Source organism: Syzygium oleosum, unplaced genomic scaffold (assembly GCF_021117445.2).
Source record: "Syzygium oleosum isolate NSW1041296 unplaced genomic scaffold, Sole_v2.1 Sole_v2.29, whole genome shotgun sequence".
Taxonomy (NCBI): domain Eukaryota; kingdom Viridiplantae; phylum Streptophyta; class Magnoliopsida; order Myrtales; family Myrtaceae; genus Syzygium; species Syzygium oleosum.
In genome coordinates, this window is record NW_026607513.1 from 2857967 (window position 1) to 2927399 (window position 69433).

The 69433-nt window shown below is 38.9% G+C and overlaps 8 protein-coding genes, 1 non-coding gene and 1 pseudogene across 17 annotated transcripts; 6 read left to right on the forward strand and 4 right to left on the reverse strand.

Moving 5' to 3' along the window:
- Positions 1–995: 995 nt before the first annotated feature.
- LOC115677842 (trihelix transcription factor GTL1) lies at positions 996–3665 on the forward strand. The gene is made up of 2 exons (XM_056303757.1): positions 996–1489; positions 2574–3665. The coding sequence occupies exons 1-2, from the start codon at positions 1113–1115 to the stop codon at positions 3358–3360; spliced, it is 1164 nt and encodes a 387-aa protein (XP_056159732.1). The 5' UTR covers positions 996–1112; the 3' UTR covers positions 3361–3665.
- Positions 3666–4264: 599 nt separating this feature from the next.
- Positions 4265–4666, reverse strand: LOC115677846 (uncharacterized). The gene has a single exon (XM_030601070.2). The coding sequence runs from the start codon at positions 4632–4634 to the stop codon at positions 4458–4460; it is 177 nt and encodes a 58-aa protein (XP_030456930.2). The 5' UTR covers positions 4635–4666; the 3' UTR covers positions 4265–4457.
- A 2977-nt stretch (positions 4667–7643) lies between these two features.
- Positions 7644–10367, forward strand: LOC115677845 (protein C2-DOMAIN ABA-RELATED 11-like). Of its 5 annotated transcripts, XM_056303778.1 has the most exons (5): positions 7644–7862; positions 8486–8511; positions 8639–8772; positions 9090–9188; positions 9820–10367. In XM_056303778.1, exons 3-5 carry the CDS (start codon positions 8662–8664, stop codon positions 10114–10116), a joined length of 507 nt encoding a protein of 168 aa, XP_056159753.1. In that variant the 5' UTR covers positions 7644–7862; positions 8486–8511; positions 8639–8661; the 3' UTR covers positions 10117–10367. The 5 variants fall into 5 exon arrangements, with proteins under 5 accessions (XP_056159753.1, XP_056159754.1, XP_056159751.1 ...); XM_056303779.1 differs by lacking the exon at positions 8486–8511 and having other exon boundaries at positions 8625–8772; XM_056303776.1 differs by lacking the exon at positions 8486–8511 and having other exon boundaries at positions 7646–7862.
- Positions 10368–12006: 1639 nt separating this feature from the next.
- On the forward strand, positions 12007–14321 carry LOC115677843 (DNA oxidative demethylase ALKBH2-like). Its single transcript, XM_030601064.2, has 4 exons — positions 12007–12331; positions 13318–13434; positions 13535–13724; positions 13895–14321. The coding sequence occupies exons 1-4, from the start codon at positions 12065–12067 to the stop codon at positions 14092–14094; spliced, it is 774 nt and encodes a 257-aa protein (XP_030456924.1). The 5' UTR covers positions 12007–12064; the 3' UTR covers positions 14095–14321.
- Positions 14322–14665: 344 nt separating this feature from the next.
- Positions 14666–19942, forward strand: LOC115677859 (acetyl-CoA acetyltransferase 2-like). 2 transcript variants are annotated; one of them, XM_030601093.2, is made up of 15 exons: positions 14666–14917; positions 15009–15075; positions 16010–16108; positions 16201–16374; positions 16475–16580; positions 16930–17068; positions 17528–17605; positions 17681–17746; positions 17997–18082; positions 18187–18286; positions 18375–18485; positions 18573–18614; positions 18794–18880; positions 19029–19114; positions 19733–19942. In XM_030601093.2, the coding sequence occupies exons 2-15, from the start codon at positions 15042–15044 to the stop codon at positions 19764–19766; spliced, it is 1242 nt and encodes a 413-aa protein (XP_030456953.2). In that variant the 5' UTR covers positions 14666–14917; positions 15009–15041; the 3' UTR covers positions 19767–19942. The 2 variants fall into 2 exon arrangements, with proteins under 2 accessions (XP_030456953.2, XP_056159781.1); XM_056303806.1 differs by lacking the exon at positions 16010–16108 and having other exon boundaries at positions 14667–14917.
- A 277-nt stretch (positions 19943–20219) lies between these two features.
- On the reverse strand, positions 20220–25429 carry LOC115677860 (SEC14 cytosolic factor-like). 2 transcript variants are annotated; one of them, XM_056303807.1, is made up of 12 exons: positions 25186–25429; positions 24990–25018; positions 24349–24439; positions 23439–23522; positions 23286–23339; positions 22674–22751; positions 22466–22519; positions 22308–22367; positions 22139–22234; positions 21226–21327; positions 21053–21133; positions 20220–20836 (listed from the first exon to the last, which is right to left on the reverse strand). In XM_056303807.1, exons 3-12 carry the CDS (start codon positions 24382–24384, stop codon positions 20519–20521), a joined length of 963 nt encoding a protein of 320 aa, XP_056159782.1. In that variant the 5' UTR covers positions 24385–24439; positions 24990–25018; positions 25186–25429; the 3' UTR covers positions 20220–20518. The 2 variants fall into 2 exon arrangements, with proteins under 2 accessions (XP_056159782.1, XP_030456954.2); XM_030601094.2 differs by lacking the exon at positions 24349–24439.
- Positions 25430–27707: 2278 nt separating this feature from the next.
- On the reverse strand, positions 27708–28221 carry LOC115677822 (protein DOWN-REGULATED IN DIF1 11-like). Its single transcript, XM_030601033.2, has one exon. It carries the CDS (start codon positions 28189–28191, stop codon positions 27838–27840), a length of 354 nt encoding a protein of 117 aa, XP_030456893.1. The 5' UTR covers positions 28192–28221; the 3' UTR covers positions 27708–27837.
- A 1599-nt stretch (positions 28222–29820) lies between these two features.
- TRNAF-GAA (transfer RNA phenylalanine (anticodon GAA)) lies at positions 29821–29893 on the forward strand. The gene has a single exon. It is a non-coding gene; the product is annotated as a tRNA-Phe (tRNA).
- A 685-nt stretch (positions 29894–30578) lies between these two features.
- LOC115677841 (serine/threonine-protein kinase D6PKL2-like) lies at positions 30579–34392 on the reverse strand. 3 transcript variants are annotated; one of them, XM_056303808.1, is made up of 3 exons: positions 34170–34392; positions 32323–33378; positions 30579–31654 (listed from the first exon to the last, which is right to left on the reverse strand). In XM_056303808.1, the coding sequence occupies exons 2-3, from the start codon at positions 33285–33287 to the stop codon at positions 30778–30780; spliced, it is 1842 nt and encodes a 613-aa protein (XP_056159783.1). In that variant the 5' UTR covers positions 33288–33378; positions 34170–34392; the 3' UTR covers positions 30579–30777. The 3 variants fall into 3 exon arrangements, with proteins under 3 accessions (XP_056159783.1, XP_030456921.1, XP_030456922.1); XM_030601061.2 differs by having other exon boundaries at positions 32323–33432; XM_030601062.2 differs by lacking the exon at positions 34170–34392 and adding an exon at positions 33964–34131 and having other exon boundaries at positions 32323–33432.
- Positions 34393–58829: 24437 nt separating this feature from the next.
- Positions 58830–66305, forward strand: LOC115663352 (ankyrin repeat-containing protein BDA1-like; annotated as a pseudogene).
- Positions 66306–69433: the final 3128 nt, after the last annotated feature.

The window sequence follows — 69433 nt, forward strand, 5'->3', positions numbered from 1 at the left end:
CGGTTTTTCTAGATGGCCATTTTACTATAATCTGTATTGCATGTACTACATATAGAATTTTCGAAGAAATTAAATACAATGGTACGTAATCCAATAATTCTTGTTTTTTTATTTTTTGTCAAACCAATAATCTAATAATTCGTGTTGTTCCTCCTTGATGTTCAGCCTGTTCTAAACAATCCAAACAGTAATATCAGGCAAATTGGGTAAAGATTAAAATATCGAAACCCGACCCGACCCGACTTGATGACTCAGGTTATAAGCGGTTCGGGTCTCGGATTGGATCGTGTCAAGCACGCTTTTACAGTGTTCAAGCCAGGTATCATGGAAACCTGACCCGACCATGATGACACTTTTAATAGAGTGATTAATAACTCATGCCATCTTCAATGAATTGTTTTAATGGGAAGCGTATTCGTCCTTTTCTGCTCGAGGTTTAAGTTCAATTATTCCCATGTTTGTGAGATGCATGGACTTCCACACCCAATGGGGATAAATCAAATGCTTACAAAGTCCGAACAGTTCAAAAATATGAAAAAAAATGATAATAAGATGATAAGACAATATTTTTCTTTGTTTAGTTTGATATGAAATATAAAGCAGGGTGATAAGACAACTCTTGTCCTCTTCGCTCAACTGCCCCTACCGGGGGAGACGGGCTGACGATGCAGCTCTAATCGAAGTTCCCTCTTCAATTCTCTAATTTCTTTTTTTTTTTGGGGCTTATTTTTCTTTTTTCTTATACTTTTAATCTTGGTTTTCTCTTCTTCTTTTCTTAATTTTTTTCTTTTTAAACATGCCACATCGAAGATCATACGTGTTCTTTGTTAAGGCTAATCAGTTTTAACTTTCAATATTCAGAAAAAAAAAAAAAGACAACGTATTATCCAAAATGAACCAAACCCCATGACCGCTCGACACGTCAGAGGGGCAAACCCGTAAATACACGCCAAGAATGAACCGACCACCGTAATTTCCCAAATCACCCTCCTCATTTCACCACCAACCCCCGCCTCCTCCCCAAAGGCCCCTCCTTTTTTTAACTTTGATCTCATCGCCGCCGATTACCGAACTTTTTTTTTACCTCGGCCGCCGCCGCCGCCGCCAACCCCATGGAACTCCTCGCCGGCGCCGCCCTCGCGGAGAGCGTGGACCCGTTCCCGGAGCCGTCCGCGGCGTTAGTCTGCCATCGGCGCCCGGACCCAGCGGCGGCCGGGGTCGGGTGCCCCGGCGAGGGCGCTCACTGCCGACGCCGCCCGAAGCTGAGGCCGATCAGGTGCGCCGCCAGGTCGCCACCGGAGACCCCGGGGGGCGGCGGGGGGCTCCGGGTGCGCGCGGGCGGTGATGGGTCGTCCGAGGGTCCGAGCGGAGCTGGAGTTGCCGACGCGGCGGAGGAGGAGAAGCCCCGCGAGTGCGGGCTCGGGTCGAAGCTCGGCGAGGGGAGCGGGGGCCCGGATAGTCCGGGGCGTTTCTGGGAGGAGTCATGGTGGTGAGCCATTTCTTGCTTATGTAGCTGATTTGTTCTGTGTTGAAAGCTCGCTAATTTGTGGCGTTGTCGGTGCTCAACTTTTGCTTATTGATTATTAGTTGTTAAGCTCGTGTTTAATCATAGCTTTTTACCCACCGTGAGATGCTACTGCACCTTCGCTTTCACTCTTTCCCCTGTAAAATTTGTGAAAAGGGTACAGTCAAGTTCAGGTTTTTCCAAGTAGTGTTTGACTCGGGTGAATAGGTATGGGCCTTCTAAGGTCGCTTGGGAACCGTGACCATTGACACTTCAAAAGTTTTCGATGAACGATGCTATCGGAACTGAGGAACTCGGGCAGGTATTGTAAGAGTATCCGAACGGTTCCTCGGGATATTGGAAGGCGTATCGTTTTAAGTGGCTGGTTACGGGGTAGGATTTATGGATTCCGTCCTATGGAATTACGAGGTTGAGATCGAACAACTGCGATACGTCGTGAAATGAAGCGTGTAGCATGAGAGAGACTAATCTTATATGACACTTGCTCATGGGATAAACCGCGATCATGGTGTTGGGCGGGGGGGGGGATTCTAATTGATGTGAGCTGTGATAATGTGGTAATGAGTTTGAAAGTGCAGAGACCATGAAGAGAGGCTATTAATCATCATTCATGCCCTGCGATACTCTGGCCACTAGCCTTGCTTTCTGTAAATGTGAGATGCGGTTAACCGAGCTTACTAAAAGCTAACTAGTGTCGATGGAGGGAGCGGCCTGGTTCGGAATTGTATAGCTAGTCATCTTGCGGTACTTGACCTTTTTCCCTTCATTTCCTCCTGCCCACTTGTATATTTTGATTTCTGTTGGATGCCAGTAGATTAACGCGTTGATTCGTTGTTTTCTAACTCCTCTTTCAATAATACATGTGATTCAGCATTTCATGCATCTTGAATTGAGAATTGTTGTGAGAAAGAATAATGATAGTATTGGTTTGACATTTTGGAAAACGTAATGATTCTATTGACAAGATAGAAATTCATGGACTCCTGCTTTACCCTCGTTGAATGCATATTGATTGTGGCTATCATGTCGGTCTTTTCTCTGTCCTCAGTTCGTCATCAGATGAGGGCGATGATGCATCGGCAGATGTTAGAGAACCCGATAACCGCAAGAGGAAGAGAAGAACGAGAAAGAAATTCGAGCTCTTCATGAAGAATATGGTGATGAAACTGATGGCAAGGCAGGAGCAGATGCACCAGGAATTAGTACAGATGTTAGAGAAGATGGAAAGGGAGAGAATCAGTAGGGAAGAGGCGTGGCATCGGCAGGAGATGGAACAAATAAAAAGGAATGAGGAACTAAGAGCACAAGAGACTTCTCGTAGTAGTCTCGCCCTTATTTCGTTCATCGAGAAACACATGGGCCATCAAGTCCCTCAACAATTAAATAGCTTGTCTGTTGAGGAAGATGAAGATGAAAATCAAGGTTCAAAGGACGAAGAGCTTGATCCGTCAAATCCTGCAAAAAAGTGCAATCCAAACCTGAAACCAAATAATGAGAGGTGGCCTGCGTCTGAAGTACAGGCACTCATAGCTCTCCGAGCGGCTTTGGAACCTAAGCTTCGCTCGGGGTTCAAACGCTCTATTTGGGAAGAAATATCATGTAGCATGTCGGCTATGGGATACAAGAGGAGCACAAAGAAATGCAGGGAGAAATGGGACAACATAAACAAGTACTTCAAGAAGTGGATAGCAAAAGGGAACAAGCGTCCGGCCTATAGCAAGTCTTGCCCGTATTTTCATGACCTGGATGTCTTGTACAAGACTGGACTGATCGATTCAACCAGCGCCCTCGATAGCGCGAGCCACAAACAAGAGTGGGAGCTCCACACTGTCTAAGGTCTTCAGTGCATTCTAAACACTTCTGGTGGTATCCCCGAATTAAACATGGCCGATCGAAAGCCTTGTTCTTTCGATTGAGGCAGAGAGTTGTTCTCTCTTCTATTTTTGCATCAGCTGTCCTCCAATCCGTGAGTTTACTGTGCTTCTTTTTCTCTGTAAATGAAACAGTTTTTTGTCCAGGCGCGGTATTCTGTCGCCTTGAACCGGCTTTTGCAAATTGATGAGGCAGATGACAACGTAGTGTTTGAAATTCGTCTTTGGATAATTCATTAACTGTGAAGTGATCCATTTTCAAGCATAAATAGTTGCCGGCCGTTGGATGATACCTTCGGTTTCATATTCTTGGACAGGAGTATCAGACAGCATTGCACTACCAGAAAACTTGAACAACAACATTCAATTGAACACGCTACATAGAAATCAAAGGGTCGTGTCCATTCGATTTTCGTGTATTTATGTAGGAGTTTTTACTCGAGTCTGTGATACTTGCTACTAAACCAGCACAACTCTTCATCCCTTGTGACTAGGAGTGAAAAGACAGCATCCATTAGCATAGCATAATAACTATATATTGTATACAAAATTCCTACGATTTATGTATGACTTGTAATTTTGGATTCAGTTTTTCATCCGTTAATGCCTGTGAACATACTGCTCCAAATTCCCCTCGAACACTGAGGAGACTAACGAGAATTTCGATTCATGACCCCGAGAAACATGCCAATCGTCATAGGCATTTTCAAGTAAACCGAGCAAGATCGCGAGTTCAGTTGTCTTGCCGACCTCGTTCTTTAGTCGCCACCTGAGAACTTGATGTAGGCTAGGCTGGTCAAGAAATAATGGTTCATGGCAAAAAGGATAAATTCAACATCTTGGGTTCTTTAAACATCGACACAATCTGTTTAGAACGAGTAACTCACCATTCATCAATGCACCAACAGCAAGAGCAACCACAATTAATAAACTTGACTGAACAATACAGAAATGTATGTCCTATACATCACAAAGATGGCAGGGTACGCTCACAAACAAAATGAGAGCGCGAGAGAGAGAGGGAAAAGGAAACGAAACATATAAGTCTAAAGCCTACACACTTATTTGGAGGATAAACAGAGGAAGAGGAAAACCGCGACGAGGACCACGGGGAAAAACAGGAGGGATAAACCCGGCGGTTGAACCGAACCCATCACCAACGGGGCCAGCAAGAGCACCGCGGCAACCACCACGATCATCAATATCGAACCGCTTCCCCACCCGTAGTCTTCTTCCATCTTCGAATCACTCTTTTCACTTCGATCCTCGATTATGGACACCGGAGATCAATGTCAGCAGCGTCGGTGTGCTGCGAAAAGGATGGCACGAGTTGCGTATACAACGTTGGAGGGGTGGGTCTGTATATATATTGAAAGAGAGAGAGAGAGGCATCACAGGAACTGATGCAGCAATGCAATGGTTGAAGAGAGAGAGAGAGGCATCGTTTAGGGATCATTAGGAACTGATGAAGCAATGCAACGTTTGGAGACAGTGCAGGGATTCGAGTACGTCGCATTGCATGGCCAATGTTTCATATTTCGCATGCTGCATAACCCTTTATAAAACTTTATTACATCTCTAATCCTAATAGTAGGAAAAACTTGCAAAGGACCCTCGTCGCCTGTTCTTTTTTTTTTTTTAGTATAAAACAGAAATTTTTACACACGAAAAATTCAAGTATTCCATTATTTACTGTTATGTCGATTATTAATCCGCATTATCAAATCGGACTCTATGAGATAATAAACTGTAAAAATATTAACTACTTGATTGACGATATGAGTCGAGTATGTGAATCAACTGGTAATATATGTTGAAGTACATAATTATGAATGATATCCATATTATTTTATACTGTTGCTTATAGTCGTGTCAAATAACACATCAAATATCATAGTTATTTTAATAACAGATAATTAATTGAATTTAAATAGCTTAATGATAACTGTGTATTAGAATCGATCGATTACTTACAAACTATAAATTATTGGGGGACATAATTATTTTCTGATTATAACTTTATTATGGAACTTGACTAATTAATAAACAGTTCATCTAAAAAAATTCTTTATCAAATACGACGAACTATTTATTTAACTTCTAGTAATATCAATTTTCATTAGTTACAGATATTCAAATTAAAATTATCGTTACATAAAAGGGTCAATTTTGTTAAGAGTTGTTAATTTAAATGATCTGTTATGACTACTCAATATGTATCTAAAAAGAGTTTTGTAACTATAAACATATTTTGTCATGATAGAATCGGGATTATCAATAAATTAGACATCACAAACTATAGTAAGAACTTTCAAATTAGTCAATTTTCGAATCCTTGCGGCATACCGGTGTTCAACTATTGTTTTCAAAAACATGACTCCTAATGACTAAACATGTTGATTCACTTAGTTTAGTCCTCTCGCTCTCTCTCTTTGAAATTTTGCTTGATTAGCTATATAATGAAAGAATAATGATCTTCCTAAAGTCTTCCCGTGAGATAGCAGTCAATAGCTTCCTTTCATGAAAATATGACACAAGTGCACTTTGCTTCTCACGACTGCGAAACTTGAGGACATCTTTTACATTTGTATAACATAGAAATTTGATCTAACTTTCGGGTCAGCTTGAACAAAGTTGGTAACATGTGACATTGATGCTTTGTCCAAAATTCACAACAATAATTATTTAGATTCAGGAAAATTTTCTTGAAAGTCTTGAACCTATTATACGACGTCTAACTCCATTCTAAAACTTTTCAATCATGCCAATCTAAACCTTATGATAATATGCAAATGTGCAGCCGCCACGTCAACAATTTCCGGCCAAAATTAATCAAAAGGACCACATTAGCAAATCGTCAAAATGTTTAAAACTAACTTGGCAAAATTGAAAAGTTTAGAATTGAAATAACCGCCATACGATATGTTTATGACTTTTTAGAAAATTATCCCCTTTTATTTGTTTCGACGAAAAAACACTATGAGTGAATGCATATGTTTTTGAGTTTATGAAATGATTATGACTGCTAATGAGATAATCGTAAGGTGGTCTTTATAATATAATTTTTAATTTGTGGAGTGGGGGAAAAAGGAAAAGAAATAAGAAGGGAAAGGGAGATGTCTTCTAAAGAATGCTGAATACGCGGCAAAATACTGTTTTCCCAAACCTGGTAACAATGATGACGTTGACGACAAGTCGGTGGTGCGACGTCCAATGGTCACTTTGAGATTGGGGCTTACTCGCTTTTCCTCGGACTTGTTCAAAGTTCTAATTAACACGATAATTAAATTCTTCTTTTTCCTAAGTTTTCAATTATAAAACAGGAAAAACGACATAAATAGTTCATGAATTTTAGCCTAATATACAATGTCGTCCTTGAACTTTTAATATATTCAATATGGTCCATGAACTTCTGGCACATGTTCCATCTGATTCCGAACTACATATAATTGTTCAATGTTGTCCTTGAACTTGAAATTATAGAACGACAATATTGAACATTTTCATCTAACTCACAGACTAAAATGAACATGCATCAAAAGTCTAGAGACCATATTAAACATATAACAAAAGTTCAGGGATAACATTGCACATAGGGTTAAGATTTAGGATCGCATTTAATAAATTAAAAGTTTAGGGACAACATTACACATGGACTATTTGTGTCATAAGGTGGATGAATTATGAAAAAGCTTATGATAAAAATGTTTATAAAACATATTATTTTAAGCCTATAAAATATGACTATATTTATCTTAAATCTAGTTTTATTATGCAAATAAAAATGCGTATAACGTACTCCTTATGGAGAATAATTAATTTATCCATGTAATTTAGGTCTAGGAAATACAGCTTCAGATTTGTTTTTTTCTCGTTTGTACATGGTATATCAAAGCGTACGAAAAAAAAACTTTAGATCACCATAGGTAGATCGGTAATGTGTGCGCTAGAACGTCGAAACCGTGTTTAGGATGATTCTTATTATTATTATTATTTTGGCTTCTTAACTATGTTTGATTTTATAGCACTTCAAATTCATTTGGTTCAATGATAAAACACTATGGTTATTTTGCAAATTGAATTTGCAGTATCGATTTTAGTACCTTGTGATCTATCTACCGTTCTAGAAGAAAGGTTGGGCGTACTGGAAAAGAATATATATAAAGGGTAGGAATGAGGTGATGTCAACTTTGACTGTGTCGTGAGATAGATCCTGAGATATTACCGATCTGGTCCAAACGCCAATCATCGCTGTGGGCGACCCAGTTTCACCTCAGGTCCCACCTTTAACCTTTCAATGCAATCACGAAACGAGTGACGCGAGACCTGGTCTCCCCCAAACTCTCTCCTCTCCTACATTAAACTGGGGACAACCTCAGATGCTGCTCTCTCTCTCTCTCTCTGTGTCTCTCTCAAGCCCCTGAAACCAAGAACTGAATCTTCTTAGTTGCAAGATCGTCATCTGGGTAAGCTTTTTAGAGTTATATTGCTTGTTTGCTGGGTCTCCGAAAGTTCTTCTTTTGCTGATGAGTGGTTTTATCCGCTGTTTGAAGTTTTTGGGTTGAACCCATTTGTTCTTGGTGGCAGAATTGGCTCTTGTCCTGTAAAAATCTGGTCTTGTCTGGAGCTGAAGCAGCATTGGATGCTTCCTTCGAAGCTCCCTATCCTTTTTTACTCTTTCAAGATTCTTGTTTTGTTTTGGGGCCTGGACAGCATGACCCCCTCAGGGAAAATTGATGCTGTGGTTGTCGTCACACACATTTAAATATGAAGATAAAGAAAGTGCACTTTGCCCTGAATGTTATTCTATACTCAGCCTCGCAAGTCATAAAAGTTTTTTCTTTTCTATGGGAAAAAAATAAAGTTTTCTGGCATGCGGTGGTGGATGATGACTGTATCGATCAGTTTAACGACACTTTCGGCATGATTGTGCTTGTTCTTTGCTTCTGGTTTTCTAAAAGAGTGCACTCAAATGCAATGCATCTCAATTATAGCTCCTGCTGCTTTGCATACACATTTTTGGTTCTGGAATTCTATGTAGATTTCTCTGAACAATTGTTCATCTGTTAAAATGCTTGCTTTCTTTTAGGAACTTTGGAGGTGGAGTTTGATTTGGTAAATTTCTTGTTTCATTTTTCTGCAAATTCGTTTGTGGCGATATGATTTAATCATTATTATGTAAGAGAAATTTTCCCTTCCATTTTTTTTTCTCTTGCAACCCTTTTAAGTTTTGCCTCTGCAGAAATTCTCTCTGTGAAGTCAAAGATGGGAGAGCCATTGGGACTGTTAAAAGTGACTGTCGTGAGAGGAAAAGGGCTAGTGATCAGGGACTTCAAGAGCAGCGATCCTTATGTTGTTGTCAAGTTGGGCAACCAGGTGAATGCTCGGTCTCTTGTTAGACCCTTTGTGTACCTAGTGTCTGTGCCTGTCAAGTTGATATTCAATTGGTTTTCGATGATCTGGTGCTGTGGGCCAGTTTTTAATGTGTGCTGAGGTACTAATTGTATGAGCACTAATGAATTGATGCCAGTGTTTTCGGCTGTCGCACAGTGTAAGACATATTGAAGCGCTTCTGTTGTTGATACTTTGTTAGTGTGAATGCCTCTTCCTTGAGACTTTCGATTCACTTCCATAGTTTGCATTCCAATATTCACTTCAGTGAAAATTTGGTGCTTACGACTGTCATCATTTAGCAGACTGCAAAGACCAGAGTTATAAACAGCTGCCTGAATCCTGTTTGGAATGAGGAGCTAAGTTTTTCCCTTGCAGAACCTGTGGGAATGCTAAACTTGGTAACTCTCTCTCTCTCTCTCTGCGCACGCATGCAAGTGCATTTGTCATTATATATACTACAGTTAAGATCGAGGTTTTGGAGCATAAAATGTATAATCTGCATTTCATCAATCCGTTCCAAAGTTCCAGCTATGCTTATTAGTCGAAGAACGGAATGGTTGAATCTGTTTAATAATGTGAGAATTCTGATAAGTTATACTTTTAAAGCCAAAATCAACTCTTTTTTTGGCTTTTTCTCTGTTCCATATCTTCTGGTTTGGGTTCTCATGCTCTCGATTAAATTGCTCTTCAATCCTCTCGCATCAAAGTCATTAAACATGGTCGATTGCTTTATAAACTTGTGAGAGTATAACATCTTGGGAGACCTAACCGAAGTGTGCATTTACTGGTTTAAGTCTCGGAGAAAATGTTTCTTTTATCTCAAATAAGTCGTTAATCTCACTGTCCTCTTCCTTTTTCTACCTTACATTTTGTTCTTGTTCTGGAAACTTTTTAGAATTTGAAAACACGATGGGCGCATGCCCGTTATACTTAAGAACTTCACATGTCATCAACGAAGTAACTTAAGGCCATCGATTTATTGTGCAATTGCTGGCATATAATGAGATATAATTCAATCACTTGCTCCAGGAAGTCTTTGACAGAGACCGTTTCAAAGCGGATGATAAAATGGGACATGCCCACATAGGTCTTCAACCCATAGTCTCTGCTGCTAGACTGAGACAGATCCTAAAGGTTTCCTCAGGTGAGACTACGCTGAGAAAGGTCGTCCCGGATGGCGAAAACTGCCTAGTCAGGGAAAGCTCCATCGCCTGCATAGATGGCGAGGTCGTGCAGGATGTGTGGTTGAGGCTCAGCGATGTCGAGTCCGGGGAGATTCAGTTGAAGATCAAGTTCATAGATAATTCTTTCGCAGGCACTAAATAGTGAACAAAACTCGAGGTTAGCTGAAGCATTGTAGCTAACAGCGTTCATAGCCTAATCAAGTTTAGGTTTTTCGCATAGTTTAGTTTCGCAAGGCAACCACCAACTGAAGACTAACTACATTGTTGGTGCGTATGAAAAATAGTGTGTATGGAGTAGTGATGAAGTAGAAAGATTTTTCAATGTAATGTGATCTCTTCTTACCCTTTTTATCATTTGCCAGGAGGTTGTTATGAAAAAGTAGCAAGGGCCTTTGTAGTTCCCAGTGTGTGCCTATCTTGTCTTTCCACAGTACCATTTTGTTGACTTGTTCCTGCCCATGAGATCTATACACAATCACCCATGTTCACTCGAGGAAAATCTTGAAGAGGATATTACTGCATTCGGTCTCATCATCGGATTGACAAACTGTGATCTTGTGTCGTGCTGAATTCGATCGGAATGAACAATTCGTCGAAGGTACTAAAAATTTCGTAATCCGGGGTCAGAAGAGAAACCCAAGTTGAGAGATTATAAGATGCTTGGCAAAACGCCTCGCGGTCATAGCACATTCACAACCATTACCAAGCGTACAAAGTGATGTCACTTCGTGGATGGTTCCCACACAACATAATTAGTTTAAGGGAAAATTGCAAATCAATATCCAAAATATGATCATTTTCTCAAAAAAGAATCCAAAGTGGACATAGTATCAAATAAGAGCATGGGTTCATCGGCCGGTCAATTGCTCACCGGCCGGCAAGCACGTCACTGTTCTGATCGCCGGAATAAGGGCAATTTCGTCTTTTACTTTTTTAATTTTTTTTGTTGCTTTTTTCCTTTTACTGTTTTTTTCTTTCCCTTTTCTTTTTTTTTTACTATTTTCCCTCCGCCGGCCATAGCCGAGGCCGGCGGAGGTTGCCGGCCTCAAGTGGGGCTGCCCTCGCCAGCGTCGGGCGAGAGCAACCCTCTTGCTCTCACCGGATCTGGCGAGGGTCGCCCAGGCGAGGGCGGCCCTCGCTCGACTCCGACGAGGGTGGCCTCTGCCAGCCCCGGCTATGGCCGACAGAGGGAAAAGAGAAAAAAAAAAGAAAAGGGAAAGAAAAAAACAGTAAAAGGAAAAAAGAAACAAAAAAAATTTAAAAAGTAAAAGACAAAATTGTCCTTATTCCGGTGATCAGAACAGTGAAGTGCTCGCTGGCCGGTAAGCATTTGACCGGCCGGTGAACCCAGGCTTTTACTTGAGACTAATTGGGCGCTTCGGACCTCTATTTGAGATTGATTGGGCACTTCAGACCCTTATTTAACACTATATCCACTTTGGATCCTTTTTTGAGAAAATGACCCCACTTTGGGTATTGATTTGAAATTTTCCCTTAGTTTAAGAGCAAGAAAGAAAAATTTATGCTTGCATACTTTAATAGGATGACCTGTAAGATTTTCTAAGATAGCAGGAGTATTTCTTTTTTTTGGTTCTTTTGGAGAGGGAGGAATGACACAAATAGTCTCTGAATTTTGAATCAATGTGCAATATTATCCATGAATTTTTAATTTGTTCAATGTGATATTTAAATACATGAAAATATTTAATGTTATTCCTAAATTTGAATTAATGGAAGGATAACATTGAATATTTTTATATAGTTCAGCAACTAACTTGAGCATGCACAAAAAGTCTAGGGACCACATTAAACAAAGTTAAAAGTTCAAGGACCGCATTACACATTAGATTAAAATTCAGAGACCACATTGATCAAATTAAAAGCTCAGGGATAACATTACATATTAAATTAAAATTCAGTAATTATTTGTGTTATCATTCCATCTTTCGGGTTGTAAAGGATAATTAGAAAAAAAAAGGAAAAGAAGATAAAATGCTCAAGAAAGTGGAAAGTAAAATGGCCCATAAAAAGCGACCTCCTTTGGCGCTGGAAATGGCTGCTTGGCTCTTCTTCTTCGATCCTTTCGAAAAATGGCGATGACCCTTCGACTGAAATCGAAACCCATCTCGGCAGAAGAAGAAGAAGAAGAAGAAGGAGAAGAACCCACGCACTCATCTCGCTCTGGCGATGAACTCGCGAAGAAATCGACGAGGGTCGATCTTGGAAACGGGAGCGAAGTCGTGTACACGCCTCGCTTCCTCTCGCGCGACGAGTCCTGGCGGTTTTGCGACTACCTCGACAAGCACATTCCTTGGACGAGACCCTCCATCCGGGTCTTTGGTCGCTCTTGTTTGCAGGTCCTTTTTAACATATTATTCACGACGCGTTTGCATTTCCGCATGTTGTTGTTCTTGTTCGATGGTTCGGCAGTTAGGATGCCGTCTGAGAATGTGATCATGTCAGGGAACTACAGGTATCTGAGAAAGAAGTTGAGCTTAGCCTTTGATTGGGTGAATTGACTAAAGTTGCAGTCTTTTGTGGATGAAACGATATTGTGGTTCTGGGTTTCTTGTTCAATATCAGAAGAAGCTGCTAGGGTTCATATCATTAGTTTGCAGGAGCTGCTCATTGTTTCGTTGATATATGCCTTGAGTCTTTAGTAAATGCCAGTGATGTTAAGCCGAAAGAAAGTGCTTCGCAAATTCATTGCAATTGACTCCGATGGGCGTGAATGAAGTTCTCTAAATGCGCAATTTTTAAAAGTTTGAGGTGAGAATCATGAGTGAAGATCTACATGTGAGTGCCTCAACTAAAGAGCTAAATTTAGTTTGCCCTTATCCTATAGATTCAAAGGCAATTTTCTCGCATTGCCCAAAAGAGAAAAATAAATTCCATTTTCCCATAGGAGTGGTCGCAATTTGTATTCTTCTTATGCAGTTAGCTGATTATGTTAATTACCGGTGACTTTCTGTGGCGGTGCTATAATTGGTAAAACTGAAGACTCTGTTTGGGTCCTGATTACTGATGTTAGAAGAGTTGGGTGCGGAAGTATTTGACATGGCTTTGTAATTGGCACTGTTATACTATCAGGTAACTTTACTGGTGTCAGTTAGTCTGTCTGTAATTCCCGTTTGTTTGCTTGTCAAACAGAATGCATAGTTAGAACCATTAATTTGATGTAGTTAAGCAGATGGTGAAAACTCATTAGAGATTTTTGCAAGAGTTTGTAGGACTTGGCAGGTCCTTCTAGCTTGTGTGGTACTGCAGTGCTCAAGCAATGAAATGTTTTTGGTACTTGGAGACATTTGCCTATCTATGCTAAAGTATGAATTTTCTAATGCAGCCCAGAGATACTTGTTATGTCGCGAATGTCGGTCTGACAGACTTGGTGTACAGTGGATATCAACCACATGCCTACTTGTGGGACGATTATCCTCCGCTCAAGGAAATCTTGGAGGCAGTAAGGGTGTTGTGGGATTGAGTTATATCACAATTTCCTCAAAAAATAGTATTTTTGTGATTCTCTCTGTGTTAACATCTATCTATACTCTTTTCTGAAGGTTCACAAGGCACTTCCTGGGAGTAAATTCAATTCCCTTCTTCTAAATAGATATAAAGGTGGCAATGACTACGTCGGTTGGCATTCTGACGACGAGAAACTATATGGATCTACTCCAGAAATCGCCTCTGTTTCCTTTGGATGTGAGCGTGAGTTTTTCCTCAAGAAGAAACCCAGTAAAACCTCCCGAGGTGAAGTTGTTGATCCTTTAATTTGCCGAAAGGAACCGCGAGAAACTATACCTAAACCCTGTTGATTCCTATGATACAGAACCTATCTTGACACTTTGACTATGATTAGAAGTCTATATTATTCAATGTACTGATGCCTTTTTTTTTTTTTATCTTGGTGTGGTTGTTAGAAAGAAGACCGGGTGGTGAACCGGTGAGAAAACGATTGAGAATCAGCAGTGGTGCTGATCAACATACATTTGTCCTGAAGCATGGCTCCTTGCTAGTGATGAGAGGCTACACTCAACGGGATTGGATCCACTCGGTACCAAAGCGTGCCAAAGTGGAGGGGGTCCGGATCAATCTGACCTTCAGGCGCATCGTCTCATAGTTGATGGAATTGCACAAACAAAGAAACAGAAGGAGATCAGCATTGTTTTTCTCATACCCATCTGCTGCGTCTGTGTTGTGGAGATGCTACTTGTAGTTTGCTGTCTTTTGTGCGCTCTTATTCATTGTCAGACGAGAGATTGGATTATACTAATCCTCAGTTTAAGTCCTTATATTTCTGAGTAATCGTCAAGCAGCTAATATTATTATCCTTTTCCTTTTGGGTTCTCAGCAGTAGTACCAGCACTGTGCTGCTTTGTTTGTGCTGAAATCATCATTCTATCCAATGTCAAAGATATCCAAACATGCTTCAAGATCTGGACATGACCTGTTCCTGGATAAACATTAATTGTATACTAATTGATAATTTTTAAATATAATTTAAAATTATTAATTGTTCAATATGAATCTCATCGTTCATTCAATATAGTTTACCAACCATATCTTAAACTTATTAATTATCATTCATAAATTTATTCTCAGCTTATGACTCCCTAAATATATGATATCATTCACGATTTCTTTAGCTAGAATTCATTAAGGGCTTAAGCTGAACCTGAGAGAGCGAGATAATGTAATCACTGAGACTGACAGTCTGACAAAAAATCTATCATCAGTCCGAAGGAAAAAAGATACGATTAGGATTCTTTTCGCATAAAGAATTCAGTTAAAAAAACCACTACACATCCCAAGGTGATGCGGGCATGAGCACGAACGAACCCACCTTATAAACACAGCACGGCTTCTGTTCTGTCTTCAAGGTTTGATCAACAGACGTGCTGCTGCTGCAGCTCCTGAGTTCGTGCCCCGCTTCTTCGCACTTCGTAATTTTGCTCCCGGCGTTCATAGTTTTTGGTACAATTCTCGTTTTTTTTACCCTTCTTTTTCCCCTCATCGTCTCTGGGCATGTCGCAGTTTCTGTTGAGGAGAACGTGGCTGGACACAGCGATGGCCTCTGTTTCGGAGTCTATACAACCCCAAGGTTCTTTCGTTTTTCTTGCTTAGTATTTACATACCCATGATTGAATGATCGCATGTCTCGGTTAATTTTGCTTGTCTGGCTCCGTTTCGTGGAACTCACGAGCGAATGAACAGAGCAGAAAAACAAAGGAAAGAAACAAGAGGCAGAGACACTGTAATAGATTTTCTCTCGGCTGACGATCAGTACAGAAAAAAATACGCACTTTCCTTTAAGTTTTGATTTGGTGATTGAATTTGGGTGGCTGGCATAGCTCTTCTTCTGGATATAACATCTTGAGTAGTCCTAGTTCCATGGAAAGGGTAAATACTTGCCTTTGTTATAATTCATGGGAAGATGAGGTCAACAATGCCGTAACTTTCGTATGGCCCTCATTTTGATCCATAACTTTGTCATAACTTTCAAAAAAAAATTCACTTGAGTGATACGACGAATACTATTTGGATAAATTTTACTGAAAACATATCCAACTTGGCTTTTTTTGGATCCAAAGTAGATAAACGATGGAATGATTTGTCCTTACCAAAAAAAAAACGATGGAATGATTTGATTTGGTCCCTTCCAATCGGCGATGGTGAGGCTCGAGAGGCGCTCGAGCCTGCATATTGTGGAGGATATTGGGGCAAGGAAAGGGTAAAACGACATCTTTTACATGCTTTTGATGACATCAATTCCCTTGTGAGTCACGCTGACTGATTTTATGTTAAATAAATCTCATGTCGGATTTTTTGGCAAAAGAAATCGCCAACATCACTGAAATGAATTTACCAAAAAAAAAACATCACTGAAATGAACGTCTTTTAGAGGTAATGACACTAGTGATCAATTGGAAAGATATGAGACATGTACAAAAGTTATGGCACCAATAGTGTCCCTTTCCCTATAATTCAATTGATTTTCTTCCAAGTTTGAATGTTTGATGTTTTGCCTTCAACAGATGTTTGTATTGTTGGTATTGCTCGTACGCCTATGGGTGGCTTGCTGGGTTCCCTTTCTTCTTTCTCAGCTACCCAGCTTGGCTCCATAGCTATTCAATGTAATACCCAATGCCCTTCTCTTTGATTTCGCACAATCATAGTGTGAGCTCTGAAAGGTCAATCTGATTGTGTTGCTCATGTTCGTTTTAAGGTGCTCTTAAGAGAGCTAATGTAGATCCTGCACTGGTGCAAGAGGTGTTCTTCGGGAATGTCCTAAGTGCAAATTTAGGGCAAGCCCCGGCTAGGCAGGCTGCTCTAGGCGCTGGCATACCTAATTCGGTAATTTGCACCACTGTGAACAAAGTTTGCGCATCAGGAATGAAAGGTGACCTTTTGTGACGAGGCTAAATACGCATTCTTTTCACTTTTTTTAGTGGTTCCCATTCTTAAGAGTGTTGACATGTTAAATCCCCTTGCTTTATCAGCTACAATGCTCGCTGCGCAGACCATTCAGTTGGGCATTAATGATTTTGTTGTGGCTGGTGGTATGGAAAGCATGTCTAATGCACCCAAATATCTAGCTGAAGCAAGGTTGGTATGTGTAAGCACTCAAATATCTAGCTGAAGCAAGGTTGGTATGTGTACTTCGCTGGTTTGTGTTTCAGAGAGTTCTGGAACACATCTCTTACAAATTGTAGATACATGAATTTTTCGTGTACCTTAAGGCTTATTTTATTTGTTCTTCCCTAGTAAATCCAAAGCATATTTTCTACTAGCTATAAGGCTACATGAAGAATTCTAGAGCCTACCTCTGGATGGTATTGTTCCATATTGTTTTGACTTTCCTATTCATTATATTTGGCTGGACCCTGTGGAAAATTTTCTTGTTAAAGTTTCCAGGCAAGCATTTTGATGCACTTGTATGTTACTGGGTGAACAGGAGGGGATCTCGACTTGGACATGATAGTATTGTCGATGGGATGCTCAAAGATGGCCTTTGGGATGTTTACAATGACTTTGGAATGGGTGTTTGCGCAGAAATTTGTGCGGAGAATCATAACATAACAAGAGAACAACAGGTATTCATTCACGATCTCACTCATTTTAAATTATCTTACTTCTCTTCACAACAATGAACTTGTTCTAAATTTAACAGACCATATTTGGAGATACTTCTCTTCACATCTTGGTGTAATTCATGATGCTGTCATTTCTGACGTGCATGTTGGAGGCTATGACTCTCTTCATGTGGCTTAACATTTAATGCATGAACTTTTTGTTGCTTGTGTGTTGCTTTAGCTGATTTGTTTTTACAGGGTGCTGTCATTTCTTAATTCCCTATGATGTGCATGTTTGAGGCTATGATTCTCTTCATGTGGCTTAACTGAAATTTTTGTTGCTTGTGTGCTGCTTCAGCTGATTCGGTTTAACTGGGAACAGGGATTTACATGGATTTACTCATGTTCCTTATTGGATGTGCTACAGGTTTCTCCATTGACTTGAAAGGATTTTACATCTATTTTCATGGTTGATCACAGGATTCTTATGCTATCCAGAGCTTTGAAAGAGGAATTGCTGCTCGAAATAGTGGTCTCTTTGCCTGGGAGATAGTTTCGGTGTGATCTCTATTTCACAGAACGGAAGTTCCTGGATTAAGTGATGTAATTCTTATTTCAGTATTGCACTTGCAGGTTGAAGTTTCGGGAGGAAGAGGAAAGCCGTCAACAATTGTAGATAAAGATGAAGGTTTAGGAAAGGTAATTACTCTGGTTTGGAGGTGTTAAAAACAGACATAATTTCAAATTCTTTTGCAGTTATTCAATTATGTTGGATCCCTTTGGTTAAGGAGGGATAATCAACAACAGAGGATAGATCGTAATACGGTGTCAATAAATAATATCATTAGGGTTTGTTTAGCTTTTCTTCATTTCTGGTGAGGCCACTACATTAGTTTCTTGCACTTTTTAGATGCCTTCTTATCCTGCCATCTCTCTTTTCCTCCCATAGTTTGACTCTGCAAAACTCAAGAAACTGAGACCTAGCTTCAAGGAGAGTGGCGGTTCTGTTACTGCCGGGAATGCATCTAGCATAAGGTATAAGCATGTGCTAGAGCATGCATTTCTGGACATCAAACTATCTTGGCTGTTTTGGTGGTTCCTGTGCCTAATCTTTTAACTCTCTTTATCATTCTGTGCAGTGATGGTGCAGCTGCACTAGTTCTAGTTAGTGGGAAGAAAGTACTTGAACTTGGGTTGCGAGTAATTGCAAAGATCAAAGGATACGCGGATGCTGCTCAGGTGCCATGAAAATAACTTTTTTTTTTTTTTTTTACTTTTCTATCTCTAAAACTTTGATGGACAGTTACTGAAGTTTATTCTCTTGTAGGCACCCGAACTATTCACGACCGCTCCAGCCCTCGCAATACCAAAAGCCATTTCGAATGCTGGTCTTGATGCTAGTCAAATTGACTACTATGAAATTAATGAAGCATTTTCTGTACGTAGTTATGCTTAGATATTTGACACCAAGCTATACATTCTTCTGGTGGATCTTCTGACCATAGTTTGGTACCTGTCCCTGCAGGTCGTGGTTCTTGCCAATCAAAAGCTACTTGCTCTTAAACCCGTGAGTGTTGCAAAAACTTACTCGTACCATAAACTTACTTGTACCATTCAGTTTAGTGCACTCTTAGATCAAGTCCTTTAAGTTCTCTCGCCTTTGAACTTATTCATTTGTTTTCGTACTTTTGATGTTTCCAACTACGTTACCTTATTAGGACCTTTGTTTACGTCTGTTGGTTTCAGGAACGAGTCAATGTGCACGGTGGAGCTGTATCACTAGGACATCCAATAGGATGCAGTGGAGCTCGCATACTGATCACATTGTTAGGGGTAAATTTTATTTGCATATCTTGCTATTCTTCTTGGCAATGTCTCTTCACTAGTAAGCTTGAAGCTGGTTGATCATCTCCTCTTTCTCTGTGGTGCTTAAGTAATTATGCACTTTGACCATCTCGGTAATTACATGGTGGTGATTTAGGTGCTGAGACAGAAGAACGGGAAGTATGGTGTAGGTGGGATCTGCAATGGGGGAGGTGGGGCATCTGCCCTTGTTGTTGAGCTCATGTAAGCCTTTACTGGAATATCCTTATTTCAGTTAATTTGGAGAAACTGGTTGTCCTGTTACAACCTCGTAATATATTGTGAATTGCTCAATCCTAACACAAAATCGAGAATTTCCCTCAGCTGCTTCAATAATTAATAGCATTTTGCACTATGGGTCCGGAGATGCTAGGACACACACATGCCTTGCACTTCTGCTTCTTTTTCTGTTACCTCTAATCGTCACATAAATGTGTCCACTTTGTGCAAGATGCTAGAACATTCGACCTATTTGGTGGACTGGAAAACAGTTTCGTCCCAAGAAAACGTCATGCAGTTAATCTGTGGGAACACCTTAGGGCATTGGCATCAGAGAAATGAAAGATAAACGGTTTCTCTAAAGAATGTAAAGTGTCACATGGAATCGCCAAGTCATTTGAACATTGGTCAATAAGCAAGGAAATATTTTGTACAGCATCAATGCATCCTTTAAGAGAGCATTTAATTTCGAGTTTAGACACCCACATGTTCTTTGAGAGAGCAATTCACTTTGAGCTTAGACCCCAGAAGCACATCATTTGTGACCTGCTGCTGTGCTGCAACCATGGAATCTGAACTTACTAGGAGCTTTTTGTCTTGCAGGTCATCTCTGCAGATCCGCCGTTCTTCCTTATAGTGGCTATTCTTTACATAAAATAACCGAATAAAACAAGAATGTACTCATTGGTGTATCTTTATCTTCGCTGGCAATGGAATGTGCAATCATTAGATCATGAGGAATGTCTGAAATATTCATTGGTGTATCTTAGTCTTTGTTGGCAAGGGAATGTACAATCATAAGATCTTGAAAAATGTCTGAAATATTCATTCTTGCATCCTCATGTCAATTGTTTTATGTCGTTCGCCCTCATAGACGGATTGGTTATAACTCTCAATGGAACATGATGCACATACTTAAGTGCTTAGTACTTAAACAGAATATTTTCACTGATTGAAATGGATAACGAATTTGACGATATTGACTAGCTAGACTACCTAGTAAAACATTTGCAACATCCGACAAAATCATATCGGATAAAGACGATGAAGAACATTTCCGTCAAAATCCGAGAGCCTCCAAGAGTTCCCATTGTAGAAATGATACTAACTTGCATGTAGAAATGAATATTACAACATGCCCGAAGGTCATACATCGGATGGGAACATGGCTTTTGGCTATTCAGTACACTAAGGTACATCCGGCTGGATTAGGTTACCTCGAGAAGATAACATAGATATTAGGGTGAGCCCTATGTATTGTGCCATCATGTCGCGCAACTGGAAATGGCCCACACATCACCGTTCACGTAATTGAATCAAGGAAATGATCAGCTCTTGTTAGATTCATCGCTGCACATAGTTGTCCGAAGCATTTCGATCCCAGCAGCTTCAATCGCCATTGATTTTAAGGCCATCCAGCGAGTCAGGCATCCCACTTCCGTTTTCAAACTTTTGTAGTTCCGATTCTATGGTTTTGGCGATATCTGTCCCTTCTGCAGCAGGCTCGGGCAGAGCGACATGGATAGAGCCCTGTTTGATGGGTTGGGCGGGTTTACGAATCAGAGCTTGCTCATTGATGTAGCTGTAAAGCTGTTGGTGAAAGGGATGGTCCAAGGAGTAGCAATTTTCCAGTCCGTGTGATGAATGCCGACCAGAACCCGATCCTTCCCCCTTGCAAAAATGTGGGAGGGAACTGTAATCCATTATCTACAAGGGGAGTACAAGAAGCAATACACAGAATTAGAAAGAATTCAATAGGAAGTCATAATAATCACTATGAATGCGATGGAATCGGAGACACCTAAATGAGTCGGATGAGTCCACGTTAGATGAAAATTAGGAATTAGAGAGAGATAGAGAGGTTAATGAGCTTAATGCCATTCACTCTAGTCTAATTATCGTGCGAGAAGCTAAATATCCAACCTTTAGTAGATCGTCACGTCCGCAACCAGGCAACACCTGAAGTTTCTTTCTTGTCCTCTCTTGCAGAAGTGGCTTCACAACCTGTTCAAAGTTGAAGCTTTACCCGGGTGCAATGACAAAAGAACATAAACAACCTCCAAAAGAAAGACAATATTTATGCAACTGGTCAATACCTTCCAACAAGCAGAAAAGATGTATGGAGCGTTCACAACGTAATAGGTATTCGTCTTCTCAGGGTAGTTCAAGTCATCAACAGTCGTTATAATTGTCAACAACTAGACAAACATAAAAATTATAGTCAGCAATGACATAGATTAAGGCTATGAATTAAAATGCATGTATGAACAAACATCCTCGTCATAAAAAAAATTACTTTGCCCTATTCTGTTTTGTGATAGCACTGATTATTTGCGATTTCCATGGCTAGAATCTTAGCAATTACTTGGAAAAACACAGGCCATCTAAAGTATATTCACTCTTAACTTATTTGAAAGAAACCCACTAAATTAGAAAAAAAGGTCTTCTTATGAAACTGCTGAACAAACAGACCAATAAACAAAAGTAATATATCATCTTTGAGTCCACAAGCATCAGTGCAAGACATAAGTGTGTATCCACGCATATTTACATATTGAGACATCCTACTTGTAAGAACATGTTTGTGTCACTCACAGAAGTATCTTTGCCCCACCACGCTTCATAAAATAGAAGCCCCTTCAGTGAATGAGGCGTGATTAGAATAAAGGGGATATCTTGGTAGCTGAAGTAGCTCCTTTGGTTATTCTTTTTTCTTTTTTTTGCTGGAAAGCCGATGTAACTAGAAAATGCATGCGTATTAGATTAAGTGTTTGTTGTCAAACTATAATAATGATTATATATTGTACTATTATTAGTTGGTTACAAGTCCAGATAATACGAAGTGCGATTAAAATGGCTAATACCAACTATTTCGATTAGAGAAACGTGTTTCCCAAGGTAGGATGTTCTCAAGATACATCCCAAGTACAAAAGTGACAGTTAAAATCTCAGAAAATGGCGCAAAAAGAGTTGAATGTGAATCATCTGCACTTCAAAACAGCGACTTACCTTTATTTGACTAAGGGCTGAAATCCTCAGGCCGGTCATATCTAGAATCTTGAAACAGGTGGTAATAGGTCGCCCGTACCTCTTGGATGCCGAAGGCTACACCGATGATCGCATGTCAAAATAACGTCTAAATCAGGTCATGATATTCCAGAGCTGACATAAGACTCACCAAAATTACACGGTCTCTGTATTCATTGATCTGAATATGTGATTGCACGTAATAATGAACCTGAAAGTAATCAAGAATACCAGGTTATCAGAAAGTTCGTAAAGTTTGGTGGTTAATTAAGGAAGCACTAAAAGAAAGTACCTGATAGAAGCACTTACCGAAGCTTTGTCGTAGGTGCTAAGCCCAATCCCGAAAGCAAATACTGGGAGTCCCTGTACAATGACTGGTATAAGCATACATCCAATTCACGAAAAATCACCCAAAACTTTTTTCTCAGAGAGTGTGACACATACTATACGATGAATTGAATCATGTGGGTCATTCTATAATGTGAACATAGAGATGAAGATTTGGCGTTGAAAATACCTCCTTGGAGTAACCTGACAATCCGATAAGTTGTGAATCTCGCACAGCTCTGTACAAGTCAGCAGGGATAATCGGTTTCTGCCACCAAAGATTCAAAATAGTGTTAATTGAAGGTATCAGATAGTAAAATATTCCTAGACAATCTCAATATGAGATCAAACATATGGATCAAGTTCACGAGCTGTGATTAAACCATGATGTCAGAATCCGTCAATTAAAGCACAATGCAGTCATATGTTCCTCATGTTCAGTTCTGATCCAGGTGGCAGACAACTTATGCAAGAAAATTTGTATATTTCCAGAGAAAACTGCCCATTTGACCAAAAGAAAGAATCTGTAGCAGTCAAATAACCTCAAGGTTCCATAGTGACATTAGCTAAGAGTTTAAAGTCTTTAAGCATACGTGTAAAATTACATACGCGTAATAACACATCCACTTCTTACATGCAAATAATCTACAGTTTTACATATCATTCACTTCAACAGCAGTTGGGGGGCAAATGCAAACAGAAATCAGTTTATCTCTCCCTTACAATTCCAAAAATTGGCATGCAAACATCTAAGCAATTACTCTTGGAGAACATGTAAAACTTGAATAGAATGTTAACTCACCGACAAAATCTCATCGATCTCATTTTGAACACGCCACTTCAAACAATCCAACAACTGCGAGAAAATGGATCCATTCATTTATGAAAGGGGTTCTAATGTAAAAGTTCCTTGTCATACAAAAGGACCACTCTTTTAGGTAGTAGTAATTCTCACCATTTTATGGGCTTTGGCAACATTGCCTTCTCTCGCCTTTAGAAAACGCACCAGAGTTTCTTTAAGATAACCTTGATGAACGTTCTAATAAAATCAAAAGATGAATTAAAGAATCTAGTCAGTTCTCGTAAACCAGGAACTGAGAAAGAAGAAACATCCAAACACCTAAAACAAAAACAAACGAAGAACAAAGCAACGGAATCATTATTGAGTGATAAACTAAGGTACAAGTAAATATGATAAAAGAGCTATGCTTCCATTGTAAATCACAAATCTTTTTTCAGCAACTGATAATCTACTCTAGTGAAAGACGTGGATGATATCCTAGAAAGGAGGAAGAGGAGACTGATAAGCTTCAGTTGCCTATAGAACTATTCTGTGCCCACCGATTTCAAGCAGCAGTACAGAAAACTCAAAAAAACAAATGACTTTTCTTTCTGCCTTTTGACAGAAAGTTGCGCAACCTATATCGAAGAGTATGTACTTAGTCATCTTTGGTAGAACTACGTACTTATTAGAGTTGCACAAAAATATTGAATAGTGGTGGAATATAGAGAAATTTCTCGTACATATGTGCGTGGATCAGATGCTGACAGCCTGCATAGTTCAAGGGAATAGAGTCATGGGCTTATCTTCCCCTATATTTTTTTTTCTTGCAGCATATGCACCTTGCGACATTGATAGGGAGCTACAACCTAAGTCATTGTAAGAGGCGGCTTGATCTGTGAAAGGGTGGCGAGGGGCCACCAACACTAGGCGTTACTATAGCCTGATAAAAAAAAAAGGGTGGCATTCAGATCGAAGCACCCATTCTAAGAATATCCATCTGATCTGAACCTTGACGTGTTTGGCTAACCTTCATGATTCAATTTAGAAACTACTAGATAGCATCAAATCCACAAATTCATACCTTCCCCTGGCAACCCAATATCATGCTCCAATCCATGAAATGCCACAACTTACTGTTTTGTTCATCTAATACTGATGCTACGACTGATTCCCTGAGCATGCAAATCCCTTTCATTCTCTAGAAAAACTAAGGGAAGGGAAGGCCAAAAACAGAAAACTTCCCTTGAACACAAGAACAAGCTTACCAGATGAACAAAAACTGTAAATTTATTCAAGGCTCTGACTGTCGAGCTCTAATCATGAAACTAGATCAACTCTTTATAAAACAAAAATGCAAACGAAACAATAGATCTTTCACAATCAAGAATCAGACAACACTAATTCGAATGAACCCAAAAACTCAAATCCAGTCCAGTCCGACAAGCATCCCACCACCTAGATCAAGACAATCTCGTCTATCGCAAGAGTTGAACAATCAAGTCCCAGAAAGAGATTGTTCCCCTGATAGCTAATTGAACTGATGGACATCAGCTGCACTCAGCATTTCCAACTTCAATAAAGCAAGAATATTTAAAACTAAGTACCCGAAATCGACACTAGAGAAAAATTCAAGAAGAGCACAAGAAAATCTCAAATGAACTCCCCTCTGTATGAACAGATCAGAATATACCCAGAAACGAGAAAGGGAAGCATAATGCGAACCTCGAATGTTCTCATCAACGGCTCGTCAACTGCCAGCAAAAGCCCAAGAAACAAAAAAAAGAATAAGTAAAGAAAATAAGGGGAGATCAAGCAAACCAAAGCAAGAATGCGAACTGAAGAATCCGAAACCACAGCGAATGAAGATAGAAAAAACAGCAACAACCCAGAGATTCAAGAATTCGCAGCTGAAACCGACCTCGATCCATCAGAGCCTGGAGCTCATTGATCGCTTCTTGAGGCACCGTAGCCATAACTTCTTGTTTCTTCGGCGACCCAATAAAGAAATGCAAACGGCCCCGAGAAATTAATCTTTTTTCACTACTACTTCAATCAATCTTGCTCACGTACCGCTACCATTCAAGCTTCACAGTACTTTCTTGACTCCTTTGCACCTACTGATAATAGTCTACTCGCACAAAGAGAGAGACTGAGAGAGAGGGGGGTCAATAGAGGCGGGCCAGAGGAAGCACCCATGATTTGGTAGGAGAGCTTTTATACTTGAGATTTAGATCTCGTAAAGAAAAAGAAAACATCGGAACCAACCAATGTCTTCTTTGTTTCTTGACAACATTCGTATATGTCTAAATTACTTTCCATTTCTCTATCTACTTTCTACACCGAATATGCGACTTTCTCTTTACACTAATTATCCAAATTTCCTAACAAAGATATACGATACCATTCAGAATAATAGCAAATCCTTTTCGCGATATTTTCAAGAAGTAACAAAATATTCTTTTCCGATGGGAAAAACTTAAATGCGACTTATTAGGGTGGCCCGTAAATTAAAATAAGCCCGTCCAAACGGGCCTCCTTTCTGGCTTATGTGTCGTGTGCGAAATCTCGATTAGTCAGTTCAAAGAAAATGCGAAATTTGCATGAGATGGGTGATGATTTTTAAGAGATGGGTTTTGTTTTGATTTGGGTTTGCTGAATATTTTCAAAATAATAGAAGGAAAATAATTAAAAATAAGAAAAAAAATTCAGAAAGCAAAAAAAGGGGAAGCTGAAGAATCCCTCAAGCTGAGGTACTACCTTTGGGAGCCTTTTGCTTTTATTGATGATGGTGGTGGCGGGTGGCTCCTCACCACATGCTTCCTTTTCCTTCATCACCGCTTTTTGTATTTTTTCCACCGGCCGATCTGGACCGTTCATCCAGTTGACCCCACGCGGTGCTTGATGTACTTTTCTCACCCTCTTGATTAAGAAAGATTCTTGCCCCTCGTCATTCTTATTAAATATAATATGTCAAGTCCTTAATATATGCTTTTAAGGGTGGGATTACGATATAAGTGGCCCCCGGATTTTGATTCGATGTGTAATATGATTACTGAACTTTGATCAAATATATAATGTGATTTTTGTATTTTTAATTTGTTTAATATGGTCTATGAACTTTTGGTACATATTCAATGTTGTCCTTCCATGACGTCAAGTTCGGAGACACCATTAAACATTTTTATGTAATCTCGAGACTAATTTGAACTTGTATCAAGAGTTTCGGGACCACATTGAATAAATTAAAAATATAAGGACCACATTGTAGATTGTGTCAAAGTACATGGACTATTTATGTCATTTTTCCAATCAATTTAGAGTTCGAGGGCCACGTTGCACATAAAGATAAAGTTCATGGACCATTTGTGTCATTTACCCTTTAAGGATTTATTTATGCTGCTTTTTTAAAGTACTTTTCGTGTTTCCTTCAAAACTTTGAAGTAAAGCACAAATTTTTTTTAAAATTTTTTCCGAAATTGTGAAAATTTTCAAATGACTTTACATGTCAATATTCATGAGTAGGGAATATTTCAAATATTAAGTATTTGAATTAAATCAAATAACAAGCACTATAGAAAAAAAAAAAGGAAAAAAGAGGGTAACTATCACTCTAAACAAACTTTTAGCTAATGATACTATATCTAAATTTATTTACGGTCATACGAATCATATACAACAAAACAGATGGACTCCAGCTCTGAAAACATGTATAGATTACTAATGTATTACTTTTGAGCGGCGTTATATTTATCGTATCATGCATAAAATAAGCCGATATAATGTCTTAATTCATTTTTTTTTGTAATTCCTTTTTCTGGTTTGAAGGAAGGAGAAGGGTCGACAAATGGGTGTTTTGCTTCCTAATGCACGACGAGTATTTCTCAAAAGAAAAAAAAGAACCATTTTATCTTGGTTAATTAAATATCTTAAGTATAAGCTATAATCATAAAGAATTCACAACTTTACCCAAAGAATTCCCCTAAAAAAATTCAACTAAATAATTGAATTATTACAATGAGTTATTAGAGATTGAACTTTAAAGAGACATCGTAGATAAATGTACTTTATAAATATTCTGTTAAAATAAAATTAAAATTGTTAAGGTACTCGAATGTTGAATGATTCTCCTAAAAAAAGCAAAAGAACTTGTAAACGTCTCCGATTGGAACACAAAAGAAGCAGAAACAGCCGTTTAAGAAAGGTTAATCAAGATCATCAAATTAATTTGATTTACATTGAAGACATATTTCTTCTTCTCTCATCAATCTTACCATTATTGAGCTCTCAATGGTGGCTACTTTGGACCCTTTATGTTTAAGGGCGTGTCTAGAGTTATGTGAGGAGTGAAAACAGCGTGAACCTAGATTTCAATTTAAATTAGGTTTTTAAAATGAAGAAGGAATTGACATGATAAAATGATCATAATGAAGTACCTTAATATAGTAACAAGGACCCTCCTTATTCCATTAATGATCATTGAAAGTACATCATGCTCTTTTTCTTTTGAGCATATGTACCCAAAACCTCACATAACAAGTGACACAATCTATATTATGAAGAAGCTGGTGCATCAGTGCCCTCCGACAATCGATTTGCAGCGCTTCCATGCGTTTGAGCTTCTTTTCAGATACTCGGCGGTGCGAGCATAGAACTTATCGTTACTGAGGACCACATCGACGAACTCGGAGTGGCAGGGATCGCCCATCTCCGCCAGGGTGCTGCAGCAAGAGTCGCTCACGTCGGGGCCGTCATGGAAGATGTTGTGGAAGAGCTCCAGCCCGCACTTCTGGGTCATTTTCTTGATGCACGCCTCGAGGGAGACGTCGTATGCCGGTGCTGGCTCGACGGCGGCGAGCGCCGGCTTCGAAACCACCACGGTGCAAGCAAGAAGAAGCACGGCAGAGACGATGGTGGACTTGGCCATGTTCGGTCGAGAGATCTTATTGCTGTTATTTTTTTTAACTTTTGTGTTGTATTTAGGATGTTATTTGGAGGACATGGTTGAGAGAAGACGCAGGTGTTCTTTTATAGGGTTATTAGGAAGAGGTTACATTGGAGTAATTATTAACGTTTTTGAAGAGTTCCTTCAATTTCATAGACATTTAATGAAATTAGATTTGAGTTCATCATTGTTCATGCTCATCAGTTTCATAGACATATTCGAATATAAACGCAAGAGAAGAGCAACCACACACGTGATACCATATGAAATGAGCACAAAAAATTAAATTCTTTAGTACTAGGTAATAGAAATTTTAGCTTATATAACATATTTCGATTAATATGTATTTACACATTTTTATGGTTAATTAATGAAAAAACTAATGCTTTTGGCATGTTTTAAGATTTGAAACTCATAAACTTTAAGAACCACATGGATCAAATTAGGCACATAACTAAATGTATAAATGCGTAGATTCGACGATGTCGTAAATCACATAGGTAGGTAAGTATCCGACACATAAAATGGAGCGATCCGGCTTCATGGTACATAGGCAAAATTCGTAAAACGAAGATAGGCACATGTAGTTTCAATGTTGCAAATTTAGATTAATCGCAAGTGCCTATGTATTCCATCCTATCTAATTAAGCACATATTCAAAGATACACACATATATGAGCTCTCTCACGCCCATTCATATGTTATAAGGGTTTCCATCATAGATTTAACGGGGACAATACGCACATCAAGAAGCGTAGTGTTTTGATGATGCAAGTTCATTTGGTCATCTAAACCCTTGCATAAAATGTCCACCCTTTACAATTGATATCCTAGGCTTGTCATGAAATGATCGAAGTCGTCCCTTACGGGGGTGGCACAGGCGGTTGAGAGCGAGGGATCGAACGCTGCAATGGCACGTGATGGTGGCGAAGTGCTATATATGTAAAGTTCGGGTGTTAGAGGTTGGGGTTTAGGGCTGTATATTGATGATGAAATAAAATGGATAAGGGCACTTTCGAAAAGAAAATCACGATGTTGTAAATAGATGCGTGACTTTATAGAAGTAAGGATATCCAAACTTGTATTTCTGAAAGCAGAAGGGAAAATTGCCTTGTCAGTCAAATACTTATTGTATATATGTCAATTCAGTCCTAAAATTTTTGATTTTTCCAATTCAGTTATGACCCTTAGCGTGAAAATTTCAATATAGTCATTGCAAACGATTTTTGCCGGAAATCACTGATACAGCGATTCGATCGTCACCGGTCGTCCCACGGGCGCACAATGAAAGTGTTGTGTTAATGAGATACCCCCATTCATTATGTCACACTTAAATTTATAGTTAATTGCTAACGCTTAAAGTCCAATTCTACGTGGTTGAACTTTTTAGGGTTCATGATTCATACCATGATGTGTGCTCCTCCATATAATAATATCAGCGATATCCAAATGATATGAGTGGTCAAAGGGACCAGGAAGTGGGAATACCCATCGGATGCTTGCGAATATGCCTGCCCGATAGTGATGCATGTGAGCCCATCCCAAAGCGTCCATAAATCCAAATAATAAATTAATATATAATAAGGTTGTCTTGGAATTGACATGAAGGAAGCGGGGATAGCTCAGTTGGGAGAGCGTCAGACTGAAGATCTGAAGGTCGCGTGTTCGATCCACGCTCACCGCATTCTCCCTTTTAATCAATATTTGGCTTTATTTTTGCCCTTCGTTTAGTATATGGTCGAATGAGTGTGTTGGCTGAGGTTAAACAGTTTTCTTGCGTTGTTAGATTTTGCATCCTTGTTTATTGGTTCATGCGGCATCTCGGTCGCCAAAGCGATACACCTCCTTGGCCCCCATCGAAAGAAGCCGTCCATGCTCGCGTCGATCGAGCAATGCATGAAGGGCGAGTAGGGTCGCCCGGCTTACCAGCTTGACCGGCCCAAAAGGAATCAAGTGCTCAATTTGAGATTGTTTTCTCTCATATACCCACAATCCTTGCTTTTGTATGGAGATCCATAACATCTGTCAAGCACTTCCTTGCAGAGGTTAGGAACTCAGCACGGTTCGCCGGGAGCACACAAAGTTCTTGAAGCTAAACACCTCTTTCACTTGCATGCTTAAGCCTAAAGAGTCGCCCTGTGCTTCCCCGAAACTCTTGCTTGAATCAAGACATTTCACAGAAAAGTGAGTCATCCCGCCAAATTGTGTCCTCAAGATGCAGTCCATGAACAGTTTGAATGACTTCTGCTACAGCATATGTACCGACCGAAAGCTGCCGATAGAACAGTCCGGGCCTATCAGCAAGCTTTTTTTGGAGAGAGAGAGAGAGAGAGAGAGAGAGAGAGAGAGAGAGAGAGAGAGAGGTGAACTTTACGAACTGATGATATAATCCACATTTGATATCGTTAACGTGCATCAACAAACAAACACGGAGTTCCTTACCATCCTTTCTTACAACTTGCAAGCAAAGGAAACTCATCAAACTCATTCCTAAACAACCCCCCCAGAGGATGATAAACAACTATATCCTGAATTATGAATATAAATTGTGCCTAAACATCAAGTGCACTAAAAGAAATCAAACTCAAGGTAATTATCAGAACCTTTCTTATCAGGGATAGTGGCGGTAACAGCGGCCTTTTCGCTTGCTGGTGTTGGTGGTACTGGTATTCGCTCTATCTCAACTGGTTTCGGTACCTCTGGGGGTGTGGCGCAGCGAATCAGCGCCCAGTTTACACCTTCAAAGAAGGGATGTTGCTTGATCTCTGTTGCTCCTCGCTTATACGCCAATCTGTGCTGTGGTTCTTTCACTAGCAACCCTCTTATTAGATCCCTAGCTGCAAAACTGACCATAGGGGACTCTGGAAATCGCAGTGGCTGACCCACGACATTGAACAACGTGGCTCGGTTTCCGGAACCTTTGAAAGGGGTTTTACCAAATAAGAGCTCGTACAAAAAAATCCCGAAGGTCCACCAATCTACAGCACTTCCATGACCTTCTCCTTTAATAATCTCTGGTGCCAAGTACTCGTGGGTTCCAACAAATGACATTGACCGGGCATCAGTGGGTTCCGCAATGAGCTCAGGCAAGGGACTGACTTGGTTCCCAGTTTCTATTTTGGGTTTCCGGTCCTTCTTGGACTTACTGGAGAACAGGCGAGGCCCGAAGCACGTGGTGGGAACTGCACAGGATGGCTGGATGCAAGAAGGTTCAATGCAAGCTGGCTGGACACAATAGACAGGGTTCTTTCTGAGAGGCTCAGAATCGAGACATGATGTCTTAACAAGAGTTGGACTCACGGTGCAGCGAAGAGAAAGGTCAAAGTCCGATAGCATTATATGCCCATCATCCCTCACAAGAACATTCTCAGGTTTAAGATCACGGTAAACAATCCCAAGCATATGGAGGTATTCTAGAGCCAGTAACACCTCAGCTACATAAAATCTGCAAATAAAGATCAGAGTAACTTTCAAGATTTGTTCACATGTAAGTGCCATATAACCAAACTATTTTTGAAGCCTTTTGAGGTCTTGCTTGCACAAGTCGTATGGTTGAAGATATATCTTTCCTAGCTACATTGTGACTTTTAGTTCCATCTTACTACATTGAAAAGTTTCACAAGGCGAAAGAAATCTTTAGGTTCAAGGAAGATCGTTATTTGAGCTACCATTACTTTTATACGTCTTTCCGAAATGTAGACTGCCTATGTCATACTAGTCAAATTAAAGGTTGTACCGCTCCATGTGTAACCTGGGTTAAAATGAAGTATGAAACAATAAGAAATCTCTCTCTCTCTCTCTCTCTCTCTCTCTCTCTCTCTCTCTGTCTCTCTAATTAAAGGTTGTACCGCTCCATGTGTAACCTGGGTTAAAATGAAGTATGAAACAATAAGAAATCTCTCTCTCTCTCCAAAGTCGACAAATTAGCATTGTCATCGGCTTTAAAGACACTGCAGACCAACTTAACTGAAAACCTAGCTACCTCAGCCTTCCCCACCAAGTCCCCAAACCACGAATGAAATCACTAAAGGAGAATTTTACTAGTTAAAGCTCAATCCAAACATGTACGAGTTCTAATAAAAGAGTATCAAGGATGAAGTTCACTTATCGTACTTTACTGCCTGCTCAGGGAAATATTTCCCGGGTTGCCTCTGTCTAAGAGTGTGCAAGTCTCCTCCAGGACAAAACTCCATGACCAAACATGAAAACTTATCAGTCTCAAAATGCGTATACAGAGTTGGGAGGAAGGGATGGTCCAGACATTGCAATATTTCTCTCTCCGTTTGAGCCCGGAGCAACTTTTTACGACTAGCTAAAGATGCCTTGTCCATCACCTTCATTGCAAAGTAACACTTCGTTCCACTCAACTCCGACAGATATACGCTGCCTATATCCCCGCAACCCAACCGCTTTAGCAGTCTGAAATGGCTCAAACCCAAGACTCCATCCCTCGATCGAACAGCTTGGATGGCTTCCCATCTCAAGTCATTTGCTTTATGAGGCTTGTTGACACTGCTGCTCAAACTGCTGCAGCTGCTTTCATCACTGATGTCACTGCTCGTGCTCCCTCTACACATGCTGCTCTTCCCACTCTCAACAAAGTCCACGCGGTCAATAACCTTGCCACTTCCGCTTGTCTTAGCGAGGCTGCTGGCCCCGTCACTAACTTTGCCGGTTACAGAACTATTTTTCACACTTCCATGTTCTGATTTCTTCTTGTTCTGATCAACAGAGGCCTCCCGTGAGCCTCCATTCTCAACAGATGCAGAATGCGCTTCGGATGATTTTTGCTCCAGATCAGGCGAGGAAGTGCTTAGATTCATTTTACTGACTAGAGATTCAACCGAGCCATTTTGATCTGGACGAGAGGACCTTTTCTTCTCAGCAGGCTCAGCAGACTCATTCTTTGTATGGTTCTGCAGAGATTTAGGTGATTTTTCATGATTCACGAGCTCAGGCTTGCTCCCTTTCAGGTTTTGTGAAGATAAAAAGCTGTGATCATTCCTCTGTACTGCGACAAAACCAGCTACTTTGGTTTGCTGCTTAGGGGAAGCTCTCGAGGTAGTTTTAGAGGCCATAGGACTCAGCAAAAGCAGAGAATCTATAAACAAATCAAGACGAAGATACCCCTGGCTCGGGACTCATCATCAATGGAACTGCATCTTCCATCTGCTTGCCCACATAATATGAAGTCCAATTTCAGTTGTGGCAAAAATTTCTCCACTGGGAAAATATCAACCATGTTAAATTGGCAGAAACTCATCATTTTCATACTCAAATATTTCCTACTCTTCACTTCATGCAGCACAGAAGAACATACCAAAAAGAAACATAACGATCAGATTTGAAAGAGCACCGATTAACTTCCACCTGTGATGAATCAGGAGCAAAAATGTGGACTTTCACAACAATGTAGTGCCTAACACCGCATTCCGGGTTGCAGAAAGCCGTATAAAAACCTCGAATGAAATCAAGTATCTGTTACTCAACAACTCAAGAAACTAGGGATTTCGTCTGTAGCTACTGAAACCTAAAAGAGCCAGGAGCAATATTTGGACCCAGAAATTAGAAACTCAAATTGCGAAAACGGAAAGGAAAAAAATAAGGTGAAATAAAAGCAAAGCAAAAGACTTCAAGGACCACAGCAGGTAAAAGCATGAGCTAACAATAGTCAGCTCCAAAAGATCATGCAAGCTCGTTCAGTTCTTGATTAACTATAAGCAAGTCGAGACTCAAGGCCATTGGAAGTCTCACCACACAAGCACGCGATCAAACACCAATTGAAGCAAATCAGATCTGGATCTCAAGACTGCAAATTTAAGCGGAACCACGACCCAGATCCTCGAATCTGGAGGAGACCCAGATGCTAAAACCTAACCCAGAAGGCGAACGGAAGCAGACCCAGAAAGGAAAACGCTCATAAATGGAGAAGAGAGAAAGATGGGAGACCGAAACAGTACCTGAATTGAAGGATCATGACTGGACTGAACGCATTTAGCAGGGAAAGAGGGAGTGAATGACTCCGGATAATGCTGGGTGTAGAGAGAGAGAGAGACAGAGAGAACGAGAAAGGGAAAGCTTCAGACAGTGCTGAAAAAATGGGACTGGTGGAGAAGTAATTTTGGCCAAGAGAGAGAGAGAAAGAAAGAGAGAGAGAGAGAGGTCAATGCAAAGCTCTAAAGTGAGAGCTTTTTTGTGAATTCAATAATTTCAATGGGGGGTGTTTTGTCCCCGAACGAGAGCAGGGTCCTCATGGCCAAACAGGCCCTGTGGTCTGTAACCTGTCCGTCATGCCATGCACTCCTTCTACCACCACTTTGGCCAAAGAACCTTCTTTCCAGGCGAATTTGCTACTTGCTTGCCCTTTTGCTTTTCTTTTGGCTTATTTCTAATCTCTTTATCCTCATTTTCTAGACAGTTTATGCTTGCCAAATATGATAAAAGTGTTTGTTGCATAGCGAAAACTTTATTTTCGGCTCGAGTAAGTAGCCCGTTTTTCTCGATTGAAGACTTTTCGTGTCTAAATAAGCGTTTTTTAAACCCGAAAAATCGCACGAACCCACTTTATTCATGTGGCGTTATCCGACATGCGCGTGGATGAAACGGTTACGAGCCAAGTATAATTGAGATGAAATGTGTATCCATATATCCTTACAAATGGGACAATTGGTTCTGTGATCAAATCATATTTTGTTAAAATTAGCTGTATATTGGATAGCAAATCTGCGTTAGCTTGATATTCAACCGGGCGAGGCCGAGTTCATTCATTTGAGATACATTTATTGAGGGAATTAATCTATGTAAAATATCATCACATATTTAGTGATCGATTCCTTTAAGTTCCTTCTGCTCAGAAATCTATTGTTGATAACTAGATATCTTTTGCTATATCTGCTGATGAAATAAACCTAGCATCGCAGCTATTGAATACCTAATAACTTTAGCATCCATGAAGAGAAAGCCTGAGGGGCTTTACAAATTCTTTTGGTTTTATACTAAGATCAATTCTAGAAGATCTATTGAAATCTGGATGAAAAGGTCCAGAAATAGATAGATGAAACTCTAACAAAAAAACAGGTTTCACTAGGATTCAACACACTAATGCTATTCCAAAACATGAATAAAATATAAAGAAGGGATTGATAAAATCTTGTTGCTAGATCCAGACTTTCCAAAATACAATATGCCAGCTAGTTATAGGGTTGTTATTGCCTGACTTTGCCCTAGACCCATATGTAAGATGCATGAGGTGGTCCATTATTACAGATTGGAATCAGATGGGAAGGTTTTAATTGCATTAATCCAAGGTGGGGTTTTTCCCATTTAAGGTTGTCCACGAGCAGAAAAAATTGCCCTTTAATTCGCCAATGAATGCATAGTTGCAATATCACCATTCCCTCGGGTCCCCAAAGATTAGAAGGCTGGGCATGCATTGTTGTGATGGGGATAACATAAGACTCTTGCACCACTAAAAAATTCAGTGTCCTACATAAATAATTAGCTTGTCTCACCAAAATTCTGAATAGTTAGCTCTACTTATATACCCATCTTTTTTTTTGTGATGCAATATTTATATTTATATGAGACTTTGATATAGTGAGAAGTATTTTATGGAATTTGGTTAACTGGTTGAGTACTTCAGTTTCTCTTTGCAGTTCAACAGCAGACATCCCTTTCATCAAAGCAAGGAGCAGCAATCATTCAACATGCTGCGTGCATGTCTTTGTCAATCAACATAAGAATAACTTTGATTTTGGCTTCACATTGTTAGGTTTTCCACTTAATACTTTTGACTGGTTCTTCTAGGGTTTACTTGGCAGTGGTCCAGCGGGGAACTTCGTTACCTAACTCTCTTGATCAAGCCATATGATTAGTGAAATTGGGCAAAATAACGAAAGTCGGGCATTGACATATACATTCGGGCCACTATCGCAATTGTTTCTCGTAAGTTTACTTCAAATTACACCATTGGCTCTATGCAATTTTATGTATGATATGATGTCATGATCAATTTCTTAATGCCGATTCCGATATGTAAATATTATACCTGTCATATCTATTTGTGTCAGCGTCTACCTGCCTTCACCTGTGGATTTTCAACTGGAATCTTTTCACGTATGGACGAGGATCAAGTCCTTAAATTGGATTGACAGCTTAAATGGATTCTAAGTTGAAGGGGTGACGAAAAAACAAGTTTCCATCAATTTGGGTCGTCACAAATTTCTTTCTCCATGCCTGCACTGTTCTCGTTTGGTTTCTGTTTGTCTAGTACAGATTTTGCTGGTTTAGGTCGCAATCCAACTTTTTGACCCATACATCGACGAAAGTAATATTAATTCAAGTACATGGAAGCTCAATTTAGTGGTAAACAATGTTGGACCATTTTGCATAATCTTGACTATGATGCATCTTCTCTAGCACACATCTAGTTTCCATCTAAAGTTTTTCTATTAATTAACAAATAAAATGCATCTCACTTTAAATAGTACAGTCCAAAATAGAAGTTCGAAATCTTGCGCCCATTGAATAAGATGAGTCTAGCATGAATTCATTCGATCTAAGAGCTCTAGCGAATGTAGTGTGCTTAGAGCATGTTGGCCACTTATTGGATTGTTTAGTCTGGGGAATGCTAGGAGCTACAGAAAATAATTTCGCTATCATCTAACTCTCCGATCCTAAGCTCTAATTAAGGTAGAAACACACAAGAGAGAGTAGGAGAGGCTAAATTAGGTCGAGTTTTTCTAATGCGCTATCGAATGTGTGTCTATTACTCGTTCTTATTACACGGTAGATGAAAAACTTGACTCTGATTCACCCCCTCTTCTCTGGTGTCTAATTTTTAGTGATGGTTGTATTTAAATTTTCGCCCTGATAGGGCATGCGTGTGCACCAGGTTAAACCAAGAAGATGTCGCAAAATTAAATGATCATTCGGCGTGTCCATGTACCCCGTGAAGTTCCTCATCATACAAATGCATAGTCCTTAATAGTCATTAGGGTCGGTCTTTGGAGCCTTTAGGGACCGGGCAAGCCAGGTTCTCTCTCATTTTTTTATCCAGCTGTAACTATACTCTCAAATACTGTGTCTTTGATTTTTAGTATACCCATAGCTCAAACATTAAGGAGCATTCCACTAGTCCTTAGTTTTAGGCGCTCAATCGACTTGAGTTGAAATCGAATTTGATTGACGGGGACTCTAAATATTACCTAATCGAGCTAGGTGATTCACGTGCATGTCCGTGAACATCCATTATTCGTTCCTGGACCTAAGTCACCTAACATATGTGACTTCCGCCATCGACGAACCTTTTAATTTGACTTTTCTTCGTTTGGTATGCATAAGTAGCTCGTTGCACGTTTTATATCGACGGAGAAATATCCAAAATATAACTTAAGAAACTTCGGATTGAGACAGAATTTTGACCCAACAAGCTCAAGGAAGAATTTTTCGGTGGGACCATCTGTTCAAGATTTATCATTTTAAAAAAAGGCATCATAAAGAAAAGAACAAACTATTTAAATCTGCCTCGGAGTTGTAGATATCTAACAGTGATCGCAGGAATCTCTCTCGGAAATGCCTAGGGCATGGAGCATGATCCTTGTGGACACGAACATAGAAAATGCTTTCTTGGTTTAGGAAAGCTGAATATGAAAAAGTAGTCCGGTGGAATCAGCAGACAAACCCCTTTATCTCTCTTTTCAAAGATTTGGAAAGTTTACTAATTACCCCAAAAAATAAAAAAGGAAAAAAATGATATTAAAGAAACTATCAACATACAATTTATCGTATAATTAGGTGTTGCTATACATCAACTTTCGTGCGCCAAACTAAATCTATTTCTATCGTCTCGATTTAAGCGATTTTCATGTGGTGCTCATATAGATAAATACGAGTTGGCTTTGCTGCTATCATAAATTAGCTTTCGTGCGCCAAATTGAATTCATTTCTATCGTCTCGATTAAAGCGATTTTCATGTGTCGCTCGTAAAGACAAAACCGAGTTGGCTTTGCCTAAGGCCTTTATGTTGTCTTTTTGCTAGCTATCAATAATAAAGCCTAGAGACGGTCTTAACGGGAACGACCCCCCATTATTATACACTTAGCCCCTGAGTTTTGCCAGTAATCAAGATTGAAGATGGTATTAACTAGTCCAGTGTGCAAAGTAGATTGCTTTTTGCGTCTCCAAGGATTCTCCTTTTTTCCCCTGTTCTTTCCCAGACATAGAACGGAATAAAGACCCGATAATATACGCATTTATCTATATATAACAGCAAAGTGAAAATACAAAAAGGATCCGACATGTAGCAAGACAAAACACCACAAAAAGAAGAGAATAGAAGAAGAAGTCTGTCGGGTAAATGACACAGAGCATTCGCATCTGCAGATGCATACACTGTATATACTATATACCCCTCACCATGTCATAAAGGCTAGGTTTTTCCTGGAGTATATGGTCCATGGAGTCTTGGCCTTGATATGCAAACTCGTCTACAGTGTCCTGTCATCCTTTGGCTTTGTGATTCTTGGGCGTTTTAGAGCATTAGGAAAAAGGAAAGAAGGAAAAGGGAAGCCTTTTTGCATGTGGTTCCACATGCACTCCCGTTCTCAGTTCATAGGTCAATTAATAATTGATGGTCTGATGATTTTTTTCGATTTTTACACGAAGGCAAGCGAATATCTCGAATACAATATGCTAGAAAACAAAATATATCCACACACAGCTCCATGCATAGAGCTGCGAGCTCCACATGCTATCTCTATTTCCCTTCATATTTTAGAGGGCTTTTCAGATCTTGGCTTTATTGCTGTGTGGTCCTCTCTCTCTCTCTCTCTCTCTCTCTCTCTCTCTACTAATGGAACCTAACATGTAGCTTTCATATGTCAACAATCAGTCACATCTTGCTGCAAGTTCTGTATGATGTTCTCGGATATCTTTTGGTCTTAATATAATTTACTTCATATAGTACAGTAAAAGGGAAATATGAAACACTAATGTGGTTATGCTAGTATATTCTCATTAATTTTTAGTAGAGAAATGATTAAATGACAGTTGTTAATCTACTGTGAGTTTAACAGTCTATTTTGTGCCACAAAAAAAAACAAATAATCATAAATTGCTGTGGATCCCACTTTTTAAACAATTTTTGAACAATTTTTGGCTCGTGGCATACCGTTTTTCTTATAGTGATCGTTATTCTTACAGTGGTCCAAATGCTGTTATGTTAGCGAATGCCTTTTCGAAATAATATGTTTGATGCAGTTAAATAGGCAGGTCCTGTTTCATTTTCACGACAGGATTTCTCAGTGCAATGTCTATTTTGACTAATAGATTTCAAGCTATTACTCAGTGAGACTTGGCTTGCTTCGAAGAGTCATCAGTCATCTTTTCTTTAAAATGCATTCATGCATGCGAGACTCCTAGTTAAAGAAAAAAGCCCTAATAAATACGCAAAATCTAAACGTTCCACATGGGTTGGTGGTGATTTCTCATTTAATTTGTCAATAATAGTCACCTGCATGCGACGAATTAGCCTCACATGTAAACCAGCAAACACATCAAAATTTATTAGTTTTGATGCGTGAGATGAATCTTCATATTTAGCTTATCCTTTTGGTTCATCGAATTTATATATAAGTGTCACCATAGAAAAAACCAAGATTCCAATAGTAGTGAATAAGATTAACATAATAGGAGTAAGTGGATCGAGATCGAAGTCTCATTTCTTTGGTGGTTCCTATTGTGATGCACTTGTGAGTTATATTAAGAAATTCTCACTTTGGAGAATTGATTTGGTGTGAAGTAATCGATATATTTTACTTGGCTCATCACTTATTAGCTTAAACATTTGAATAAACATAGGTCTAACTGGATATGTTGATGGGTTCAGATTTAGACTCTTTCTCAGCAATCTTTCCAAATAAAGATATTGGGCTTCTACTGCGCTTCCCACTAATTCTTCCACCCAAGTTTTGGTCAAACTGTCATCTCTGCTTTGTTTATGTCCCTCTCTCCTTATGAAAAGTCAAGAGTAACTATTTTTCTTTCTCATTATTATTCAAATATTGATAAATTATGAAAAATATTACGTGTCAGTATTTACACATTGTGAAAATTTTCGGCAGTCAAGATTAGAAAAAAAGTCAAGTTGCATCCATCGCTGAATTTGGAAAAAAAAGCAAAATGTGAAAAGTAAAATCCCTCCATAGGTACTGTATATCTATTCATGCTTCCATTTGTGCAAAATCTTCAACTTGCACCAAGCGGTAGAGGTCGAACCAATGGCCCCTCGCTCGAACTGTAGTTGCTCATGCAACTGTTGAATCAAAGCCCAAAGAAATTACAACTGTCAAACACTATATCTAACACCGCAATGAAAAAAATGACATGGCACGAGTCTTAAAATTGTGCAATTTTGAGGAAAATAATGACTTGTAGATAATATTTTGCACGAGATCGAACCCAGTAGGCTTGTGATGAGCGTCGTTAATTGCATGAGATGCCTATCTTGCCACCAACGTGCTTGTGGGGAAGACGTCGTGTGACGTGGTGGATCTAATACTAATCCATAAAAGATGGTAGGTGAATGCATGTTAGTGAATCTTTGAGGGCTTTCGAAAATAAGAGAGCAATGACTTTCTCAATCGGGCATGGACGGAATGGGCTCTCTTATGGACCGACCACAATCTTTCACCATAAACATTAAACGATGGCCCAAAAATTGAAATTGGGCCTGTTCATTCGTAGCCCTGAAGTCCCACCAAGAAGTGTGAAATTCCCCGACAAAGTCAGTCCAAGAATGGTGGGCCACGTTGTCACACGATGTAAAATGTAATACCTAAAAAATAAAGATAAGCCTTAGCTTGAGAACCCACAAGGATTCAATGAAGAACTTGACCATTCGGATTCAACCAAGTTTATGATGATAGCGTCAGCAATTCCCATTGATTGCACGTGAACATCAAATTGTGCTGGTTTAAGTTTCTTATTTCTTTTCCCCGCTGGCCAAATAGTTTCAGTCTCTTCATGTTACTTTGGGTTGCACTTGAGCCACTGCAATTGCTGTAAAGATCGATGAATTACTACTAAAATAAGCGAAAGTATCCTAATTAAACAGCGACTGTTACTCCGCCTAGTGTTTCTTGAAGTATCAAAGTAGAGGCCTCTGAAGTGATTCCCACGGATTACTCAATAGTCATTGAAAATACGGGGATTACGTGAGTTGGCGAATCATATGTGACTAAGATCGATATGCTAGAAAAATATTTACAATGACAGAATCAACATCGAAAATCCAGAATACAAAGAAAACAATAGGCTGAAATGATCTATATAATTACCACGAAACATAAGGTTGCATGTACAAACAGATATTATATAAATTCAACATTGTCAATTTTGCTTTTAACATCTTGTCTTTAAAAGCGACCTGTCAAGTGACTTACCACAAAACAGAAGGCTGGATGTTAGAAGATAGAACCCAAAAATACCAAATAAACCTTAGTCCATTGTTATATATCGCTACCTATCGAGAAAGTACGATATGATAGATTCATGTACGAATGATAAGTGGTCCAAATCAATCGTAAGTTAAGAAATGCATGCAAATTTGTATTCTTTTTATGGGACCCATAATGAATCTTTCTATTTCTAAACTGTGATTTGTTAGGATTAATACGGAAGTGTGAACAAAAACACAGAAAAAATGATGTGAGTAAGAAATAGATTGCATAAATGAAATCTGAATATAATCGATTTACGTGGTTTGGCGATGTGCCTACTACATGGGGAAAGATCGAAAAGGTGGTTTCATTATAATCGGCAAAGAAGAGATTAGAATCGTTCGATCACATTCACTTATAAGTGTTCCCAATTTTAGATTAAACCTAAACCCACAAGAATCAATCACAAGAAATGATTTTTATTATCCTGTCACTCTCTTGGATGACTGTTCTTCATGCTCTTTGTTAGGAAAACATCCCTATGATATTTTGATGATTCCAAAACGATCCTTGATGTGGTGATGATTCCAAAACAACTCTTAATGATCTTCGTGATAAGTGCAGATGTTCTTTGTAGTGATGTGGTGATGATTTTAGGAGACTGTGATAATATCGACGGTCTTTGTGAGTTCATTGAAAATGGATTAGATCATAAGGATGAGGATCAAGATAGGTGCAGAATAAGACAAATATAACGAGGTGTTCATGAGGATTTAGAGATACCGTGGACGATTGTCACGACCTAACCCTCGAGGGCCTCCTCAGGAGAAATAGGTTTAGAGGTATTTTATTGGACTCTCCCTAAGTCCATACCTCGCGTGACATTGGTCGTTTAAATCTATTTGTTCAATAGGAGCCGCCACTAGCCATGATTAAGGGTTAGCTAGAAACCCTAATCGAGATGCGGGAGTGTCATCTCGAAAACATACGCAACCAGAGATTCTTAGGGATCGAGGACTTGATTACACTAGTTTTTCAACTAATGCCCTTTCGATACCTAAACTCGACTATTTGCTAACCAAAATATCACGGCAGTCTTATACTAATAGAGAATTTTGAATTTTCATCCTAACCATTCTAAAAGGGGAAAACAACAATCAATGAATTTAAAGTACACAATCAAATCAAATCAAAATAAAAGTGCACAAACAGCGACCTAGCATCGTCTCTAAAAAAACAATAAAAAAAACCCTAGGGTAAAGCCCTAAAGGCTTATGCAATTTTGGGTACAAATTTTATTCAAACCTAAAGTGTTTATTAAAAGCCCTAAACTAAGTGAATCCTAATTTTTTTTTTAGCTTTTCTCACATATTTTTTATTTTTTTTTTGAATTTTCTAATTTTTTATTATTTTTATTTTTATTTTTTATTGGGAAATGGATTTCATACCGGGTCTAAGAACCCGGTTTGATTCATTAGTCCGACCTGAACCCTGATGGTCCGGGCTTGGTCAATTCGGGCAAGTTCTTGGGCCCAATAGGAATAAGGCTCAAACTATCAAATTTCAGTTTTTATCAACCTAGGCCCAATTCCAATTCAGCCCATTCAATTGACTTGACAAACGGCCCTTTACACTTTTGCTCCGCCTAAATCAGAACGTGACTCGGTCTCCATTATAATCAACTCTTTTTACTTCTTTTTTATTTCTAATTTTTTTATTTCTTTTTTTTTTATTTTTCTATTTTTTTATTTCCTTTTGGCCTTCCCCTCTGCATCGTCTTCTCCCTCGATGTCTTCTTCACCAAAAGCTCACTTCTCTCACGCCTTCACTGAGAACAATTATTCCGGTTAACTCCATAACACCGTCGGCCTCAAACTTCAATCGTCAACATCAATAACCACAGCCAACCAATAACCACCGGCCACTAGTTGGCCGACGGTTCCGCCGAGAAATTCTCAAACTCAAAAATCACGTAAACTGAGACTCAATCGCACGTAGGAGATATATATGCAAATCAAATCGTGAGAGATGGACTAACTGAAGTGGCCTCTAACCGCAGGCATCGCTCCGGCAACAGTGGAATGAATCTCCATCGAAGGTTCCATCAATGGCCGACTCGGAAAAATGATGAATATGCCACAAAATGAAGGAAAAACACAGATTCAGTATTGATTCATCAAACTAGGACCTAATCAAGCACAAAGGACGAGTTCCATGCGTTGATTCCACAAAAATCAATTCGGTTCTTCTTTCAAGCATTTTGTCGAACATATGATATGCAACTTCAGAAACGATTTTCCGACTTAATTTTCGAACGATTTTCAGCGTAAACACAATATATAAAGTTCTGAATCACCAATATATTCCACAAATCCGCTTCATTTTCACATGATTTTGACCAGAAATCATTCATTCAATTCGGCGTTCTATGCCTCAGTGTAACAGAGAAACAAATCATTGTAAGCAGAAGGTTGACCTGGTTCGTGGACAACGCCTTCACGGTAGTCTACGAACGGGACCGCAACAGAACTTGGCGTCTTCCGGCACGGCGAAGAAACGACGAACAAGAATGCCTCATACGTCCGAAGCGACGAACAACTTGGAGGTTACGGATTCCGAATCCAAGGAAGGGAAGAGATGGATCAAAAGCTAGGGTAGCAGCTGCAAGAGTTCTCCGGCGATGGTGAACAAACGATGGAAGAAGGGGAAGAGATTTGCCGGAATTCTTCTACGCAAGTAGAAGAACCGAACGCTCTCTTCTCCAAGACCCTTCTTCCCCGACGATTTTACTCCTCCATTCCCCCTTTCAGTCGAGTGAGTATATATCTTCCCGCGCCTCCACCGTGCATTCCGTTTTTCTGATAACGACTTCTCCAGCTCAGCAAGCATCTAGAACCTTACCTGGATATGCTTCCGTCACATGTTTGTTTCGTCACCGCCATTCTCAATCACAGATGCACCCGCTGTTCGTCACCATCTTCTGCTCACAAGTGTGAGCAAGCAAAAGGGATCACAGGCGTGAGATTGGGGGTAAAAAGAAATGGGCTCAAAGGAAATAAACTGGGCTTAAAGACAAAAATAAATAAAAGAGAAGAGGGGGTCGAATTCGGCCCAAACGAGGAAAGAAAGATAAGCCAAACGCGCAGTGGGCCGAATGCTCATATTAGGCCCAATCGGTCTTGGTAGGTCAAGAGTTTTCTTTTAAATCGAGGTGTCAACAACGATCTGTCATCAATGTAAAGTTTTTGGGAGGTGACATACTCAGGAGGATTATTGAATGATGATTGCAAGTTGTTCCACACAATTTGACCGTGGACAAAGCCAACGGACTGGTAATAAGGGTACACGCTATTATCAAGTTATAAGGAGCATTGTATTGTGTTGATATCAAGTCTTGCAAGGTGTTGGTCAACAAATGCATCTGCGGATGACTGTTGGATGGGTAGGATATATCCGTTGACAGGCTAAGAATCCATAGCATTAGAACTGGAAATGAGTTGGAGCAATGTTAACTGCCAATTACATTACAAAGGAGCAAGCAATGAAAAACCCACTAGTGACTCACCAGTTTATAAATACATTGTAAAATTTGTCGTGCATCCATGATTTAAAGAGCTTTATCTTCCAAGCTAATTCAATGCTAAACTTGAAACTTGAGATATTCTTTTAATAAACCATTATAGTAACGAGTAGAGAACTCGACTCTATTTATTGAATCAAATCAAAGAACCAATGTGAGGTCATGAGCTATGAAGATAATGGTGTGCTTAGGTTTATAAGGTGGTGTTTGGTAACCATTCTGTTCCCGAAAATAATTTCTACTCAGAAATAATTTTTTATTATTCTGTTCTCGGGAACAATTTATGAGAATTTGAAGCCGTTTGGTAACTACCCAAAATTTCTATTCCTGGAATAAAAAACGAATAGAAATGTGTTTGGTAACTACACAAAATATTTTGAATTTTTTAAATATTTCTTTCTCTTTTTTTTTTCTTTTCTTTTTTTTCTTCTTCTCCTTCGTTGGCCTATGGCTGGTCTTCGGCCATGGCCGGCAAGGGTGTCACGGCCCTCGCTAGATATGGCCGCAAGGATCCAGCCCTCGCGGCCTAGGCGAGGGCCGCCGGTCTCTTGCGGCCCTCGCCGAGGCCGCGACACCCTCGCCGGCCATGGCCAGAGACGAGCCACAAGCCAAACAAGGAGAAGAAGAAAAAAAAAAATTATTTCTGTTTTAATTCTTTTTTTGATTCTCAGAAACAAGAAGCAACTTTTTATTTATTTATTCTTGATTCTATTCTAAAATTATTCTCGATAACAAATTTGTTCCTAGGAATAAAAAATTTACCAAACGAATTTCTGTTTTTTTTTTGTTTCCAGGAATAAAAGAATAGAATTATACACTATTTGGTCGGTTACCAAACATTCCCTTAGTGGACTCATTTCAAATGAAGGAGTAAGCAGGGTCGGTGCTAAGTAACACTCTTATTTCTCTATTTTTTTGTTCTTTTGTTTCTCTGAACAGAACAAAGAACAAAAATTTGTTTGGTAATGTCAATAAATTTTTCTATTCCTCAGAATAGAAAAGTGGTTAGGGAATTGATTTGGAACAGAAACAAGAAGTAAAAGAAATTTACTTCTTTGTTCCCAGGAAAAATTTATGAAACAAGGTTATTTTCTTTTCTTTTTTTTTTTTTCCTTTTTTCCTTCCTTCTTCTTCCTCTTCTAGCTGGTCGCTGGGCCTTGCGATGGCCGATGACCGGCCAGAGATGATGAACGGCAAGGCTTGACCTCACTTAGCCACCGCGAGGTCGGCCTTGCCATGGCCGGGCAAAGATGACCTCGCTGGCCCTCGTCTCTAGCCGGTTGTTGGGGTCGATAGCTGGCCATCGCCGAGGCTCGGCGACTGGCTAAAGGAGGAAGAAGAAGGGAAACAAAAAGAAAAGAAAAAAGACAAAAAAGAAAAAAATTAGAATAATTTTGGAAAATTATAAAAAACTAAAAAAATTCCACATCATAAAATTTTTTTAGGGTTGTACCAAATGCTTTTTTTTTATTTTTCTATCCCTAGAATAAAAATTTTGTACAATTACCAACGTATTGTTTTGCTCAGAAACTTATTTAGAGAATAGAAATAAAAAAAAATCATTTCTAAAAAAAAATTGTTCGTGGGAACATAAATGTTACCAAATGCACTCTAAGGCGTGGATGCTTTTTGACTACCTGAGAATGATTTGATGGGTTAATGATAAGGAAGTGGCACTTTTTTTTTTTCCTTTATTTGTTTTGCTTTCAGCTTTATTCGCTCTTTATTTTACATGCATGAAGAAATAAAAAAGAGGAAAAAAGGGAATTTAAAGCGGAGCCGTGAGCAAAATCACCGTTTCTATGGGATCAAACAAAGAATAATGCAGCTTTAGAAATGAGTATGCTTCCCATTCACTCATTTGATGCATGTTTTCTAATTTAGAAATTTATATCCTAGGCGCATTAGGAATTGCTTAGCAATTTAGGAAAGTATAAACTTTATTTAGTGCATGTTTAAGATATAATATATATTATTTCCAAATTTGTCAAAGTCATCATGTAGGTTTGTGCACTTTCCTATCTTAACTCATAAAATAAACTTTAAAAATATTGCATCCGTATCTCATATAGGCTACATTTAATTGTACAATAAATTTATTAAGTCTATAATATTCACGTTGCATGTCATCTAGAGAGTCACATGCCTTAATGTCAATGTCTCAATAATCAAGTTGTGTAGATAGGGTTAATTAGTAATGGCATTTTATGCATTATTCATATTGCATATCATAAAAAGAAAAACCAAAAAGAATTAATTGATATTGCATTTAGAAATCATGTTTAGGCTATCCATACATCGTTTGGTCTTGAGTTGACATTTTGCAAAACACTTAATGTGTTGGACATAATGGAGCTTTACTATTGCTTAGCGCCTCAAGGTTTTCCTGTTTCCTTAAGTAATTTATTTATCTCTTTGATTATTGAATGTTAAATTTCTGTATGCATACCTGCATGATCACTCATCACATGATAATGGTTTAGAATTAAAATTAGCCAATCATTCTTGCAAAATATTTTTAAATAAAGAAAAAAGTACTAAAAGGGCGTTAGATCTATCTAGCGTGATTTAGTCCCCGTATCCATGAAATTTTCAGTTCTCAATGTAGGATATTCTCTCACATTTTACTTAGATTTCTAATCGACCGATAACAGATTAGTGATGACTCCAAAATGAATTGATTTGAATGTCTAATTAATTAAATTAAAAACCCTAAAGTTGATATTAATACGGGCTTGAGAGAGTACGCCGTAAGTCTATGCTTAGCAATTTATTAGCTTTTTTTTTGTGGTTCACTTCTTGGAAAGGTCCCAATAGGTGGTTGTTTCATGAGAGAGAGAGAGAGAGAGAGAGAGAGAGAGAGAGAGAGAGAGAGAGGCTTACGGGAAGGGAAAAGGAAAAATATTCCGAAGGGAAGGATCAAAAGGAAAAAATTGAAAAGGGACAATAAATTTGAACAGCCAATGGCAATTGTAGTAAAGTGTTAACCTATTTAGAAGATAAATATAGGCCGTGACTTTATCTCATAATTTTGAAGGATTGACCGATTAAATAACGATTCATAAACGTTTTTAGAACATAAAAGAAGAATTGCTTCCACTATTGACAATGTGCTCTCTCCAAATTGGGTGTGGACTATTGGTCTTCTTTCTCTTCTTTTGTGTGGTAGGGCAGACAATAGGTTGAACCTTTGATATATAAATTGAAGAAGGTCCAACTAGTGATTAATTTAGTATCTACTGAACACATGGATGACTTGATCAGATTTGGATTACTTGCCCTGTGCCAACGTCATCATAAGAAACAAAGAAATACTTTTAATGAGGCTGGAGCCTAGCACATTAAATACATAATAATACAAACATTATATTATACGATATCTTTTCCTAAGGCCTTTACGTTGTCTTTTGTTAGCTATCAGCAATAAAGCCTTTATGTCGTCTCCAAGAATTCTCCTTTTTCTCTTTTTTTTCCGACAAAGAACGGAATAAAGACATGATAGTACAAACGTTTTACATGTGATAGCAATGTGAAACGACTAAAAGGAGCTGACATACACCAAGACAAACACCAAAAAAGAAAAAGAAAAAGGAAGAGGTTGTCGTGTGAATGACATTGAGCATTTCCATTTGTGGGTATATGTACTCCATATACAGTACATAGAAAAATATGTATTTAAAAAGATCGTCACATAAACTACTTTTTATTTGCTATAAATGCCTATAATATGTTGTCACAAGGATTGGGAACTGAAATTCATGTGTTTTGATCGGATTTCATAATCGTGTCAAGTCGTGTAATTGGAAAACACTATACTTTTATTAACTACACTATAAAACTCGCATATATTAAATTTGTGTCAATTCGTGTCGCTTTTAGGTTTGCCATATAATTGTGCATAAACGTGTTAATAAGTGTTAGAAATTGTCAGCTCTCTAGCACCAATGATCAAAAACAAGTTCAAAGGTTTGGATGATGCGTTCCAACATGGGTAAGACATGTCTCAAGGGTAATTTTAATCCTTTATTTTGAACCACTCGGCAGTGACAAGGTTGAGATAATTTTAATCCTTAGAGTAGTCATTAGAATTTCGACTTTACTTTTTTTCATCGACTACCAGCACTTTGCTTTTTGGTCTTCCGAGCAGTCATCCCAGTTTCGACTGTTAGAAAACAAAGATAGCCATTATTGTTCTTTTCACAAGTCGTTCATTTGTATACTTATTTACCTAGTGACATATGATTAAGCTACTCACAATTTGTTGAAAGTACCAATACTTATTGCATGTGAGAGGTGTTTTTTTAATATTATCCAACATTGCTTGACAACGGGTTCTATATTCTCTCTATATTTATGCAGTCTCCTTGCATCTATTAGCTCGAACTTTTAGAATAATTGACAACGGTTCTACAAAATCTCACATGGTATTAAAATAGGAGGTCCTAATCTACGCATGACGGGGAGTGTTGGAATACTTAAATACTAAACCACACTATCCCTTTTGCATATGTGCGTTCAATCCCATCAGTCAAATTCTAGCTTGCACGTGAAAAGAGGTGTTGAAATATTATTTAATATTAGTTTAAACTTTTGGGTTGGACTTTCTAATGTATACTTCCAAGATTAGTAATGATGTAGCTAGCAAGGATCACCTAGAGGGGGGTGAATAGGTGATCTAAAACAATTTTAATAATTTATGCGGAAACAAAATAAACCACAGAAGAGTCTGAATAAAATTCAGATTCAAGACAGATTATATAGACGGTGCTCTTGATGTGCAGAATGTAAAGTAAGAGATAAGGGATAGAAAATCTGCACACAAGTTTATAGTGGTTCGGCTTATAGCAAGCCTACGTCCACTCTCCCACGCTTACAGCCTACCGGCTGGATTTCACTATGTAATCAGGAGGAATTACAACTTCTGAGTGTTAACATTCTTGTGTATAATAAGACTCTCTATCTCACACAATCACTCTTACAAAGTGTCCCTCAAGATCTTAATGTTTTGCTCAGAACGACAAGAGAAATGATTGGAGTATACTCAGACTTTGGACATGTTGATTCTTGATTCTGTACTCCTTCTGCTGCTCGTTGATCTCCTTAAATACTCCTCTACTTCCAAAACTAGCCGTTGGACAGCATTCAGAGGATCATCTTCCAATCTTCACCTTGGACAGATTTGTATAGAAAGGATTGAGTAGCCGTTGGATAACAGATTCTGAATCCCGCTGATTCTGGTCGCCCATACAATCAGAATCTTGGATTCCATAAGTAGAGCTTTGTCCGTTGTAATGCATTCCTGTCGTGATGTTTGATTGTCAATCAATTTGATTTAGATTGAGACAATCAGAACATTCCTTCTGTGAAATCCATGTCAGATCACTAGCTGTTGTGTTATGTTCTGAATTCTGCGTCTGAAGAAATTCTGCGTCTGTATCAGAAGAACTTTTGCGTCTGCGTCTGAAGAATTTCTGCGTCTGAATAATTTCTTCGTCTGCATCTGCATCTGAATAACTTCTGCTTCTGCATTTGAATAACTTCTGCGTCTGAATCTCAGAACTTCGATTATGTGGGTCTTCAAAAACATACTTGACAGTTTGTAAAGTCTCGAATAACTTTCTTCCGAGCTTCCGAATATACGGACCGGAATAAAATTGTTCGTAATAAGTATCAGATTTACAATAACATAGAAGGTTTTGTCATCTTCAAAATCAATAGGAGTTTTCCTCAACAATCTCCCCCTTTTTGATGGTGACAAAACTTTCTTTGCAGATTGAATTATTTTGAAAATAAATAAACATATTAAGCTCATTAAACACAGATTGAAAGAGTAAACTCTGTTGATATCTGTGTCTTTCTTCCTTTGAATATAACCCGTGAATCTGCAAAATCTGCATATAATTTCTCCCCCTTTTTGTCATCAACAAAAAGTATAATAATAGATAGAATAATGCACTGAGATTAAGTAATCAACCAGTCTAACAAAAAATATGAGATATATTACAGACCAATTGAGAAAAATGTGGAGAGAAAAGTTGAAAAACAGGCTATTTTTTAGGAGTACGAATCAGTTGAAAATTTTCCAATATTGAGACAGCCTCCTCAATCTTTGAACTGCATTGACTTATGGCCTTATCCATGCTGGATGAGCACATAGTAATGGCTTCCTCTAATGCTGCTTTATCTGCTGCTGCCTGTAGTTGTTGAGCCTTGGTGTTTTCCTCAACAATGTTCTGTAGATTCTGCATATGTTGTTCTAGAGCAGCTTGCTTGTCTTTAATCTCAAGCAGAATAGAAAGGATGTTCTGATTTTCGGATGGCTGACCTTGGACATTAGCTTCCTCAGACTGATTGTACCCTGTGGCTGATTCTGGTGGAATCTCCCCCTGAACAGGTGATGGATCTTCAGAAACATGTTCTGCATGAATGGATTCTGAAACCTTGGGATCTGGTTCAGGAACATGTTCTGAGCCTCCTGTTGCAAAGTGTTCTGCTTCATCATTTTCATCATGCAGAAGTATTTTACGCTTCTTATTGTACACTTTTAGTGGGGTAGGAGAATCAGGCTGCTTGCTGGCTGAACTGGTTCTTTTCCTTTGCTCCTTTACTGTCTCAATTTTCTTGCCAACAGATTTTACCTCTGACATTTCAGCCTCTTTTCCTTTTACTCTGTCCCTTATATCTTCAAATTTTTTCATTTTAGAGAGCATTCGTTCTCCAACAAACATACGAGGAAGCATAGTTTCTCGCAACTCACCAGGAATAGATAGATTGAGAAACATGAAGATACGAGAGATTAAAGCTCCATATGGCAGATGACCCTTATCCTTCTGTAATGCTCTGTACATATGGAATATGATGAGGTAAGGGAGAGAGAAAGATTGACCTGTCAAGATAGCCCAAATGAGCTTGATCTCTGATTTTGATAGGTCAGTTTTTGAGGCATCCTTTGGCTTCAAACAGTTTATTATGATCTTATGCAAGATCACGGATCGTCTGGATAAGTCAGAATAGAAGAGATGTCGCTTTGATCCTTGAGCAAAATTCGGATTTTCAGAAGCCACCTGAGAAGCCTCTTCAAGATTCACTGTCAATGGAGTAAAAGTGGAGTGTGTGGCTCCAATTATCCTTGCCAACTCATGCGCCTTTAAATCAACCTTCTTGTCACCAACAGTAAACTGTATCCAATTTGGTGACAGAATTGAAAGATTGGAATAAAAGTAGGCAGTTAATTCAGCATAAGTATGGGCAGATTGAAGACAAAATTCATAAATCCCTAACTTCTCAAACAGGTGCTGTACAGAAATGCCAGCCTTCTCCAGATATTCGAAATCCACAGTTCTATTGTTCATGACTCCTCTAGCAAGTAACAACTTGTAGTACATATGATGCGCAGTGCTTCTGAACAAGCCTCCTGATTCAGGCAAGCCAGATGCTATTCCCACTTTTATCTCAAAAGTCTCAAAAAATCGTGCATCATCATCAGGAATAACAAATTTTGAAGCACTAGTTGATTTAGGGCTTACATGAACCGATTTCTTTTCAGAAGGAGTTGAAGCTTCTCCAACTTTTTCTTTGCCCTTTCGTGAGGAAGTCTCTTGTGGGGTAGAACGGGTTGGAACTTGTCCAGATTTAGTGCAGTAATCAGAATAGATTTTCACAAGGTGAGTTTCAGAGCGAAGATCGTTGTCTTTCAGACAAGCACGAAGAGTCGACTCAGAGGCATTGAACCTTTTCAACCTTTGATAATGTTCCCATACATGTTTAATGCTTCTGAACCGAAAATCAGTTTTACCAGACGATTTTGGTGGAGACGATCGCTGAGGTGTCGACGCTTCAGAAGTGTCTGCAGGATGATCGGATTCTGAGTCTGAAACTTCCAAATATTCCGCCGGTGCAGTAGATTTTGAGTCTTGATTGAGAATACGAGAAGATCTTCTATGGGCCACCATCTTGACCGGCATTATGATCACCTTTGGAGACGAAAGTTTTGATCTTTGGAGGAAGAAGAGGAGAGTCTCTGAATATCGGAAGGGTTTTGAGAGAAAAAGATCGTACTGATAGGGTTTTGAAAAGAGAAGGACGGGTTTAAAAAGGAGGTGGATAATTTTTGGAAGGAAAAGTTACTTTTAGAAAATAAAAAGATCTCCCAAACAAATAGGAAGAAAATATACTCTTTGAAGCTTAACCGAGCATGATGATATCATTACAATATATTAAGCACATTTTATCAGATAAATTAGAATACATACCTGATTTGCTTCCAAAAGTAACGATTATAAATATATCCTGCCAAAAATGCCAAAAATATACTCGCCAAAAAATTTGAATAAGGAACGTACCTTCCTTTGTAAGTCTGAAAAATGTTCAGACTGAAGGTACTTGAGTCTGAAAAATTCCTGTCTATCAAACACTTCAAGAAAATGGATAAGTGATGCACAGTTTGTCTCTTATAAACTCAAATGAAGATTTATCAAGAGGTTTTGTAAATATATTAGCTAATTGATTCTTAGAATCAATGAATTGAATATTTACATCACCATTTTGAACATGATCTCGAATAAAGTGATGCTTGATTTCAATATGCTTAGCTCGAGAATGAAGAATCGGGTTTTTTGTCAAATTGATTGCACTTGTGTTGTCACATTTGATTGCAACACTTGATTCTTCAATATCAAAGTTTTGTAATTGCTGCTTCATCCACAGAATCTGTGCACAGCAACTTCCCAATGCTACATATTTCGCTTCGTCGTAGAAAGTGCAACCGTATTCTCGCTTCTTTGAGTACCAGGATACCAACATATTCCCAAGCAGTTGACATGTACCCGAAGTACTTTTCCGTCCACTTTACATCCAGCTAAATCAGCATCAGAATATCCAGTAAGAGTAAAATCTGAATCTTTGGAATACCAAAGACCTAACATTGGATATGTTCCAATGTATTTGATTATTCTCTTTACTGCAGAAAAATGAGATTCCCTTGGGTCTGATTGAAATCTCGCACACATACAGACACTAAAAAGAATGTCAGGTCGAGATGCAGTTAGATACAATAATGAACCTATCATGCTTCTATATACCTTCTGATCAACCTTTTTACCATTTTCATCTTTGTCCAGTTTGGATGAATGAGACATGGGAATGTCTGTTTTCTTGCAATTCTGTAATCCAAACTTCTTGATAATCTCCTTTGCATACTTCTCTTGGCAAATGAATGTACCATCTTTGGTTTGTTTCACTTGAAGGCCAAGAAAGAATGATAATTCTCCCATCATACTCATCTCGAACTCATTCTGCATATTTTTTGAGAATTCCTTGCAAAGCAATTCGTTAGAGGATCCAAAGATTATATCATCAACATAAATTTGAACAAGTATGAAATCCTTACCCTTTTTCTTAACAAATAAAGTTGTATCAACCTTACCTTTGGTGAAGCCATTTTGCAGAAGGAAGTTACTTAACCTTTCGTACCAAGCTCTGGGTGCTTGTTTCAGACCGTAAAGAGCCTTCTTGAGTTTGTAGACATAATCAGTCTTTCTAGGTTCTTCGAAACCAGGTGGTTGTTCCACATATACTTCTTCTTTGATATATCCATTCAGAAAAGCACTTTTCACGTCCATCTGAAACAATTTAAAGTTATGGAAACAAGCATAAGCTAATAGTAGCCGAATGGCTTCTAATCTTGCAACTGGTGCATATGTTTCATCATAATCTATGCCTTCTTCTTGAGAATAGCCTTTTGCAACCAGTCTTGCTTTGTTTCTTGTAACTTTCCCTTTGTCATCCAGTTTGTTTCTGAATACCCATTTTGTTCCAATTACTGGATGATTTTTGGGTCTTGGCACAAGCTCCCATACTTTATTGATTCTGAACTGCTGAAGTTCCTCCTGCATAGCATCGATCCAGCTTTCATCTGATAAAGCTTCACCAACTTCTTTTGGTTCTATTTCTGATATCAACGCCAAGTTGCTTTATGTTCTCTTTGTATTTGGATCTTGTCTTGATGCCATCTTCAATTTCTCCAATGATGAGGTTCTTCGGATGACTGGATTTATGTTTCCAGTTTTTGTCAAATCTTTCCTTCTGAAAATCTGCAGACTCTGAACTTTCTGGTTGAGTCTGTAGTGTATCTTCTTTTCCTTCTTTTCCTTCTGATACTGATTGTTGATGATCTTCTGATAATTCTTGAATGTTGGGAGATGGTTCAGATTCATCTCTGTGAGTCTGAATGTTTTCTTCAAACCTTACATTCATTGATTCTTCAACAGTCTGAGAGTTCTTGTTGAAGACTCTGTATGCTTTACTTGAAGTAGAATATCCAAGGAAAAATCCTTCATCTGCTTTCTCATCAAACTTACCAGTGCGGTCATTTGGATTTTTCGGAAAATATAGCATTTACAACCAAACACACGAAAATATGAAATGTTGGGCTTTCTACCTTTGTAAAGCTCATAGGGGGTTTTCTCAAGAATAGGTCTGAGAAAAGCTCTGTTAATGATATAACATGCTGTAAAAACTGCATCTGCCCAGAAATGAAAAGGAATTTTGCTTTCAATCAACAGAGTTCTTGCCATTTCTTGCAAAGAACGATTTTTCCTCTCCACAACACCATTTTGTTCTGGTGTATAAGGAGTAGAAAAATTGTGTTGAAAGCCATTTTCCTCACAAAAATCTGAAAAACTTTGATTTTCAAATGCTCCCCCATGATTAGTTTTAATGCAGGAAATGGAATAGCCCTTTTCATTCTGAACTCTTTTTGCAAATTTTGAAAAATATGAAAATGCTTCATTTTTATGAGCAAGGAAGAACACCCAAGAAAATCTTGTGAAGTCATCAACGATGACTAAACAATATTTCTTACCACCAATACTTTGTGTTCTGGTTGATCCAAAAAGATCCATATGAAGAAGCTGCAAGGCACGATTAGTGGAAACATGATGAATAGACTTGAAGGAACTTCTTACTTGTTTTCCTAGAGTGCAGGCATTGCATAACTCTGTTTTCTTGTATTTCAAATCTGGTAGACCTCGAACCAGTTTCTTGTTTGAGACCTTTGAGATTTGTTTCATACTGATATGCCCCAATCTTCTATGCCATAAATCTTCATCCTCTTTGATTGAGATCAAGCAATGAGTGGAGTTTGGATTGACATCTAGAAGATAGATATTGCCATGTCTTCTTCCTGTAAATGTTTGAGAAGAATCTTTGCTTGTCCCTGAGCATGTATCTTCTTGAAAGTTGATTCTGAAACCTGTATCACATAGTTGGCTTATGCTTATCAAGTTGTAGTTGAGTCCTTTCACCAAAGAGATATCATTGATTGTAAGTCCTCCAATTTCAACTGTTCCTTTGCCAACAATTTTTCCTTTGGTATTTCCTCCAAAGGAAACTTTTCCACCATTCAGACTGTGTAGATCAGCGAATATGCTTGGATCTCCTGTCATATGTCTAGAGCATCCACTGCCTAGGTACCACTTTCTTTTTCACTTTGTGGTAACGTGCAAAAATCACAATATCTCAAGTTTTCTTTGGTATCCAAATTTGTTTGGGTCCTTGAGTATTAGTATACGCTGTCTTAACAAAATCTCTTCTAACAGGTCTCCAGACCTTAGGACATTCATTCTCAAAATGTTGTGGATCTCCACATTTTGAGCACCCGAGTGCACTTCGGCCAACAGGTTTTACAAAATTCCTTTTGAAATGATTTTTATAAGCTTGTCGAGGAGGTCTTTGTTTTAATCTCTCCTTGACCTTTGGAAAATCAATCAAGCTATCACTTTCCTTCACAAATCCGAGACCAGATTTGTTGTAGTAAGGAATTTGGATAGAAAGGATATGCTTCAAGATTTCTGAACCCTTTGAAAACTTGGAAATAATTTCTGAAACTTGCTTTTTCAAAACCGCATTTTCTTTGGAAAGAAAATCTCGACTTTCCTTGACTTGATGAAATTCTTTTTGAAGGAAATCGATTTTTTCTTTTTGTGAAACATCCTGTTGCCTCAGTGATGAATTTTCCTTTTTCAAAGAAGAGATGCATTTAAGAGCAGTCTTGAATTCAATTCATCAATGTAATTTGATACTTCAATAGGCATGTCAGAATGTTTTACCTCAATCTCCACTTTGGGATCAGAATCAGAATCTGAGTCTGAGTCTGACTTAGCCATTAGACAGAAATTTGAGATATCTTCATCACTGTCTTCACACTCTGTGTCACTCCAGGTTTTTGCTTTTAAGGCCTTCTTTGCTTTCTCAAACTTGATCTTCTTTTTCAGAAGTGGACAATTTGGCTTGATATGTCCACGTTTCTTACAGTGAAAGCATATAACATCTTTCGATCTCTCAGTTTCATCGAAAGATTTCTTCTTCTCAAAAGGCTTCTTACCTCTGAGGTTTCTTCCTTTGATCTTCATTTTCTTATACTTCTTTATAAAGAGAGCTAGTTCTTCATCATCAATGTCTTCATCTTCAGAATCTGCATCAGAATCAATGTTAGTCTTCAAAACAATTGATTTATTACCTTTGGATTCAATCTCCTCATTCCGTTTCTCAGTCTCATATGATTGAAGAGTTCCAATTAACTCATTCACTGATAGAGGCTTGATCCTTTGTGTCTCTCGAAGAGATGTTTTGATGTTATCCCACTGATTTGTCAGTCCTCTCAGAAGTTTGTTGACTTTCATTGCATCTGGAATTGGTTGTCCTTGATAAGCAAGACCGTTTACTATATCAGTAAACCTGTCATACAAATCAGCAATTGATTCTCCAGGCTTCATTTTGAAGGATTCATATTGACTAAGCAAATGATTGATTTGAGTTTCCTTGGCTCGATCTGTTCCTTCATAAGTAACAAGGAGAGTATCCCAGATTTCCTTAGCTGATTCACAAGCAGCAATTTTTTTTATATTCAATAGGAGATAAAGCACAATAGAGAGAATAAATTGCTTTGGAATCTAAGGTTTCTCTTTTGGATATCTCAGTTTGAGATAATGGAGGAACTGCTGCTAAGCTTGCATCTGCCTTTTCTTTTGAATCAGAAGATCTTGGATTGACTCCTCTGATGATGACATTCCATTGCATGTGATCAATTGATTTTATGAATGCCTTCATCTTATTCTTCTAGACACTATATTCCTTGCCATCGAAATATGGTGGTCTGTTGTTGCTCTGTCCTTCAATGAGCCCTGGAGTACCATAGCTAGCCATATAGATCGTTAGCTCAGAAGTAAGACACTTCAATAAATGAGCAACCAAGCTCTGATACCAATTGATGTAGCTAGCAAGGATCACCTAGAGGGGGGTGAATAGGTGATCTAAAACAATTTTAATAATTTATGCGGAAACAAAATAAACCACAGAAGAGTCTGAATAAAATTCAGATTCAAGACAGATTATATAGACGGTGCTCTTGATGTGCAGAATGTAAAGTAAGAGATAAGGGATAGAAAATCTGCACACATGTTTATAGTGGTTCGGCTTATAGCAAGCCTACGTCCACTCTCCCACGCTTACAGCCTACCGGCTGGATTTCACTATGTAATCAAGAGGAATTATAACTTCTGAGTGTTAACATTCTTGTGTATGATAGGGCTCTCTATCTCACACAATCACTCTTACAAAGTGTCCCTCAAGATCTTAATATTTTGTTCAGAACGACAAGAGAAATGATTGGAGTATACTCAGACTTTGGACTTGTTGATTCTTGATTCTGTACTCCTTCTGCTGCTCGTTGATCTCCTTAAATACTCCTCTACTTCCAAAACTAGCCGTTGGACAGCATTCAGAGGATCATCTTCCAATCTTCACCTTGGACAGATTTGTATAGAAGGATTGAGTAGCCGTTGGATAACAGATTCTGAATCCCGCTGATTCTGGTCGCCCATACAATCAGAATCTTGGTTTTCATAAGTAGAGCTTTGTCCGTTGTAATGCATTCCTGTCGTGATGTTTGATTGTCAATCAATTTGATTTAGATTGAGACAATCAGAACATTCCTTCTGTGAAATCCATGTCAGATCACTAGCTGTTGTGTTATGTTCTGAATTCTGCGTCTGAAGAAATTCTGCGTCTGTATCAGAAGAACTTCTGCGTCTGCGTCTGAAGAATTTCTGCGTCTGAATAATTTCTTCGTCTGCATCTGCATCTGAATAACTTCTGCTTCTGCATTTGAATAACTTCTGCGTCTGAATCTCAGAACTTCGATTATGTGGGTTTTCAAAAACAAACTTGACAGTTTGTAAAGTCTGAATAACTTTCTTCTGAGCTTCCAGAATATACAGACCTGGAATAAAATTGTTCAGAATAAGTATCAGATTTACAATAACATAGAAGGTTTTGTCATCTTCAAAATCAATAGGAGTTTTCCTCAACAAGTAAAGGTACTAATTTTAGCTTAGTGTTTGAGTCCTAATTTTATCGGTTATTAACTATTATATGAAAGTATCAACTTTTATTCGAGTCCACTTGCCACTGTTTATTGATAGCCACAAAATTACCAACTGTTCAAATAGTTCACAACATGCATTTCCGAACTTATCATTGGGTTAAATTTACCAGTTCTTATACGAAATTACCAATGTATTTCAAAATTACTAGTTCTCTTAATAACTTACTAACATGTATTTGTGGAATTTAAATTATAAACTTTTGTACGAAATTACCAACTTTATCAATCAGTTGTCAATGTTTATTTGATTTTTTTTTTGTGAAAAATTACCACTTGTTCCAATTATCTAAGGACATTTTTTTTGCGGATCTTAAAAATAAGTTAAAGCCACTCATTCTCATACAAAATTAGCAGCTCTTATTTGAGCTCACTTACCAAAGTTTATTTAATTGTTTCAAATGTACAATCTATTCCTATAATTTACCGACATCTTTTTTGAGGAGCTTATCAACTAGTTGTAGTTACCAAACACTTTTCAAAATTATTAACTCTTCAAAAAATTTGTCAATATTTATTGGTGAAGCCCGAGTAACACACTCTAGAACAAAGTTAAGATTCTTATTTGAGTTAGTTATCATCATTTATATGGTTGTTTCGAAATTCCAACTAAAGGTCGACTTTTGATGGTCATGGGATGAGATATTTAAGTTTAACTATCTAACCCTTGCCCAAAATAAACTAGTAGCTATGTAAAGTAATATTGCATTACAGTTTTGCGATACGTAGTTGTTCACGAGAGCATTCCTGAAACTCCCCAAAATAAACTAGTAGCTATGTAAAATAATTTTGCATTACGGTTTTGCAATACGTAGTTATAATTCTCGAGAGCATTCCTGAAACTTTTGGGTTAAACACTTTGAGATTAAAAGCAAGTGAACTAGTATAGCAGCCATATAACATTTGATTATGGAAGCTCAAACTGCCAATTACATTAACAAGGAGCAAGCGATGAAGATCCCACCAATGATTCACCAGTTTATAAATAAATTGTCAAATTTGCCGTGCACCCATGATTTAAAGAGCTTTATTTTCCGAGCTAATTCGATGTTTGACTCAAAACTCGAGATCTTTATTCTATAAACTGTTATAGTAACGAATAGAGGACTTGCCTCTATTTATTGAATTGAATTAAGAACCAATGCGAGGTCTTGAGCTCGAGGAGATAATCGTGTGCTTTGGTTTATAAGTGGACTCGTTTTAAATAAAGGAGGAAGCAGGTCTGGTGCTATTAACTCCTCAAATGTATGATTAAATTCTGCAAATAATTTTCTTTAGTTTGGGATTAGCAATATCAAGTAAGGTGTGACTGATTTTCTATTACCTTGGAAAGATTCGATGGGTTGATGGGAAGGAAGGGGCACTATTTATTTTCTTTGGTGCTTTATTCGCTCTTTATATACATGGAAAAATTAAAAAAGAGGAACACAAAATCACCATTCCTATGGAATCAAGCAAAGAATAATGCAACTTTAAAAATGAGTATGCATCGTGTTGCCTCAATTTGCAAGCATTGCATATATTCCAGCAAATCATAAGACATGCACCGTATCATAAACATTGTAATATCGTATAGCTGGCATATGTCAAAGTCATCCTGTGCTCATGTCAAGAAGACCTTATGGTCACACTTTGCAAGGCGATGAGGCACTAAATCCATATTCGCTATTGTTAAGCCCCGAAAATCACTTCGCTGTCTCGAAAAACACTTTACCTACGTTTAAGCCCCAAAACAGAATCGGTCCGTACACATGTACATCATGTCATGTCTCAAGATGTAGGTTGACTACGAGCATCAAATCGAAACCACAATACAACATGCTGCCATATATATCACCATTGTAAACAACATTCCATCCAAAATATTTCCAAACAAGATTGATCTAAGGCTCTAGAATATTAACTGCTTGATCCAGTTTTTAGAAAGAGCAAACCATACAGTACTTTACGGTTCGACTTCAACATGTGGGCCATAACACATTATAATTTTTCCTTCTCGATAAATCTTGTCGTGCAAATCTTGCAAAACATAACAAGAAGCGAATGAGCAGAAAGTGGAAAAAAAGAAAGAAAGAAATAGCAAAAGTGGGAAAGCGAGAGAGAGGCGCGTAAAATTACAAGTGTGACGATTTCCTGAGAATCTGACCATAGGCACTGGTCTAAGATATGTTGGGCCCCACTCACCACAACCTGTCATTGGGCCCACCTGTACATTGTTGACTCCCCTAATTAAATTTTGGTTGACCATGGCACTATATATGACTTTGCAAGTTCGCTAATTCCATCGACCTTTACCGAGCAAAAAAAAAAAAAAAAAAGAAAGCCCCTCTCCTCCTACATTTCCCTCCTCAAAACAATGGTCAACCGTCCCGCCATAGAAGAAGAAAAAGCGGATAGAGAGTCGCGGCTTCGACTAGCAATAGCAAATGATGATGTTGATGAGTTACATAACTTAATCGTGGAGGAGCAAGAGCTCTTAGATCGTGTATCTGAGGACCCCTTCCCAAATACTCCTCTACATCTTGCCGCGGCCAATGGAAAAACGCAAGTGGCCATGGAGCTGGGCATCTTGAAGCCGTCGTTCACTCAGAAGCTGAATTTGGAGGGTTACAGTCCCATGCACTTGGCTTTGCAACACAAGCATTATCACACTGTGAGGGCACTGATGGCCCTTGACCCGAAGTTGATCCAAGTCCGAGGACGATGCGGGATCACCCCTTTGCATTTTATAGCTGGGGAAAAAGGAGACAATGAACAAGAGAACAGGAAGCTCTTGGAACTCCTGAAAGAATTCCAACACGCTTGCGAATCGTCCATCAAAGACTTGACAAGCCGATGCGAGACCGCGGTTCACATTGCTGTCAAGAACCGCAATATCAAAGCATTCAGGGTTTTGTTTAAATGGCTTAAGTCGGTCGGTTGGATGGAAATCTTGGACTCGAAAGACCAAGATGGTAACACCGTCTTACATATTGCTATAAACATGGAGCAACTCGAGGTATAGTTCATCAATTTATGGTTGTTTGTGCTTTATTATTCAATTCTTAAATTCGACGCAAGCTAATCTAGGAACAAATGTTATAAGCAATGAAATACCATGGGTTGAAAATATACTGAGTTAGAAACATTCAGAGAGAGGTGATTTGAACGGGATCACTTTTTTTTGGTTTCTTATGATGTAGAGAAGAAGAGGAATTAGGAGGGATGGATATATACCTGTCAAATTGGTGGGTCGCGTTGGATTTGGGTTGACCTATATTAACCCATTTAACCCGTTTTGATTAATTTCCGTACAACTCAATTCTAGCGACCCTTACCCAACCCGACCCATATTACTAAAAAATTTCAATATTAAATCCAATTTAGAAAGACTTGTTTCTTAAATTTTTTAAAAAATATATATTGCTAAAACATTGTAGACAATTTTTATAATTTTAAAAAAATTGATTTTTAAATATTTTTATATTTTTTCTTTCTTTTTTATCTTCTACGTTTGGCAACCGGTGACGACCGATGACCAGTGGTGACCGGCAAAGACAGACGACCGGTGACCAGTGGTGACTAGTGACCGGTGATTGGCGATGACCGGTGGTGACCAATGATGATCGATGATTGGAGGCCAACGATGTCCGGTGGCTGGTGGTGACCAGCAATGACTAACGACTAGTGATCGGTGCTCGACAGCCGGTGACCAGCCAGTGACCCTTGCCGGATTTCCTAGAAAAAAAGGAAAAGAAAGAAAAAAAAATTAAAAAATTAGGGTTACTACCATGAAAAATTCTAAACTGGTATACATGTGACAAATTTATCCTACACTAATTTTCGACCACCAAAAACTCTAAATGGTACAGTGACAAATTTACCCTAAACTAATTTAATTTTTGATTACAAAAAATCCCAAACTGATACATTTGTGACAAATTTACCCTATGTTAGTTTCCGTTAAACTAGATTAATACTCACAAAAAACAACATACTGGTACACCTGTGATAAACTGACGGTAAAACTCCTAACTAGTATATCCATCAACTGTCACGTGTCATCCAACTTAGCAATTTGATGGTAAAATTTAACGAAAACTAACGGATGGTAAATTTGTCTCAAAAGTACCAGTTTGGGGGATTTTGTGGTCAAAAAATTAGTTTTGGGTAAATTTGTCATATGTATACCTATTTGAGGTTTTTTGTGGTATTAATCCAAAAAATTATGAAAAATCAGAACATTAAAAGAATTTATAAAATGATTTATCTATCTATGACTCACTTAACTAACCTGACCCATTTAATACTTATTAAATTGTTAACTAACCCATTTACGATTGACTTAAGCTTGTTTATTAAACTTAAGGCAACTCATTTATGATCTACATTATTAAATATGGGTTAAAATATGAATCTAGACCCATTTTACCACCTTTAGATGGATATCTCTCCTTCCCTCCCAATCTTCTACTTCCACTTCTCTTTTGAAAATTTCCCATGCACGAGGTCATTAGAGGGTAGACTCGACCTTTATATTGAATACAATTTTTACAGGTTGATTCATTCTCTTATCTTCTTTATTTTCCCAGTGATTACTCCGATCATTTTATTTTTCTCCAAATCATTCCATCCAAACATATAATAGACCTTTTATGGCATATGGGTTGTGAAAAATTAGCTCAACAAGTAGTTTTTTTCTCTTTCGACAAAAAAGTCAAGTACTCATGTGAAGATAGCGATGATATGAGTATTTGTAGATACTTTTTAATTTTTTTCATTTAATTCAATATTTACATATAGGCCTATTTGTAAATCCAATTAAGTATTGAAAATTAAAAATTTAGCACTGAATGAGATTAAACTTGTATGATAATCCTAATTAGTATTTGACTCAAAAGACCCAATGCAGTCAAAGACTCAAAACGCTAGTAATCAGTATAATTGATAGTAATCAAAATATTCCCCATTAATTGGTGCAAACCTATCAATAGTAATCGCAGTTATATTTGGTAAGCAATTAATCATATTCAATAATATGTTTCCAAAAGGTTTTTTATGTCTATGCACTTAAGGTAAGATTATCAATGCTAGCACTATTTTTTCGGTTTTATCAAAACAAACCCATAGTTTCATTTCAAAAACTGCTAGTGGGAAAATTATTTTATGGTCGTGATGCTTCTAATTTGAGTTCAATTTAATTGGCCTAACAATGTTTTGATTGGAGGGATATAGTTGTTTAGAGTTTATTTAGCAGAGAAAAAAGGAATGATGAAAATTGTTTCCCATCTAACCCCTGTAAAACTCTAGTTTTAGTGAGCTCTAAATCTAATTGGATGATTATGGAAGAATAATTTCCTTTCAACTCTTTCCATCATAGTCATTCCTACCTAGCACAGCAATAACTTAATTCATTCTTTTGCATTCTTTTATTTTTCCTATTGATTAGTAAAATTTCTTTTAAATCAGTCCACTTGACCAGATTGTACGAGATAGAAGCTAGGGAAATGGAAACTAACAAGGCCAATCAACACGACCATAAGATAATCACTTTGTGGATAGGACAATTACTCCCTGATCAATTGAATCTTATGCTTAAAGGATATAAATGTATCTGTATAAGATAGTCTTTCTCTTCGTAACGAAAAAAAACCCATCTACAAAATATAATTTAATTTTAAACCTTTCAATTGATGTAGTTAAGTCCCAAACTTTTATGAGAAATCATATTTACTGGGGTCATTACTTATGTGGATTCGCTTATGTTCCAACTTACTCGGGCAATTTCTAGTTATCGAGTAAATAATTTCTGGTGAAAAGACTAAATCGCAGTTTTTGAAAAGATTCTGGACTTCATTACATTGGTTGCAATGATTGCATTTGATAAATTAAATTTATTTAACAATTTTATCCCTTGTACATCGGTCGTTACATCACTACCATCATTCAAACTTGTATGGCATGAGCTCATTTTGTAACCTTTGCATTTCTTCCAGATCGTCAAGCTGTTGTGGACTGTGTGTAAGGATGAAAATCTTGCGGAGAGGTTACGCCGTGAAAGATATCTTGCAAAAATTCTACCAGAGTTTTTTAGCAAGAAGCTAACTGCCTCTGAGACGTGTGCAATAACTGCCTTTGAGAAGTGTGCAAAATTTTTCAGGGTAAAAAATGAAGCCACTCGCGAAGTAATCCTTGTAGTGTCTACCTTAATTGTGGCCGCCACTTACCAAGCTACTCTCACTCCTCCGGGAGGATACTGGCAGGATTCCTCTTCAAATCCCCGGCCAATTCCACTGTGGTTACCGCCAATTCCAGCAGCATTGCTTTTGGAAAACCTCATCAAGCCGGAGACATTATCCTGAGCAGTTGGAGACTGCCTTTGTACTTTATCTGCAATAGCATGGCTTTTTACGCCTCGATTGCCACAATCTTGGCCACCACTCTTCCACTAGAGGCCACTTCCATCGTTTACATCTCTATACCCTTTCTCTGCACTGCTTACTTCATTTCTTTATCGATCCAAATTCCTATACCCAATGCGACGGCAGTAATTTCCGTAGGGGTACTTTTTGAGTTCTCTTTGCTCGCCGCGCTGTGTCTCCTCTTGTACATGAAGATAAAGCACAGAAAGTTGTTGAACGAATCGATGGCACAGTGAGACGCATCCCAACTTTCCTACGATTGAAGGATTGAAAATAATTCGCAAGTATTATTTACTTTAACAATTCCTGTCGCGTGTGCATTTAATTTATGTTTCTTATCTTAAGGTTTGTAAGAAACACTCTTTTTATATGTTGTATGTAATGGACTCATTTATTAATTCCTCCGAAGACCTTTAATCTTGCTTGAATTCGGGACTCCGAGTAGCTTTTTCCTAATTTAACTTTATAAAATGACGCAGTGGAAAAGAAAAGCGCTGAGTCGCAACTCACAAAAAGGAACCCTTTTTCTAGAAATTACAACTCAAAAAAAAGAAATATTAAGAATATAAAAAAACCTAGCTAAACGTAAAAGAACAAATTGATCTTATGATATCTTCCCATCAAAGATAAGATATCTTAACACATTAAAAAAATTACAATAATAAAAACGATAATTTCAAATATTCTATACCAAATGAATGTCCTATATAAAGAAGAAAATATCGAATTTCATAGTCCTAAATTAATCAAATAAAAGACATAAATCCAAACTTGAGTGCCACACATCATTCTCCCTTCATTGAAAAGAAAGCTCGACCTCGGGTTTTTATAATGTTAGTTTATCTGATGAAGTATATTTGCTACAATCCTCTTAGAATTTAATACCACAACTGCAAAATCAATCAAAATATTCTTGCTCCAAGAAAACATCCCAACGAAACTTCAACATCGATCCATCAATTGATTGTTTAAGTTTCTGGGTATTATAAATCAATTTTGGATTGACTATTATTCTTTCCCTTTTCTATCGCTTCAAATTTCTTGTCACGCCCCGAACCCCAACGGGCTCGCGACACCCCTTCCACGGTCGTATTGAACGCGACGTCCCAGGACGCGTCGCCGACCCAAACGAAACACCCAACGATAAAGGCAAGCGGAAGCGAAATTAAATAACCCAGACAATAAATAATGACAAAGGGATAGCACTACCATAAAATCAATATACACATTTTATAAGAATACTTGGCAGATACAAACAGCAGAAACACGCTCATCAAAAAGGGGGTAAAGGCTGGGTAACCTACTTCACTATACAAAACGGGGGCAACCAAAAAGGTGGAATGAAACATCAAATGCCCAAAGTCACTCCCGGTCTCCGAACAGCACATGACGACTATCCGTCACTCCAGTCCTGAAAATGTTTAACAATGGGGGATGGGATAAATCTCAATAAGCAGACCCTTAAACCCCACATAGGCCAATGCGTACCCAGACAAGTCTCAACATGCGACCTAATCATCGACATACTATAATATACACAAACGTACTTACCTCACTTCTAATCATGCGCCAACTCTGCATATTAGTCAAATCACCATAAGTAATAATAGTCCATGAACACATCACAATCATTCGAGCGCCATACACACGTGCGTTCATCCAATTCAACCCAAACACATTTCACATGTGCATCCATCCAACTTTCACACGACCCGGGTCAACACCCCACAGGTCAGCCCTCCGATCAATCCGAGCTCTGTCCCGGGTCAACACCCCACAGGTCAGCCCTCCGATCAATCCGGGCTCTATCCAGGGTCAACATCCCACAGGACCTTTCAAAAATAAACTTTCACACGACCCGGGTAACACCCCTTAGGTTGGCAGCCCTCCGATCGATCCGGGCTTGTCAAGCATACACGCCACATAATTCAATCAATTCCATGGCATTCACACGTTCAAATATCACCCAAGTGTGTCCAGACAACCACAATGCAATTCACCATACTAGCACATTAAAAATAGCCACGATCCCACCAATTAAATTCACGTTTGCGCACCAACAAGCGGTCATCCGAAGGATGGCAACTACTTTGTCATCAAAACATCACTTGAACACCCAATTTCAAATATGGAATCAATCCATAAATCAAGCAATCATTAGCCACACTTAGCACGCTACACCGACACAATATATCCTACAATTCCACTCCAAAACTTGTTCATTAACAATCCATCGGACTAGCCATTATCACGGCTCATGACAAACCCTAACTCAGTCCTGAAACCAGCCACAATACGCCCATAAATCAGCCATTGTCACACACACATTGGGCACTAAATCAGCCCGCTAATCAAGCAACATTCGACCGTCACAACGCTCGCCATTTCCCACACATTTTAACCCACATTCCGCTCAATAGATTCACCAACATCGTCCCGCCGAACGAGCAATTGACTCAGCCAATAACAGCCACTAAACAAGCCTCTAAACCATCATAAATCACCCACTAATCCAGCCATGAACAGCCCATACGATCAGCCACCAAATTAGCCCTTAATCCGCACTAATTAACCCCTAAACGAGTCAAATAATACCCGAAGTCCTAGACGGAGCTTAGGGAGTCGCTTACCTCGGGCCTAAGCGAGAACAAGCCGAGCAAGGGTGGCGAGGGGGACCGGAACAGTAACGGCAGCAGCCTCGGCTCAGCCGCAACTCCGGCGAACGCGCGGCGGCTCACGGCGGCGACGAATGGACGGCTGCCACACGGGAGAGAAAGCGGACAGGGGGTTGAAGCAGGGGCGGCTGTTGGGCTCACGGCCGTAGGGCGGCTGTGCGACGGCGGGCCGGGCGCGGGAGGCTCGGCCACGGCCGGACAAATCCGCCAAGGCCGAGCCTGGGTGGCCCGGCCTGTCTAGCTTGAGCACAAATGTGGCCGTGGAGGCGGAGCGCTGGGAAGTCGGGTGGTGGCGGATGGAGCAGCGACGGCAGCCGGAACGGCGGCGCACGGCGGCTGGACGAGGCGGAGCCGAAACAGGGGAGACGTCGGGGAGGAGAGAAACATGGGGAAAAGGGAGGTGGTGGTGGCGGCCAAGGGGGGCAGCTGGGCGGCGGAGGTGGCTGAGGGGAGAGACTGGGTGGCGGAGGCGGAGCGGCGGTGGCGAAGCCAGGGGCCGAAACAGGGGAAGGCACCGGGGAAGAGAGAAACAGGGGAAGGGGAGGTCTCGCGGTGGTCGGAGGCGGCGGGCGGCAAGGCTGGGCGAAGGCCGGCGACGGAGGACGGGCCGACGAGCGGCCGGCAAGGCCGACGGACCGCGGCGGGCGCGGCGGCGACTTGCTGCTGCACGCGACAGGGAGGAGAAGAAC

Coding starts and splice junctions, on each gene's coding strand:
- LOC115677860 (XM_030601094.2), bottom strand. CDS start 25,240: ATGGCTACGGTGCCTCAAGAAGCGATCAATGAGCTCCAGGCTCTGATG. Junction 22,235..22,307: donor ACAGAGACCGTGTAATTTTG/GTGAGTCTTATG, acceptor TCATCGGTGTAG/CCTTCGGCATCCAAGAGGTA. Junction 21,328..22,138: donor CAGCCCTTAGTCAAATAAAG/GTAAGTCGCTGT, acceptor ATGTTTGTCTAG/TTGTTGACAATTATAACGAC.
- LOC115677843 (XM_030601064.2), top strand. CDS start 12,065: ATGGCGATGACCCTTCGACTGAAATCGAAACCCATCTCGGCAGAAGAA. Junction 12,332..13,317: donor TTGGTCGCTCTTGTTTGCAG/GTCCTTTTTAAC, acceptor TTTCTAATGCAG/CCCAGAGATACTTGTTATGT. Junction 13,725..13,894: donor ACCCAGTAAAACCTCCCGAG/GTGAAGTTGTTG, acceptor TGTGGTTGTTAG/AAAGAAGACCGGGTGGTGAA.
- LOC115677842 (XM_056303757.1), top strand. CDS start 1,113: ATGGAACTCCTCGCCGGCGCCGCCCTCGCGGAGAGCGTGGACCCGTTC. Junction 1,490..2,573: donor TTCTGGGAGGAGTCATGGTG/GTGAGCCATTTC, acceptor CTCTGTCCTCAG/TTCGTCATCAGATGAGGGCG.
- LOC115677841 (XM_056303808.1), bottom strand. CDS start 33,287: ATGGCCTCTAAAACTACCTCGAGAGCTTCCCCTAAGCAGCAAACCAAA. Junction 31,655..32,322: donor TTCCCTGAGCAGGCAGTAAA/GTACGATAAGTG, acceptor CTTTATTTGCAG/ATTTTATGTAGCTGAGGTGT.
- LOC115677822 (XM_030601033.2), bottom strand. CDS start 28,191: ATGGCCAAGTCCACCATCGTCTCTGCCGTGCTTCTTCTTGCTTGCACC.
- LOC115677859 (XM_030601093.2), top strand. CDS start 15,042: ATGGCCTCTGTTTCGGAGTCTATACAACCCCAAG. Junction 18,287..18,374: donor GATACGCGGATGCTGCTCAG/GTGCCATGAAAA, acceptor ATTCTCTTGTAG/GCACCCGAACTATTCACGAC. Junction 18,881..19,028: donor TACTGATCACATTGTTAGGG/GTAAATTTTATT, acceptor GTGGTGATTTAG/GTGCTGAGACAGAAGAACGG.
- LOC115677845 (XM_056303778.1), top strand. CDS start 8,662: ATGGGAGAGCCATTGGGACTGTTAAAAGTGACTGTCGTGAGAGGAAAA. Junction 8,773..9,089: donor TTGTCAAGTTGGGCAACCAG/GTGAATGCTCGG, acceptor GTCATCATTTAG/CAGACTGCAAAGACCAGAGT. Junction 9,189..9,819: donor CTGTGGGAATGCTAAACTTG/GTAACTCTCTCT, acceptor CACTTGCTCCAG/GAAGTCTTTGACAGAGACCG.
- LOC115677846 (XM_030601070.2), bottom strand. CDS start 4,634: ATGGAAGAAGACTACGGGTGGGGAAGCGGTTCGATATTGATGATCGTG.